Source organism: Fundulus heteroclitus, chromosome 13 (assembly GCF_011125445.2).
Source record: "Fundulus heteroclitus isolate FHET01 chromosome 13, MU-UCD_Fhet_4.1, whole genome shotgun sequence".
NCBI lineage: Eukaryota > Metazoa > Chordata > Actinopteri > Cyprinodontiformes > Fundulidae > Fundulus > Fundulus heteroclitus.
Genome location: NC_046373.1, coordinates 36,400,388 through 36,472,476, shown reverse-complemented (window position 1 = coordinate 36,472,476; position 72,089 = coordinate 36,400,388). Strand labels below are relative to the sequence as shown.

At 41.2% G+C, this 72,089-nt stretch overlaps 3 protein-coding genes across 5 annotated transcripts; all 3 read right to left on the bottom strand.

The window, feature by feature from the left end:
- Positions 1–23,494: 23,494 nt before the first annotated feature.
- On the bottom strand, positions 23,495–51,127 carry gtf2h4 (general transcription factor IIH, polypeptide 4). Of its 3 annotated transcripts, XM_012858735.3 has the most exons (14): positions 51,009–51,127; positions 50,697–50,815; positions 50,518–50,622; positions 44,116–44,247; positions 41,455–41,637; positions 37,276–37,384; positions 32,251–32,319; positions 31,923–32,006; positions 31,486–31,648; positions 27,948–28,078; positions 26,605–26,652; positions 26,418–26,496; positions 24,699–24,760; positions 23,495–23,751 (listed from the first exon to the last, which is right to left on the bottom strand). In XM_012858735.3, exons 2-14 carry the CDS (start codon positions 50,810–50,812, stop codon positions 23,641–23,643), a joined length of 1,392 nt encoding a protein of 463 aa, XP_012714189.1. In that variant the 5' UTR covers positions 50,813–50,815; positions 51,009–51,127; the 3' UTR covers positions 23,495–23,640. The 3 variants fall into 3 exon arrangements, with proteins under 3 accessions (XP_012714189.1, XP_021169995.1, XP_021169994.1); XM_021314320.2 differs by lacking the exon at positions 41,455–41,637; XM_021314319.2 differs by lacking the exon at positions 44,116–44,247.
- A 7,582-nt stretch (positions 51,128–58,709) lies between these two features.
- polr1h (RNA polymerase I subunit H) lies at positions 58,710–69,290 on the bottom strand. Its single transcript, XM_036145636.1, has 5 exons — positions 69,170–69,290; positions 66,545–66,702; positions 59,229–59,332; positions 59,041–59,150; positions 58,710–58,964 (listed from the first exon to the last, which is right to left on the bottom strand). Exons 2-5 carry the CDS (start codon positions 66,660–66,662, stop codon positions 58,940–58,942), a joined length of 357 nt encoding a protein of 118 aa, XP_036001529.1. The 5' UTR covers positions 66,663–66,702; positions 69,170–69,290; the 3' UTR covers positions 58,710–58,939.
- LOC118565356 (zinc finger MYM-type protein 5-like) lies at positions 60,451–63,055 on the bottom strand. Its single transcript, XM_036145635.1, has 2 exons — positions 61,971–63,055; positions 60,451–60,529 (listed from the first exon to the last, which is right to left on the bottom strand). The coding sequence occupies exons 1-2, from the start codon at positions 62,961–62,963 to the stop codon at positions 60,527–60,529; spliced, it is 996 nt and encodes a 331-aa protein (XP_036001528.1). The 5' UTR covers positions 62,964–63,055; the 3' UTR covers positions 60,451–60,526.
- Positions 69,291–72,089: the final 2,799 nt, after the last annotated feature.

The following is a 72,089-nucleotide window of genomic DNA, read 5'->3' as shown; positions in this document are numbered from 1 at the left end:
CGTCCACTGGGCGATTTACACGAACGTGTTCGGCAGCGCTCCCCCACGACTCACAAAAAATCTGGTGCAGATTCACCACAACGGACCGGTACAGCGCCCGCTTCACAGCAGACGCCGCACCAATCCGCCTGTCGATCTCCCGCTCCATCTTCCCCTCATTCGTGATCAAGACCCCAAGATACTTGAACTTCTCCACTAGAAGCTGGCTCTTGGGACTTTCCTTTTTTAAAAAGCTTATAGTTAGAGTGGCTCATGTTACCCTGAGCTACCTCTATAGTTATGCTGCTATAGGTTTAGGCTACTGCAGGACATCAGGGTCTATTGTTCTTCAATTTTGAATGACTGTTGTAATTTCAGCTTTTAACTTTCTGATTTTTCTTTTTTCTTCATAGTAGGCACACCTGGTCTGGCGTTCTGTTAGCTGTGGCATCATCCAGGGAAGACAGATCACCCGCTACTACTATCTAATGTAGAACTTCTGTGCTTTTTTGTCTGTCTTGTTGTGTCTCTGCTCTGTCTTCTGTAACCCCCAGTCTGTCGAGGCAGATGACCGTTCATACCGAGCCCGGTTCTGCTGGAGGTTTTTCCTTCCCGTTAATGGGGAGTTTTTTTTCCTGCTGTCGCTTCATGCTTGCTCAGTAGGTAGGATTGCTGCAAAGCCATGGACAATGCAGACGACTCTCCCTGTAGCTCTACGCTTCTTCAAGAGAGAATGCTACTTTTCAAGACTTTGATGCAATGAACTGGTTCCCTTATATAGGATTTTTTTGACCAATGTGTATAATCTGACCCAATCTGTATAATCTGATTGATTTTGACGTTGTAAAGTGCCTTGAGATGACATATTTCATGAATTGGCGCTATATAAATAACATTGAATTGCATCATCTCTTCAGACCAAGTAAACTATCACATTTTTTGAGACAGTTATCTCATTTTAAAGATATAGTCATCTAACGTTATTACTCTTAGCAAGTTAAAGCTCCATAAAAAATTTAGACCAGCTTTTAGTTCCACTCTTTTATTATGCACATCTAGGCTACCTATAAATGTAAAGTATGGCATGCCAAAAAACATTTTCAACAAAAGGCAATTTTAGTAATTGCCTTGCAATTTTATATCTAAGCATCAAAAATTATAATATTTCACCAATTTTCACAGCAAGATGAAAATAACGAATATCCAACATTTTAAGATTTTGTAAAAAGTTTTTTCCTTTTTTACCTACCTTTTGAAATTAATACTCGTTTCTACTTTTCCAAAATTATACTTCAAGAAAACTATTGTGCTGTCCTGGGGCCATATGCAGCTAGACAGCTAGGACAAAAGTTCCCCACACAAAGCTTCCTTTTCTTGCGTTCTCTGAATAACCTTTGTTCCCAAATCTGGCTTTAAACATTGTTTTTGTAAAAAGACAAATATTTTTCCAAGGCAGAAGCATGTAGAACAAATTCAACTTCAACATTAGCAGTTTCCCTAGCTTCATAGCTGAAAAGCAGCTTTTAACCAGAGCAAAATACGTCAAAGATCTTTTTTTAATGTGAGAGCACTCACTATCTGACGTAATTCACATAGAGATCTAACAAAGTTGTGATGTCTCACTCTGATTAAATATGAACCCAAAACGTTTCTAACTGTTTTTACCATGGATTTCCTCTGACTAAGAATTAATTAATATCTTATTTATGTAATGTATTCACGACATGAATTCCTTGCTGTCTTAACAAAAGGCAGAACAACTATAACGTTACTTTCTATAATTATTACAGGTTCTGCTGAGATGTCAAATTCTGGAGAGTGCTTAGACACCCTGACACACAAATATGGATTAACTTCATTTCATGTGCACTTGTGAACTTGTTTTAGTTGATTTAGTTTTCTTGATGTACTGTAGAGCGTGATGAGGTCTGTTGTGGTATTGTGTGCACTGGATTGGGGGGACAGTTGGTGTTGTCTGTCAAACCCAATCTTCTTAAGCTGCAAATTCAGTAAAGTTACAAGATATATATAACGGTTGCAGTTACAGCTCAAACGTCGTAACAACACTTCTAAATCTGAGTCTGACGCACAATTTCAAATACAAACACGAAGCAGTTTGTTTTTTGTCCGATGACGAGCAAGCGAGCGAGAGAGAGAGAACTGGTAAAGCAGCACATAGTAACAATAAGTCTAGCGCCCCATAAAGATGTTATTAATCGGGGAAATCTTTCTGATTGTTTCACAGCGGTTACCTGCAGCGGGTAAACACGCCCACGACAACACACTTAGGCTCCCCGCAGCCCATTTCTATCGGAATATGCGCCAAAACTGCCTCTTTAAAATGAACTGCACGGTGCAGTCTGCGCCTGTCTGAATTGCAATTAGAAGTATTACACATCTATGCGTGAGCATAATCAAAAATTCCCCCCAGGAGCAGCGTTTTTTTTTTTCCCCCCCCAGGACCCGCGGTAACGACAGCGGTGTTCTTACGATGGAGTATTAGGGCCACACATGAAGAGAAAAAATAATTTTGCCATGACGAGATTAAACTGGTGCAGATCAGTTGATGCAGCGATGCATTTGGCCACCGGAGGCAGCGGCGACCCACCAGTTTAAAATCTATGTGTTGACATCTTAAAAATGGTCTTATAGCTTAAAAGATCATCCTGTTTTGGTTGATTTTGTAGCCGAATAGAAGAGATGTTCTCAAAGCATTAAATAAGCCTTTTGACTTTTAAAAATGTTGTCCTTTTAAGGTAATTTTAAGTTACTTTTTATTAAATTTGTCAATATCCTATGGAAGTCTGGACATATGGCAGCGGTGTTTCAGGTGACTTCGCCACACCGCCACGCCGCACTGCTACATGGAATCCAGTTGGGCCTGGAATCTACAACACAGCAACATGTCTTCTGTCTGTGGACACAGTTTCATGTTGATTAGCTCAAAGGGGTAACATAGCGACTGTTAACAATAAAACATGACACTTCCTGTTGTCAGGGGGCGTGGCCTAAGCAATGTCATCATTTTACCATTGGATATTGTAGGAGACCTAGTGGTGATCAACTACTGAAAGTTTGGTGGCTCTGTGAGTTTTTGTGTATGAAATATAACAGTTTTGTGTTTCATGGCGAGTAGGTGAACTTTGACCCCTGCTCACGCCCCTTCAGCATGCTCAAAAACTCACCGTTTTGATAACTTTTAATTGGCAATGCCTTATGATCAGACTGCCCGAGTTTCAAGCCGCTCGCTCAAAATCTCTAGGAGGAGTTCGATCAAATACCAATGCTGTAAACGTCAGAAATGGGGTCAAAATCAGACCTTCAATCTAAAATGGCCAACTTCCTGTGATATTTACACTATGACATTAATTGTAAATTCTGAGCGTCTTGGTGAGCTCTACCACTGTACCAAATCTCATGTCTCTATGATGAAGTAAGTGAATAGCAAAGGGTCCTTTGAAAATTGCTAGGTGGCCCCGTTGAGGCATTAGGTCATGCCCACCAAAGTTTGTTATGGATTCCTGTTGGGGGGTGGATAAGGATGCATCCAAGTGAGTTTTAAGCAGCTCGGCCCAAAAATGTGGAATTCAGAGCCAAACATATGGCAGCGGCGTTTGAGGTGACTTCACCACGCCGCCACGCTCTCCTGCTCCATCAAATCCACTTGGGGCTGGAATCCACAACACAACAACATGTCTTCTCTCTCTGGACATAGTTTCATGTTGATTAGCTCAGAGGGGTAACATAGCGACCGTTTACAGCAAAACATGACACTTCCTGTTGTCAGGGGGCGTGGCCTAAGTGATGTAGTCCTTTGACCATTGGATATTAAAGAAGACCCGATGATGATCAATCACAGAAAGTTTGGTGTCTCTGTGTGTTTCTGTGTAGGAGATATAACAGTTTTATTTTTTGTGGCGAGTAGGTGAACTTTGACCCCTGCTAATGCCCCTTCAACAAGCTCAAAAACTCACCGTTTTGATAACTTTTAATTGGCCATGCCTTATGATCAGACTGACCGAGTTTCAAGCCACTCGCTCAAAATCTCTAGGAGGAGTTCGATCAAATACCACTGCTGTACACGTCAAAAATGGGGTCAAAATCAGACATTCAATCTAAAATGGCCGACTTCCTGTGATATTTGCACTATGACATTAATTGTAAATTCTGAGCGTCTTGGTGAGCTCTACCACTGTACCAAATCTCATGTCTCTACGATGAAGTAAGTGAATAGCAAAGGGTCCTTTGAAAATTGCTAGGTGGCGCCGTTGAGGCATTTTTCTTTTGATTTTTGTGACGACCTTAAAATACAAAATTTTTAAACAGTCACCATGCACCTGCAAAGTTTGGTGAGTTTTTGAGTATGATAAAGCCCCCAAAAAGGCCCCTCTTTAGGGGGGCAGAATAAAAATAATAATTAAAACCGCAAGCGGTGATGAGCGGCCCTCGCAGCAAAGCGCCGCTCCGGCCTTGGCCACCGCTGGGATTTGCGCACCGCCGGCCGCCCGCCACCGCAGATGCTGTCACGCATTTTGCCCGCCCGTCCACTGGGCGATTCACACGAACGTGTTCGGCAGTGCTCCCCCACGACTCACAAAAAATCTGGTGCAGATTCACCACAACGGACCGGTATAGTGCCCGCTTCACAGCAGACGCCGCACCAATCCGCCTGTCGATCTCCCGCTCCATCTTCCCCTCATTCGTGAACAAGACCCCAAGATACTTGAACTTCTCCACTAGAAGCTGGCCCTTGGGACTTTCCTTTTTTAAAAAGCTTATAGTTAGAGTGGCTCATGTTACCCTGTGCTACCTCTATAGTTATGCTGCTATAGGTTTAGGCTACTGCAGGACATCAGGGTCTATTGTTCTTCAATTTTGAATGACTGTTGTAATTTCAGCTTTTAACTTTTTGATTTTTCTTTTCTCTTCATAGTAGGCACACCTGGTCTGGCGTTCTGTTAGCTGTGGCATCATCCAGGGAAGACAGATCACCCGCTACTACCATCTAATGTAGAACTTCTGTGCTTTTTTGTCTGTCTTGTTGTGTCTCTGCTCTGTCTTCTGTAACCCCCAGTCTGTCGAGGCAGATGACCGTTCATACTGAGCCCGGTTCTGCTGGAGGTTTTTCCTTCCCGTTAATGGGGAGTTTTTTTTTCCCTGCTGTCGTTTCATGCTTGCTCAGTAGGTAGGATTGCTGCAAAGCCATGGACAATGCAGACGACTCTCCCTGTGGCTCTACGCTTCTTCAAGAGAGAATGCTACTTGTCAAGACTTTGATGCAATGAACTGGTTCCCTTATATAGGAATTTTTTGACCAATGTGTATAATCTGACCCAATCTGTATAATCTGATTGATTTTGACGTTGTAAAGTGCCTTGAGATGACATATTTCATGAATTGTCGCTATATAAATAACATTGAATTGCATCATCTCTTCAGACCAAATAAACTATCACATTTTTTGAGACAGTTATCTCATTTTAAAGATATAATCATCTAACAGTATTACTCTTAGCAAGTTAAAGCTCCATAATAATTTTAGACCAGGTTTTAGTTCCACTCTTTTATTATGCACATCTAGGCTACCTATAAATATAAAGTATGGCATGCCAAAAACATTTTCAACAAAAGGCAATTTTAGTAATGGCCTTGCGATTTTATATCTAAGCATTAAAAATGATAATATTTCACCAATTTTCACAGCAAGATGGAAATAACGACTATCCAACATTTTAAGATTTTGTAAAAACTTTTTTCCTTTTTTACCTACCTTTTGAAATTAATACTTGTTTCTACTTCTCCAAAATTAAACTTCAAGAAAACTATTGTGCTGTCCTGGGGCCATATGCAGCTAGACAGCTAGGACAAAAGTTCCCCACAAAAGCTTCCTTTTCTTGCATTCTCTGAATAACCTTTGTTCCCAAATCTGGCTTTAAACATTCTTTTTGTAAAAAGACAAATATTTTTCCAAGGCAGAAGCGTGTAGAACAAATTCAACTTCAACATTAGCAGTTTCCCTAGCTTCATCGCTGAAAAGCAGCTTTTAACCGGAGCAAAATACGTCAAAGATCTTTTTTTAAGGTGAGAGCACTCACTATCTCACGTAATTCACATAGAGATCTAACAAAGTTGTGATGTCTCACTCTGATTAAATATGAACCCAAAACTTTTCTAACTGTTTTTGCCTTGGATTTCCTCTGACTAAGAATTATTATCTTATTTATGTAATGTATTCACGACATGAATTCCTTGCTGTCTTAACAAAAGGCAGAACAACTATAATGTTACTTTCTATAATTATTACAGGCTCTGCTGAGATGTCAAATTCTGGAGAATGCTTAGACACCCTGACACACAAATATGGATTAACTTCATTTCATGTGCATGAAATGCACATGAACTTGTTTTAGTGAACTTGTTTTAGTTGATTTAGTTTTCTTGATGTACTGTAGAGCGTGATGAGGTCTGTTGTGGTATTGTGTGCACTGGATTGAGGGGACAGTTGGTGTTGTTTGTCAAACCCAATCTTCTTAAGCTGCAAATTCAGTAAAGTTACCAGATATATATATATATATATATATATATATATATATATATATATATATATATATATATATATATATATATATATATATATATAAAACGGTTGCAGTTACAGCTCAAACGTCGTAACAACACTTCTAAATCTGAGTCTGACGCACAATTTCAAATACAAACACGAAGCAGTTTGATTTTTGTCCGATGACGAGCGAGCGAGCGAGAGAGAGAGAACTGGTAAAGCAGCACATAGTAACAATAAAGATGAGCGCCATAAAGATGTTATTAATCAGGGAAATCTTTCTGATTGTTTCACAGCGGTTACCAGCAGCGGGTAAACACGCCCACGACAACACACTTAGGCTCCCCGCAGCCCGTTTCTATCGGAATATGCGCCAAAACTGCCTCTTTAAAATGAACTGCACGGTTCAGTCTGCGCCTGTCTGAATTGCAATGTGAAGTTTTACACATCTATGCGTGAGCATAATCAAAAATTCCCCCCAGGAGCAGCGGTTTTTTTTTTTCCCAGGACCCGCGGTAACGACAGCGGTGTTCTTACGATGGAGTATTAGGGCCACACATGAAGAGAAAAAATAATTTTGCCATGACGAGATTAAACTGGTGCAGATCAGTTGATGCAGCGATGCATTTGGCCACCGGAGGCAGTGGCGACCCACCAGCTTAAAATCTATGTATTGACATCTTAAAAATGGTCTTATAGCTTAAAAGATCATCCTGTTTTGGTTGGTTTTGTAGCCGAATAGAAGAGATGTTCTCAAAGCATTAAATAAGCCTTTTGACTTTTAAAAATGTTGTCCTTTTAAGGTAATTTTAAGTTACTTTTTATTAAATTTATTAATATCCTATGGAAGTCTGGACATATGGCAGCGGCGTTTCAGGTGACTTTGCCACGCCACTACGCCGCCCTGCTCCATCGAATCCAGTTGATTTTGTAGCCGAATAGAAGAGATGTTCTCAAAGCATCAAATAAGCCTTTTGACTTTTAAAAATGTTGTCCTTTTAAGGTAATTTTAAGTTACTTTTTAATAAATTTGTCAATACCCTATGGAAGTCTGGACATATGGCAGCGGCGTTTCAGGTGACTTCGCCACGCCACCATGCCGCACTGCTACATGGAATCCAGTTGGGCTTGGAATCCACAACACAGCAACATGTCTGTGGACACAGTTTCATGTTGATTAGCTCAGAGGGGTAACATAGCGACTGCTAACAATAAAACATGACACTTCCTGTTGTCAGGGGGCGTGGTCTAAGTGATGTCATCATTTGACCATTGGATATTGTAGAAGACCCGATGATGATCAATCACAGAAAGTTTGGTGCCTCTGTGTGTTTCTGTGTAGGAGATATAACAGTTTTTCCTGTTTTCAGGGGGCGTGGCCTAAGTGATGTCATCATTTGACCATTGGATATTGTAGAAGACCTGATGATGATCAATCACAGAAAGTTTGGTGCCTCTGTGTGTTTCTGTGTAGGAGATATAGCAGTTTTTCCTGTTGTCAGGGGGCGTGGCCTAAGTGACATCATCATTTGACCATTGGATATTGTAGAAGACCCGATGATGATCAATCACAGAAAGTTTGGTGCCTCTGTGTGTTTCTGTGTAGGAGATATAACAGTTTTTCCTGTTGTCAGGGGGCGTGGCCTAAGTGATGTCATCATTTGACCATTGGATATTGTAGAAGACCCGATGATGAACAATCACAGAAAGTTTGGTGCCTCTGTGTGTTTCTGTGTGGGAGATATAACAGTTTTATGTTTTGTGGCGAGTAGGTGAACTTTGACCCCTGCTAACGCCCCTTCAAAATGCTCAAAAACTCACCGTTTTGATAACTTTCAATTGGCCATGCCTTATGATCAGACTGACGGAGTTTTAAGCCGCTCGCTCGAAATCCCTAGGACGAGTTCGATCAAATACCAATGCTGTAAACGTCAAAAATGAGGTCAAATTACGACTTTCAATCTAAAATGGCCGACTTCCTGTGATATTTGCACTATGACGTTAATTGTAAATTCTGAGCGTCTTGCTTAGATCTACAACTGTACAAAATTTCATTACTCTACGATGAAGTAAGTGAATAGCAAAGGGTCCTTTGAAAATTTCTAGGTGGCGCCGTTGAGGCATTTTTCTTTTGATTTTTGTGACGACCTTAAAATCCAAAATTTTTAAACAGTCTTCTTGCATCCGCCAAGTTTGGTGAGTTTTTGAAAATGGTAAGGCCCCCAAAAAGGCCCCTCTTTAGGGGGGCAGAATAATAATAATAAGAAACAACACAGATACAATAGGCCTTCGCAGCGCTTAGCTGCTCGGGCCTAATAATAATAATAATAATAATAATAAGAAACAACACAGAAACAATAGGCCTTCGCAGCGCTTAGCTGCTCGGGCCTAATTAACACTACAGATACAATAGGCCTTCGCAGCGCTTCGCTGCTCGGGCCTAATAATAATAATAATAATAAGAAGAAGAAACAACACAGAAACAATAGGCCTTCGCAGCGCTTCGCTGCTCGGGCCTAATTAACACTACAGATACAATAGGCCTTCGCAGCGCTTCGCTGCTCGGGCCTAATAATAATAATAAGAAACAACACAGAAACAATAGGCCTTCGCAGCGCTTCGCTGCTCGGGCCTAATTAACACTACAGATACAATAGGCCTTTGCAGCGCTTCGCTGCTCGGGCCTAATTAACACTACAGATACAATAGGCCTTCGCAGCGCTTCGCTGCTCAGGCTTAATTATGTTCTTTTTTATTTGCATAACCTTTGTTATGACGGTTGCATGGTAACTATAGCGACTCATGGAATTTTTATCTCATATGTCACATTGGATTATTTTACTAAACCATTACTGTGCATACAGGACTTGCATAAAATGTAAACCAAACTTCTGTGTTTGATAGTTATAGGTCAACCGGTCACTAAAGAGCAAGTCTTTATTTGACGTCAACATGCTTAGAAATAAGCTTGTGGGAAGCTATATCAATTTAGGGGAGCCAATAGAATTTGTCTGTTTTAACAAAAATCACATGGCCACTGTCGTCTTCACTCATCATCCGGAAAATGGAAAAAAATGGAGTATCTAGTAGTTGTACCTAATAGTCACCGGTCATGATGGGACGCAACAGAACTCAGTTGTTGTACCACTGGCTCGTAAATGTTTTACCTTTTGTCATTTTTTCACGATGTGGGTGGCTCAGCCACCGCTAGAATAATAGGGAGCGGAGTGTAGTACGCTAGGAAGTAATCAACGTGCCTGATAATTAAACGGAAATACGTCAATAACCCAGGAAAAATAAAATCATTCTTTGCGTGAATCTGCCACACCGGCAGTCATCAATAAAACACTACAGAGCTTACAGGCTCAAATGGGTAAAACTGCTAAATTAGCATAATGGCTCATTATGTTAACTAACAATGGCAAATTGAGGGTTAAAAGCAACAGCAGAAAATTATAATACAAATACAGGAGGTAGAGCATCATGAGGTTTAATATCCCTCTTCTTAAAGGCAAAAAACTATATACATCTCATTTTATACCAGTGGTTGAGTTTAACCAACTCTTTGCCGAGGGGTCTTTTTAAGTAAGGATTATTTATAGATTTTCCTCTCACCTACACCAATGAAACGAAATAGAAATATTTAGATTCGTTGGACATTTTTGGATCTGGTCGGGTGATAAAGAATAACAACTTGAAGTAGGTGTTTTGCTTTACATATGTTGGATTTGACCTGCACGGTTTCAAAAATGTCATCTGGACAGGTTTGCTTTCAGGGAAGTCAGCGAGAACACACTCACTCTAGAGGGAAGAACATTTAAATATGGTGGTTCAGCAGCTTGCATCTTGGGGTAAATGGGATTGAAGGCAGGACACTTAACAGGAAATGAGGCGATGTCCTGTGCTAACAACTCTGTTTCATGATTGAGCCAGTGGGAATGCACGGACGTAGCCGCTTCAACAGGATGATGTGGTATGGAGGTTATTTTGTTCCAGAAGTATTTGTGCCTTGTAAGCATGAATTTTGAAGTTGTAGAGAGAGTTTCATTCTAGGTCTTGTATTTGTAGAATAAAAAAATAAAATCACAAGTACAATTTTTTTTACACCTGTTCATTTTTTTATTTTTCCTCAACACAAATACAAATCAATAAATACAACTGCACGAATCTGCTGCTGTCAGTCACAAATTCAACGTTACAAGTTACGCCTTCATTTTCACTTTTGACACAAATGTCTCAGCGATAAAAATGATCTGTAACTTGTGGGTGGTGTTAAGAAAATATCTTAGTCAAGCAGAGTGGTGTCTGTTTCCCCCTGCTCCAGCGTAAGATAAACATGAAGTTTTATTGCCCCTGGGGGGGGGGGGGGTCAGAAGGAGAGGGGGTCAGTCATCCTCCCCCTGAGCTTGCAGGAGGAGTTTTAAAGTTGATAAAAAGGAATGTCTTGGTAAAACTTACTTCAGACAGACTTCGTGACCGCACGGTGAAATCATCTTGATTGGTAATGTAAACTCATATTTAATTTCTATTAATTAAATATGCATATTAAACTGTTTACCTCTTGATTAATGTTTTCTCACTTGTGTCCAAATCTGGAACCGGGGTAAGATGGGTTTTCAATAATAATGTAGCAGCAGGCCGGTAAACCCAATCTTTAACATGGTGCCGTGACCTTCTGTTTTTGGCAGTAAGCAGAGGAACTGTTTGAAAATTGGACACGAAAAGAGGACTTTTCTGCAGCACCACAGGTCGACCAAAAAAAAGGTAAGGAGATTTTTTTCTCCATTGGCAAAATGTTAGATGTGTAGGCTAAATTAAGTGGTGCTGTGGTTTAAGATACTCTCTTCTCAAAATATCAGAGGCGGAACAGTACAACTAGGTTTGAATGGAATTTATGTTGAAACCGAGAAATGATTGAATGGGATTTATGTGTATGTCCATGTCAGAAAAACGTAAAATAAGAGAGAAACTTAAAAGAGAATAAAAGCCAAGAAGCTGTAAGTGGTGAGGCTGTCGAAAAATACAATAAAAGACAATAAAAAAGATAAAATTACAAAGAATAAAAATAGTCTCGGAGTTGGTCACTCCCCACTCCAGAGTACGGGGTCTGGAGATCTTAGAGCTGGGATGGAAAACTTTCCCTGAGAAAGGAGACTCTCAAAAGTAGTTTAGCGATAGGAACGGCCGAGAATACATAACATCTAAAAGTTGAGGCTAAGAACAGTTAAGATCCTAAATAGTGAAGCTGTTATATGAGAATAACAGATTCTAAAGGGGCCCCAGGGGGACAATTTGGATTGTTCCCTAGCTCCAGAATGGGATTCTGGAGCACGACAGTTAGACTAAGGAGGTATTACAAAAGGTGAAAAAGTTCTGTCGACGACGGAAGGGGCAAGGGTCCCTCCGTGATGCGCTAGCTGTCTAAATATTAATGTCTTGTCCAACATTTTGAATGTCTCGGTTGTGAATGGGATCCATGGAGTGTGAATGAGAAACACAGACTGATTGAGCCTGCGGATCTGCAAAGTGTGGGTGTCTCTGTGTGTAATTCTGCTTGGGTGTGTGTGTGTGTGTGTGTGTGTGTGTGTGTGTGTGTGTGTCTTCATGAGGGTGTCAATTTCCCCACGTGCATGGGCCCCAAGATAAGAGAAGTGCTGTGGAGCAGAGTGCATTTGGTTAAGTAAAAAAAATATGGGTAAAAAACTAAGGGGAATTGGGAAATCATTGGAAAAACGGTCGATGCATTAATGATGTTTGTGTAAGTGCAGGTGAAGTTTCAATGCAGAAAAGCATTTGAGGTATTGGCTGCAAGCTGATTGGGTGAGTTGCATTGGGAAGCGCACGGCCGGCTGCATCTTGGTAAATTTTGGAGAAAATTTTTATTTTAAACTATAGCCTAAAAGTTAGAAAGAGGTTAGAAGTTTGGAACAGTTGTTGGAAATTTGGGAGAACATTAAACATCTGTTTGAGGCATTATAAATTGGGAAAAAACAAAAAAGGGAAAATGCCTTCTGTTAGAGTGTAATTCTAACTAGTGTTATCTATTGCAAAATAGCATTTTAAAATGCCTAATGAATGTATACACTTTCAGTAATAAAATATAATTTGCAATTAAATAGTGATTATAAGGTTTTCATTGTTTGATAGCCCTAGTTATAATAGATAAATAAATAGATATAATCCGTCAGACTTCAATCTAGCTGTTTAATAGCGAATAGTAAACCCTATCAGCTTTTGCTCATTTGCAGGCCTGGGAAAAACACGAGTAAGCAGAACTAAAAAGAGATAAAAGTTAAGGTTAAAATGTACCTTAATAGTGTGGGCAAAAGGATATTGCGGTTGATTTGACAGATTTTGTTAACCCTGCATTTAGTCATGAGTCAGTTTTGAAGTCATCCTCAAATGAAGCACCTAAAATTGAGGAATGTATGACAAATGTTAATGGCTTGCATCGTTTTATTATAGATACTGATATTACAGATTGGCAGGAATTAGTAGAAACGGGAAATATTATGGGATAATCACAGGACGGTCCCCAAATTATTCAGTATATGTATTCACATTTTCATTCTTGTTACACAGTAATTTAGGGGCAGAGGAATCTTTTTTTTCTTTGTCCGTCCGTCTGTCTTCTTCCGCTTATCCGGGGTCGGGTCGCCGGGGTAGCAGCTTCAGTAGGGAGGCCCAGACGTCCCTCTCCCCAGCCACTTGGACCAGCTCCTCAGGAGGAATCCCAAGGCGTTCCCAGGCCAGCCGGGAGACATAGTCCCTCCAGCGTGTCCTGGGTCTTCCCCTGGGCCTCCTCCCGGTGGGACGTGTCCGGAACACCTCTCCAGGGAGGCGTCCAGGAGGCATCCTGACCAGATGCCCGAGCCACCTCAACTGGCTCCTCTCGACGTGGAGGAGCAGCGGCTCTACTCTGAGTCCTCCCCGGATGACTGAGCTCCTCACCCTATCTCTAAGGGAGAGCCCAGACACACTACGGAGAAAACTCATTTCAGCCGCTTGTATCCGGGATCTCGTTCTTTCGGTCACGACCCAAAGCTCGTGACCATAGATGAGGATAGGAACGTAGATCGACCGGTAAATCGAGAGCTTCGCCTTTTGGCTCAGCTCTCTCTTCACCACAACGGACCGGTACAGCGCCCGCTTCACAGCAGACGCCGCACCAATCCGCCTGTCGATCTCCCGCTCCATCTTCCCCTCATTCGTGAACAAGACCCCAAGATACTTGAACTCCTCCACTAGGGGCAGCACATCCTCCCCAACCCGGAGAAGGCACTCTACCCTTTTCCGGTTCAAGACCATGGTCTCGGTTTGGAGGCACTGATTTTGATCCCGGCCGCTTCGCACTCGGCTGCGAACCGCTCCAGTGAGAGCTGTAGATCACGCCCTGATGAAGCCAATAGGACCACGTCATCCGCGAATAGCAGAGACGCAATCCTAAGGCCACCAAAACGGATCCCCTCAACACCTTGGCTGCGCCTAGAAATTCTGTCCATAAAAGTTATGAACAGAATCGGTGACAAAGGGCAACCTTGGCGGAGTCCAACTCTCACCGGAAACGAGTCCGACTTACTGCCGGCAATGCGGACCAGACTCTGACACCGGTCGTACAGAGACCTGACAGCCCTTATTAAAGGGTCCGGTACTCCATACTCCCGGAGTACCCCCCACAGGATCCCTCGGGGGACACGGTCGAATGCCTTCTCCAGATCCACAAAGCACATGTAGACTGGTTGGGCAAACTCCCATGCCCCCTCAAGAATCCTGCTGAGGGTATAGAGCTGGTCCAGTGTTCCACGGCCAGGACGAAAACCACACTGCTCTTCCTGAATCCGAGATTCGACTATCCGACGGACCCTCCTTTCCAGAACCCCTGAATAGACCTTACCAGGGAGGCTTAAGAGTGTGATTGCTCTGTAGTTGGAACACACCCTCCGGTCCCCCTTTTTAAATAGGGGGACCACCACCCCAGTCTGCCAATCCAGGGGAACTGCCCCCGATGTCCACGCAATGTTGCAGAGCCGCGTTAACCAACACAGCCCCACAACATCCAGAGCCTTAAGGTACTCAGGGCGAATCTCATCCACCCCCGGGGCCTTGCCACCAAGGAGCTTTTTAACAACCTCGGCAACCTCAGCACCAGAGATGGGAGAACCCGACCCAGAGTCCTCAGGCTCTGCTTCCTCAATGGAAGACGTGTTGGTGGGATTAAGGAGGTCTTCGAAGTATTCCGCCCACCGACGCACGACGTCCCGAGTCGAGGTCAGCAGCACACCACCCCCACTGTAAACAGTGTTGGTACTGCACTGCTTCCCCCTCCTGAGACGCCGGATAGTGGACCAGAAACGTTTCGCAGCCATACGGAAGTCTTTCTCCATGGCCTCTCCGAACTCTTCCCACGCCCGAGTTTTTGCCTCGGCGACCCGCCGAGCCGCCTGCCGCTTCGACTGCCTGTACACATCAGCTGCTTCCGGAGTCCCACAGGCCAAAAAAGCCCGGTAGGACTCCTTCTTCAGCTTGACGGCTTCCCTCACCTCTGGTGTCCACCAGCGGGTTCGAGGGTTGCCGCCGCGACATGCACCGACAACCTTGCGGCCACAGCTCCGATTAGTTGCCTCAACAATAGAGGCATGGAACATGGTCCATTCAGACTCAATGTCCCCCGCCTCCCTCGGGACATGTTTAAAATTCTCCCAGAGGTGGGAGTTAAAGCTCTGCCTCACAGGGGACTGTGCCAGATGTTCCCAGCAAACCCTCACAATACGTTTGGGCCTGCCAGGTCTGACCGGCTTCCGCCCCCACCATCGGAGCCAACTCAACACCAGGTAGTGGTCGGTGAAGAGCTTCGCCCCTCTCTTCACCCGAGTGTCCAAGACAAGCGGCCGCAGATCAGATGAAACGACAACAAAGTCGATCATTGAACTGCGACCTAGGGTGTCCTGGTGCCAAGAGCACATATGGACACCCTTATGCTTGAACATGGTGTTTGTGATGGACAATCCATGACGAGCACAGAAGTCCAACAACAGAACACCACTCGAGTTCAGATCAGGTGGGCCATTCCCAGTCAGAACCCGTCCCCCCACACGAATGCGGAGGGAGGCCACCCTCTCGTTCACCGGGGAGAACCCCAACGTGCAGGCACCGAGATGAGGGGCAACAAGTATGCCCACCCCAGCTCGGCGCCTCTCACCAGGGGCAACTCCAGAGTAGAAGAATGTCCAGCCTCTCTCGAGGAGACTGGTTCCAGAGCCAGAGCGGTGCGTCTGACTATCTCTAGTCGGAACCTCTCAACCTCGCGCACAAGCTCAGGCTCCTTCCCCACCAGAGAGGTGACATTCCACGTCCCAAAAGCCAGCTTCTGCAGCCGAGGATCGGAACGCCAAGGTCCCCGCCCTCTACTGCCACCCGTTGCACAATGCACCCGACCCCTTTGGCCCCTCCGACAGGTGGTGAGCCCATCGGAAGGGGGACCCATGTCGCCTCTTCGGGCTGAGCCCGGCCTGGCTCCATGGGCAAAAGCCCGGCCACCAGACGCTCGCCAACGTGCCCCACCTCCAGGCCTGGCTCCAGAGTGGGGCCCCGGTGACCCGCGTCCGAGCGAGGGAACACGAGGTCCAATAATCGTACTCATCATAAGGGGCATTTTGGGCTGCACTTTGTCTGGTCCCTCACCTAGGACCTGTCTGCCTTGGGTGACCCTACTAGGGGCTTAAAGCCCCTGACAGCATAGCTCCTAGGATCATTGGGACACTCAAACCCCTCCACCACGGTAAGGTGGCAGCCCAGGGAGGGTTTTTTTTTTCTTTGTTCATTTGGTAATGTGCAAATTCTGGTGAATAAACTTTTCAACATCCGTTGCTGATGATCGATCGTGGCTGGCAGAATTTTACTAAAAATTTTCTAAACAAAAGGCACAAAACTGATTTTAGAGCCATTTTAAAATGTAACTTTAGTGTTTTTTTGTACTTTCTTCCTTGATAGATGTAGTTACATGGCATTTTCTTTATACACTTTAGCAGAGTTTCCTAAGTTTGACTGGGACTCAACATTTACCGGAAAAAAATCAGTAGGATGGATCAAACACATAGGTGTGGATCCTAAAACAACTCTGTCCATTATGGGTGGATTATTTGGAGAAATAATGTTAGACAGCGTGTCCTCTTCAGTGTCTCAGCTGATGAACTTAACTCCTGATACGCTCGCTGGGACAATATTTGATACACCATTTGCCTGTGACTCAAAGGAGGGGAGAAACACGCTTGAGTTTGTTAATTACTAAAAGTTAGTAAAATTACAGTTATTGGAAAACAACATAGGAAGGGAGTAACAGTAAGCAGCAGATTACACCTAGCAATGTCTCTAATTTAATTAAAGGAGGGGGGCTACTTCCTCCTGTTTTGTTTGTCCTTTAGTTCATTATAGGTCTGTGGATTCTGCAGCATGAACCCGGATGGCATTGTGACAAATCAGCAGACATGGGGAAAGGAGCAGAGGACCGAATAGATGAGGTGGACATGTCAGAACTTTTCAAACATCTACAGACACTGGACACTGGGCCAGGGACTGTTTCGCATCAGCAAGTCAGCCTGGCATCGAGTCACCAAATCCTGGAATGAAGTCCCAATACGACCTCACATCCAGAAGGTCAGTACCCCAGCAAGGGGATAACGCTCCCATGAACAATGTTTCCGCACCCTGGAAAAGTGAACAGCGCAGATCCCAAGCTGTCAAGGGAAGTGACTGTATGAATTTTCTGAGCATATTGGAGCCACTTCTTTCAACAGCATCTGAGTTGTGAAAAGGGTACTTTGTCACTGAGGTGCTTGCAGAGACATTACAGCGATATGCTACTGCAACACTGGGGAAGAAATGTGGAGTGTCACACATGTAAGCCTTGAATATGACGTCTTAACTCCGATCTCATGTTTGCCTGATCTGTTGCATGTCAGTCCAGGTCCATCTCAGGAGCCACGGACTGGTATCAAACATATTTAAGGTAAAACACAGACAGTTATTTCTAGCCGTATACTACTGAACAAATTTAATGGGATGTGATCTGGATGGCCTGTGTTGTCATATTTGTTCTTTCTCGCCATCTTTAAGCTCCCAAGCAAATGAATCAGGGACATGGTTAAACATTCTTTTCAGGCAACCGAATTGAGCGTATCCCAGTGCACAGGTTTGCGGTTTTGAAAAATATACTAATATCTATTAAATTTTTTGCTATGTAACTGATGTGTTCCTTTTAAACATAAGTTTAAATTCTATTATGTTCAGGACCGTATTGCTCATACTTAAACAGCAGCAGGTGTATTTTACCATATCTTTTATGAGCAGAAAATCCAATAGGGTGGGAATAATTTTACATGTTACACCCACTCATTTAGGTTTCTGTGAATTGTCTCTCTCGTTAACAGCTGCATGTCATGAATCTACCAAACACAGTTGTTATCAGCTTCGGACTTCCTGGGGCCTCTCTCTCTCTCTCTCTCTCTCTGGTAAGCACGGATGTGTCCTGAGTGAGACATTCTGTTTTTGAACAACATAGGTTAAACGGATCTGTTAGGTTATTTCTTAATAGCTCACAAGTATTGAGATTTTTCTATTGTACAAATAACTGTTGCCTGCTATGATAAACCAGCTATTCACCAGGATTTTGCTATGTTACCAGGTGTTTTAATCAGGTTCCACTCTGTCTCAGTATGTAAATAACTTGGAACATTCCCACAAAATCGAATTGCTGTGTGCAACTGAGGCCATCATTTCAATGGGTACACTGATCTTACACAACTTTTGAAGGACCTCTTGCAGATATATGGTATGATGAAATTGCATTATATTTTGATTTGGATTCAGGATACAGGGAAGTGGTTTTCCTACTTCAACAACGACAAGTGTTTGTAGTTCAATTGTCTCCACTTGATGACCATATACTGTTCTCGGTTGATGTTTTTATAACAAAATTATTTTTTTTCCAAGGAGGGATAATAGAATAAAATAAAAAAACTACACAAAATGGAAAAAGGGGATACCGTTAATTGACCTGGATTAAGGGTTCTTTTGCAGGACCCAAGGGGAGGTATGTGACTGCGTTGTAAATTAGATAACGGTTGTTTAAAAAAAAATGAAAGAATTCTCTGAAATGTTTGTTCAGTCTACTGACATTTTCCAGTCTGGCTTCCGTGTTGACCACAGTACAGAGACCGCCCTTATCAAGGTGTTTAATGACATTCATATAAATACAGACTGGAAGAACCACCGTGCTGGTTCTGATGCACCTCAGTGCAGCATTTGATACTGTCGATCACTTCATTCTGTTAGAACGTCTGGAAAACTGGGTCAGCCTCTCTGGTACAGCTCTCCACTGGTTTAAATCCTACTTAAAGGACAGGGACTTTTTTGTGTCAGTAGGTAACTTTACATCAGAGACAACAAAAATCACATGTGGGGTTCCCCAAGGGTCCATCCTGGGTCCCCTCCTATTCAATCTCTACATGCTCCCTCTTGCTCAGATAATAAAAAACAACATCAGCTACCATAACTATGCAGACGACTCACAGCTCTACATCACCATGTCACCAGGTGACTATGGACCAGTTCAAGCACTGAGGAAATGCCTAGAAGAAATCATTACATGGATGTGCCAAAATTTTCTTCAGTTGAATAAAAACAAAACAGAAGTAATAATATTTGGACCAATAGAGGAGAGATCAAAAGTTAGCACACAGCTTCAGTCGCTTCAGCTAGAAACCACTGATCAGGCCCAAAATCTGGGTGTAGTGATGGACTTAGACCTGAACCTCCAAAAGCATCTAAAGACAGTTACAAGGTCGGCTTTCTATCACCTGAAGAACATTTCTAGGATTAAAGGACTAATGTCTCAGCAGGATCTGGAAAAACTAATCCATGCGTTCCTCTCTCCTTGATGGAAATTTTTTATTACATTTTTACTAAACAAGTGTTACAATCTCCCTTATTGAATAGCCTATAGATGGAGATTCTTATTCATAAGAAAACTGAGATCCAATCTAACCAATAGCTAGATAAGCTGCATTGCCTATCTTTTCTAAGTCTGTTTTAGAAAGTGCAATTCTTTGCTCATTTGCTGAACAAACCGATCCAGAAAGATGGTCCTGTGCTGAGGATCCTCTACCGGAACCGCTGAGCTGATTGTCCAGAAAAAAATGCTGCATAAGCTGCCGAAGATGATGGATAACTTCACTCCTCTCCAAAACACAGTGAAGAATCAACAGAGCAAGGGACTTCTTCATGTTCTTTAAGATGATAGCTCCAGAAGATCCTTCCTACCAGCAGCTCACGTTCTTCTACTGTATTTTCGATAGATTTTTTTTTATATATTTAAATTTCCCTTAAAGGTACTAAGAATTTTCCATATTCATTTTGGCTTGAAATGTTGCAGATTTATGGTTATTTCACATATTTCTGTGAGACCAAGTGGTTAATATTTTGTTGAAGTGTTACACTATTTACTTAAACAACTTAGCTTAATTGAGGGGAAGGGAGGAGCTAAGACTAACAGAAATAAAGGTCAAATCATAACTAAAACCTAAAAGGAGATGAAAACTGAAAACTAATCTTAAACAGAAAGCTAGGTCAAAACTCAACCATGACAAGGGGAACCAGCTAATTGCATCAAAGTCTTCACAAGCAGCATTCCCTCCTGAATAAGCGTAGAGCCACAGGTACAATCGTCTGCATTGTACATGGCTTTGCAGCAATCTCTCACACTGAGCAAGCATGAAGCGGCAGCGTAAAAAAAAACCTCCCCATTGAGAGGAAGGAAAAACCTCCAGCAGAACCAGAACCAGGCTCAGTATGAACGATCATCTGCCTCGACCAACTGGGGGTTACAGAAGACAGAGCAGAGACACAACAAGAGAGACAAAAAAGCACAGAAGCACACATTGATCCAGTAATCTGTTCTACATTAGATGGTAGTAGCGGGTGAGCCGTCTTCTCTGGATGATGTCACAGTTAACAGAACGCCAGACCAGGTGTACCTACTATGAAGAGAAAAGAAAGTTAAAAGCTGTAATGACAACAGTTATGCAAAGCTGGAGAACAGCAGACTGGAGAACAGTAGAACTCGGTAGAGTGAGAAATATAGGCCCTGATGTCCTCCAGTAGCCTAAACCTATAGCAGCATAACTATAGAGGTAGCTCAGGGCAACATGAGCCACTCGAACTATAAGCTTTGTCACAAAGGAAAGTCCCAAGAGCCAGCTTCTAGTGGAGGAGTTCAAGTATCTTGGGGTCTTGTTCACGAATGAGGGGAAGATGGAGCGGGAGATCGACAGGCGGATTGGTGCAGCGTCTGCTGTGAAGCGGGCGCTGTACCGATCCGTTGTGGTGAAGAGAGAGCTGAGCCAAAAGGCCAAGCTCTCGATTTACCGGTCGATCTACGTTCCTACCCTCATCTATGGTCACGAGCTTTGGGTCGTGACCGAAAGGACGAGATCCCGGATACAAGCGGCTGAAATGAGTTTTCTCCGTAGTGTGTCTGGGCTCTCCCTTAGAGATAGGGTGAGGAGCTCAGTCATCCGGGGAGGACTCAGAGTAGAGCCGCTGCTCCTCCACGTCCAGAGGAGCCAGTTGAGGTGGCTCGGGCATCTGGTCAGGATGCCTCCTGGACGCCTCCCTGGTGAGGTGTTCCGGACATGTCCCACCGGGGTGTGGAGACACCCAGGACGAGCTGCTGTGATTTCAAACTGTTAAGAACTTATCACGTGGTGAAGGTGTTTGGACAACCGAGGTACTTTGACCAGGTGGGACACAGGTGACGACAAGGTGATTCCACGTGTATTAACTGAAACCTAACATGGACTGTAAACGGTTTTTGGGTTTGCTGGGGTTGCCAACAGAAGCAGCATCAGAGAAAAACCTACTTTGTCCTGACCATGTCCGCGCACAAAAGTTCCAGTTACAGAGGTCCAGACATATGGACACAGATACCCATTCGTAGAAGAACTAATTTATTCCGACCGCTACTATGGCTGAACAGAGCACTAAAAGATTGACAAAATTAATGCTGAAGTTTGAAACACAGGTGTTCAATATTAAAAAGGTTTAGAAGGAATTACACAACTTCTGCAATATTTTCAATAGACAGCGAATGATGATGACATAAAAATGCCAAATCTAGCTTCCCACAAACTATTATTTTATTGACATGATTAATCTGCTGGGACAAGATGTAGTGCACAAACCTAAAATAAGGATTTATGGATCACTGGATGATGAATTTCACAAACACTGCGGCCTAACATCAGCAGAAGTGTAGAAAAAGTAATAATTATAAATAAATAAACATGTAAGAAAATCATTCGGTCTGAATACTGTCTGGTTAATTTTTCTTCCTTCTTAATTGTGAAATTGTGTATTATCATAGAAACAATGTTAAATGTATGAAACAGGTTTAACGTCCATCCATCCATCCATCAATTTTCCGAGATGCTTATCCCTTTTGGGGTTGCGAGCGGTGCTGGTGCCTATCTCCAGATGTCAATGGGCGGAAGGCGGGGTTCATCCTGGACAGGTCGCCAGTTTATTGCAGGGCGCATAAGAAACATCATCTGCTTTCGATTAGAAATCCTTTCGTGTTGGTGCACGGTCAAGTTTAAACTGATTCACAAACTACTTCCTGTCTTCTCCCTAGGCTACCCCCATTTCCTGAATATCAACCAATGATGCCTTAGTAAAACTCTTAGGCACGCAACCGCTTCCTTTTTCTCAGCTGAGCTTTTCAAATTAAGACAGAAATACATAGAAATGCTTCTGATTAAAATAAAATACATTTCTGGAAGTCAACAAAGTAGTACATCTATAAAATATATTAGAGGGTTACTGTTTTAGTCTTTAAAAACACGCACATTAAAAGTAATTTCAAGGCTTAAATTATTTCCTGAATGAAATAATTTAAGCCTTGACAAATTAATGAGTAGAGACACCCTTGGAATGGGCAAGATGATAAAATTATGTTACAGAGAACTTTCAACTGTCAGACATTGAAAGGTAAGACACACCTTGGATGATTTCTGTTAAGAAACATTGAGAAAAACTGATGAATATACATTTATATTACTTGCAGGATGTAACGACTACATTGCAGGACTTTTAAGCTAAGAGCTAAGTAAATGTGAATGGGAATATCTGGTTGTGAAAATGCTTGAAGGAAGTTTGAATAAATGATGAATGAATGAGGAGCTTGATAAGAACCCAAATTGCACTTTTCGGTTCTGTTTTAGAACAGCAAACTAAGCCTTGTATTTTGCCAAACATAAAATATTTGTTAATGGTAATTTTCAGATTCAATGCGGGGTCTTCACTGAAGAAAGATTGATAATTTAATGAACGCAGAAAGGTCTGATTTTGGCAAGACAAAAGTTTTGTCACCTTGTCATATGATGCACCCAATCCTAGATTACAGTCTCACCTGTGATCAATAATTGATATAATATTGCACATAATTTGGGAGGGTTTTAGCTTTCATATGTCTCCAGCATAATATTGCTAGAGACCCTACCCACTAGATTTCTATGCCATTTCAATTTGACATGCATTTGTATAGGCTTCACACTCTGACTGCAGTCTATTGCAACAAGACCGGTATGAAATGTGTGCATAAAATAACCAAAACTATTCCCTAAATATATGAATGCTCTTCTAATTTATGATTTAACTGTAAAGCAATGTTGAGTGAAATGTATTCTTCCATTTTTCATGTAACCATTTCTTTTAAAATCTGATTAGCTTTGTGTATCATATGAGAATATTTTATGAGAGTGAACGTAATGTTTTAAGACACCAATTTGCTTTTGGATCGCAAGTACCCAGATTTGTGATATTTTATTGCCATATAATTATGGTTTAAAAGTGCTAGATAGTATCCTTACCAAATAGAGGCACAGTTTAATCATACAAAATACCTTCAACAGAAAACCACAAAAATAAATGGGGTTTGTTTAATTAAAAAACATGTTAGAGAATGAACAAGAATTCCAATTGGCAGTAATAAACACGCAGGTTCACAGTCTTTGATACAGTGTCACTGTTCCATGAGCTTCTTTTCCTGATTATGGGTGAGACCTCTGTCGTTTCCAGAACCTCTTGACCTCGCTGTGTCCATGGGGTGTCACCACCATCACCCTGTGAGCCACATCCTGCCACACCAGACAGCCCAAACCCTGCACAATGAAAGCTTGATTAAACAAAAGCAGTACAGCAGAAAACATTTCAATATTTCACATAAATTAGATAAAAAAGCAGGAGTGGAAATGGAAGGACAATGGAATTGGTTATCGGTTGAGTGATTGTGGAGGGCATTTGTAAAGCTCTTGCTTAAATCCAACAAAACAGAACATAAGAAAAACACAAGACACAAGTGCATGAGAAAACATAAGTGCTTTAGAATGATAGGCTGCCAAACTAAAATGTTTCACAATGAAAGCCAACACCAGAAAGATTGGGGGGGGGGGGGGGGGGGAAAAGCCAAAATGGCATAAAATTTGCCAGTAATTCAAAAAAAGATCTACAATTATCTGTGAGCCTAGGCAAACATCTGGGGGTTAACGGGGAGTGGTCCGGAAATACATTTTTACTTAGCTTACTCTTTCTGACTGTGACATCTCCTTGGCTTTATATATGCTAGGTAAAATTATTGTTAAGCAAAGCCCATGACTTAATGTCTAGCTGAAGCTAACTGTTCTCATAACCTATGAGACTCTGGTGATGATCCAGCACCTGTTGACTAATGCTTTAGGTTGCATCCGATCTCTCGAAGACATTCTGTGGATGTGGCTGGGTAATCAGGGTGTTGGGAATCACATGGGTCTGGTTGTCCAGTATAAACGCCACAGCAGCTCATTCTTTCTTTTCAGCGGGAATCTGAATCCTATCACATCAGACAGCTTGCAGGACGAGTGCCAGCTATATCAGATATCTGATTTAAGACCTAAAGTTTTGAGGTTGTATTAATAACTCCTTGGACTGTCTATGTTGGACTGTTGTAGTTTACTTAAAATACTCAGGGGAATATTACGATCACTTTTCACCTGCTGTATTTTTTTTTTCATGTTGAGACTGGGCTATATCATGGATTCTTTCAATTATTTTTCAAAAATTAAATTCTAACCTGAGCTCTATCTCGCAGCACCTCAAAGTCTGCTTGGGACAGGAACTGATTGTAGAGCACTCCTGAAAAACATGCGGAAACATTTTTAGTTGAGCACAGTACCATCACTTAACCTCTTTCTCACAAGAACTCAAGAGTAGGAGTCAACATACAGTTGGGGCAATGATTCTACTGAATTTGTAAGTTTACCCGTTAAAAAGAAATTAAAGTAAGTTTTAATAGAAACGCAATATTTACTAACAAAATAAGAAAAACAAAGTGAAATAAAGGTATGCACCGATATCACTGTGTGACTAAATTGAGTAGATACACGTGAATTCAGTTGACTGGCTATGGGTGGGTCTGCCTGGGCCTAGGCCCACCCATAGCTCCGTCCCTGTGTGTACAACACTTTGTTGACCTTCGTTCTTGTAATGTGCTTCATAAATGAATGTGATATAGTAAACATCTGACTGCCTCCAGACACATTCAAACAAGTTGAAGCAAAAAGGTCTGAGCATTAACAAGCCCCTTCTGTGACATTGTGGTCAAATCTCTCACCTTTTTCAGAGTCATTCTTACCCACAAGGTGAGATCTTTAATGTGGCTCTAGAGTGAGCATGACTGGCTATCACCCTGTACTTTTACCTTTTTTAGATCATTGAACAAACAGTTTTGCCTTTCTCCCTAACCTTCTTGCTAATGCAAAGAAAATGAAAAGACAGAAATTGAATAAGTCAATATGAAATGTTTCATCTCTTCTCCGAGAGACTTCTTTAGTCTGTAGAGTTTCAGGTAAACTCAGCCTTATGAGCAGAATCTTTATATTACTGAGATGCATCAGGACCTCTTGCCAATGGTCTTTTAGACCATTCCAGGCTCATGCAAGTCTGCATTGTAGTTCCTGATTACTTTTGGTCTCTCATGGTGGAGAGGTTGAGCTGAAGCAGGTCTCAGAACACTAGATGAGTACATTCTTAAAAGAGACAGGACTAATTTATATACATCATTTGCACATACCCCATGTTGCATATATATATATATATATATATATATATATATATATATATATATATATATATATATATATATATATATATATATATATATATATATATATATATATATAAAAAAACAAATAATAATGTTTTTCCCCCCCCTGGATTTTTATACAAAGAGTGTGTCCCTCTGTTGAACTAAACAAACCCTAAATTCCAAATCATGCATTGCCTTGTAAAGACTGGTAAATCATACAGCAGATCAAATTCTTTTTCCCACTTATCTTTATGAGCTACTAAAGACAAAACATACCTTAGTTACTGGAAGACATCTTTAATAGCCAAGACACCATTTCATTCACACTCTCTTATAAATCTAGAGGTTTGAATCAAGAACATTTTATGTGTCTTGATTCAAACCTCTAGAATGTCCAAGACTACTGATTTCAATGCCAACCACTCAATGACTGCAGCCACATACTTCTGTGCAGTCTAGTATTTTCAGCAGTGAATAATACGGGAAAAATAATTAAACTGAACTCATTATACATGTAGAAGTGTGGAATAAAAACATTGACAGTTTTAATCACAGCTCTAGGTACTGTGAATGTATTATGATGGTGACAGGTGTTTTAATTTACAGACTCTTTAAATCAATGAGGTTTTAGAACACAGTGCCTTGACATGACTATATAAAAGAAGCTTCTAAGCGTTCCCTGGGCTGTATTGTAACAGCACTCACCCTCTGTGAACTGCAGCCGATCTCTCTCCAGCTCCCACAGTCTGATCTGATCTGTTATAGTTGGAGGGAGCACTGGGGTCTGAAACACATGGAAGCGGAATGAAGGTCTTGTGCAGAGCGTTAAAACGTCACCAAACATTTTTTTTTTTTTAAAGTGATTCTCACAACATAGGCAGGCTGGCTGTACCTGTGTGAGCAGGACAGGGTGAGCTCTGGTCCTTAAAAAGTGGATGATCTAATAAAACAGAATGGTAAAACAGCATAATACAAAAGGTACCTTGTGCAACTTTGTTTCTCTACTTGTATTTAAATTAATTTCAGATTTCTTTAGTTAAATAAATATTTAGAAATACTTTGTATACTGTACTTTTCAAAATACATGCAAGAATGCACCCATGAATAGATATTCTGATTAACAGGAAATGGTCTACATTTTAGAAAGCATTTTTTATTCAAGTTTATATTGTGACAGTACACAATGACTTTAGAAGGCAACATCATCCAATTAATTTAAAAAAAAAAATTACCCAACTCTGCTAAACATAAGCATGCACCTACATTTTTTGTGATAATATCCCTGATGCAAAGCTAAGTCAGAAGTTTTGTTTGTTCGGAATTTCTAATACATTTTGTACATGTGCACAACTTGTACAAGAAACAAAAAATATTATTGAAGAACCTTCACAGAAGAGTTTTCTTTAAAGAAACATGTACTGCATTGCTCTGATTTGGGATGGAAAGTGATCTACACGGCGGTACAGCTGGCATCAACGCAACAAGAAGCTACGCATCATATTACAAACCAAAAAAATATGTTTAGACAGAAAAGAGGATTAATATGTGGAGGCATAACAATGATTCATTTACAACTTTTAAGCCTAAACAGTATTAAATGTCACACAAGTTACAAATTCCTGCAAAAAAGATTAAATTTACATTAACAGAGTATCGCTTAGACCCCGGTGGACCATGAAGTAATACTAGTTTTATAAACCTATGCAGTACAAAACCGATATGGTCTTGGGTGCCTTCTTTGTGGGCACAATGAGTGATGGTTGGTTGGCCTAATTTAATCGTAATCACAATTTTCAGCAATGGTATCACAATTTCTTAGTCATCTATCAAATTAAAAGTCTCCAGTGTTTCGTTACTGTGTAGCCTTATATGTCTATTTTCTAGTACTAGCATAAAAAGGTGATAACGCACATAGGTATAATTATGTCATTTAAAAGAAAATTATATTTTCAAAAGTTATATGTCGGTACATAATTCATTTTGAACACCAAACTTAATTTCCTATTTATTGATTAAACCTGAAAGAGGGTTTCATTAGATGCTCATACCAATATAACCATTACTTCATGGAGAACAACTGGCAAGTAATGATAACAGGGAGTAATTTTAAAGAGAAACGTGAAAATATACAGAAAGCTTTTTGATTTGGCTTTGCACCTGCTCCCCTGTTCAATTATCTCAACTTTCCCAGTGTTAGAATTGTGCATGTGTGACTGTGCACACACAGGAAAGTACCTGCTGAGCAGTGATTCCGTTAGCAATGGCCTGCTGAACGGATTCTCTTGTAAGCTGAGCGACCACTACATTGGGAAAGCGGTACAACATTTCACTGAAAAGAGCCACCAGAGCAATCTGAAGTTCTGAATCTGAAAATGAAAGACAAAAAAAGTGAGTTGTGTAACTGGGACAAAACTGAGAAGTTGTAAAATAAAATGTTATCTTCAAGAAATTTGAACATTGAAGACAACCAGATCATTTCTTTCCAACCACCGTGTAGTTCTGGACTTATCCGGCAACATCGGTGATGTTGATGGATAGGTCCCAAATTAACAGAAGTAAGCTTGATGCCTCCATACTTAACATTTTAAACCAAATTCTAACCCTAACCCTAAGTTTCCCAGAACCTTTTTCTTAATCAACTAAACTCTAATTTAAACTTAAAGGAGAAATAAGAAATTTACTGCAAAACCAACCTAAATCGTTGTCATTTGTCACCCAGGATGGAAGCAATGTTCCCTATAAACAATCAGTCTTCTCCATCAACAATGTCTTTGTCAAATTTTTCTTCTTTCAAACCTAGAGATACGGTCCGGAACTATTTTGGTGCAGTGTGTAGCCCTTATTTACATCCTGGTTCCTGAACCAATCATATGAGAGTTCTCAGGGGTCCCAAAACAGAGCACATTTGGTATTTTGGCAAAAGAGCAGCACCTTCAAGCGTAGAAGCCAGTAAGAAAATGGGCCAGAAATAGAACAGAATATATCATATATCTATCCTGTTGAAGTAAAAATTCAGTGGGCATTCATATCAGCAAGATGATTGAGAAATGACTGTTCTCCAGAAGATGGCATGTATGTTTTGTTCCGATTTGCAACACTAGGTGTCAGTATTACTTATTGGTCCTTTAACCCAGCAGTGTCAAACATACGCCGGCGGGCCGGATCCGTGTCTGGCAATGTGGCAATAAGATGCCACAAAGAGCTTATCAGATTTGACTTTCACAAGTGGACAAGATAAAAGGAAGAGAATGATAAAACAATTATTGAAAAAAACATGCACTTCATTCATTTGAAAATATGCAGTTCCTATATTGTCCACGAGGGGCGCTGCGTTTTAATTAGCAGATTAAGCTTCAGGTGTGGAAAAATTTAAATCATTTCTTAATTTTTATCTGTTTGATGTATTTTGTCATGCAGGACAGTGTTTTTTAGTTCCAAAAAATGTGAATAAATGTTTTTCAACATTGTACAATCACTGTGATCAGTTCTTATGCATAATGCACAAGTAAATGTTTAACTGAGTAAAAGTATTGTTGAAATTGCACATACTTTTCTTAAAAACGCTGAGGTTATTCATAATATATTGTGTAAAAGTGAAATTCATTTTATATAAAAATCAACAAGTCCACATTTATTAGTTCTATTTAGTCTTGCAATGAGTTTACTCGTGTGGCCCTCTTGAGATCAGATTAAGCTGTATGCGGCCCCTAAACCAAAATGAGTTTGACACCCCTGCTTTAACCAGTCAGCACATACTGTGCACTACTAAATATGTTAAAGAACCTAACGTGCAATATCAATCAAAACAAACTACCTTAGTGCAGCTTTTGGTTGCGTTAACCACACCATCTTACCAGAGAGGGATTTAGACAGATTGGAATTTTTGGAATTGTAATTTGAACCACTTCCATCTCTCCTTGAGGTGGTTCCACTCGTATTTCAGAAACAGACAGTTATTTCTTAAACAAGGAAACTGTACATCAGAATGTCATAATGTAAACTGTTTTAGGTCCCACACTTTTTAATCTTTATAAGACCTCATTAGGTGGTGTCATCAAGAGACATGGCATTCATTTTCATAGCTACATTGATGACCATAGCTCTACGTGGCGTTGTGTCTCTTTATCACCCCAAACCCATTTTTTACCTTTAGTTGTTTTACATATTAAGTTATGAATGGCACAGGATTTCCTCCAACTCAAGAGGACAAAACTGGGGTGTTAGTTACTGGCAGACATTTAGAACTTCAATTTAAAACACTGGCATATGTTATTTTAGATTTATCATTTGCCATTTGTGATTTTTGTTATTTTTAATGCTTTTGGGTTAATATTAGTTTAGTTTTTTTTTATAAATCCTAACTTATTTTTCTAACTTATGTCTCATATATATACAAACATACATACACACACACGCACACATCCAAAATGTTTGCTTGTTTCTCATAGTTCTTCCTATATAATTGATTTATTTGTCCTTCTCTTTGAACTATTCAACATTTTGTTATAAATAAATAAAAAATATCTTCTAACTTAGTTTGATTCATTTTCTATGTTTCTGTCTGTAATGGTTTAATTTTTGTCCTTCTAGTTTGAATCCCTATAAAACATGTTGCGTTACAACTGGCTTAATGAAAATGTTCTACATACAAAGTTTGATTGATGGATTTGACAATGCATTTACGGCAATCATTAAGTCTGGCACTGCCTAACTTTAGTTTTTATTCTGGGAGCCAACATCTATTCATAAACCAACTGCTAGAATTCAGAAAACATACAAAACCTGTACACCGATTGAAAATGAAGCTAGATTTGGTCCAGAAAACATTTATCCCCTCATCATTAGGTTCTTCTCCATCTATTGATCAACCTATAGTTAATCCATTCTAATCCATCTAACAATCCCTCAAGGTTTGGGCTTAGGTGAGCAAATATTTAAATCTTTGCAGCTTCTCGTTCTATAGCCCTGTACTATTTAATTACTTCCATCCATCCATAGTCTTCCTCTAATCCGGGGTCGGGTCGCGGGGCAGCAGCTTCAGTAGGGAGGCCCAGACGTCCCTCTCCCCGGCCACTTGGGCCAGCTCCTCAGGAGGAATCCCAAGGCGTTCCCAGGCCAGCAGAGAGACATAGTCCCTCCAGCGTGTCCTGGGTCTTCCTCTGGGCCTCCTCCCGGTGGGACGTGCCCGGAACACCTCACCAGGGATGCGTCCAGGAGGCATCCTGACCAGATGCCCGAGCCACCTCAACTGGCTCCTCTCGACGTGGAGGAGCAGCGGCTCTACTCTGAGTCCTCCCCGGATGACTGAGCTCCTCACCCTATCTCTAAGGGAGAGCCCAGACACACTACGGAGAAAACTCATTTCAGCCGCTTGTATCCGGGATCTCGTTCTGTCGGTCATCGCCCGAAGCTCATGACCATAGATGAGGGTAGGAACGTAGATCGACCGGTAAATCGAGATTTTCGCCTTTTGACTCAGCTCTCTCAACAGACCAGTACAGCAACCACTTCACTGCAGACACAGCACCTGCCTATCGACCTCCCGTTCCATCTTTCCGTCCTTTGTGAACAAGACCCAGAGATACTTAAACTCATCCACTTGGGCCAGGAGCTGGGGAGGACGTCTCTGGGATGTCCCCAACCCGGAGAAGGCACTCTATCGTTTTCCATTTACTTCCAACTAATGTTAATCTTGGATAGTATTTTCCAGGTTTAGCACGGAGCTGGTATCCAGCTTTTCATGCAGAACAATTTGAATCTACTTTTGTCATACCCGTGTAGGCATAGATGCGGTAATTAGTTTCCACAACAATAAAGCCTGCGTCTTTAGTTCCAGGTATGGAGGCAATGTTGGATGAAGAGGAGGAGGAGCTGTTTGTGACTCCAGCAGCCAGAGTGATTGCCAGTCTGGTGGGGTAGTACCGCCGGGACTTCCTCTGTGAACACATGGTAGAGAACTTATAGCCTTGAAATACTCTTTACACTAATACAGATAGATTATACTCATTTCTAATTATTCTGATCACCTAGTCAACTCCACCAAGTCCTCGTTGTTCTACTTTAGAAAGCAAGAACTGCATTTATTACTATGATATGATTTGAATGTTAGAATTATGCATCAAACCATGATTACAACCAAAATGGAATTAAATTAAAAACAATATTTAAAAAATAAGTGCCCGCCGATCTTTTAAGTTCTCATTGTTTCACCTTCCTCTGAAACACCAGCCCAAACTCCCGAAGGTGCTGCAGGAAAGTAAGCAACGACTCGCTCATGCCCTCCACTGAGTAATCCTACAACACACAGGCAGAGCATGGTAAATGAAAAAACACAAAGTGATAAACAACAATGACTGAAACTGCCAGGCTAATAGGAAGGCAGATTAGCGTGTCAGGGTTAGGGTAAGCCAGGTCCTAAACATGATCTGATTCACCCGTGTGACTGCATGGTAGCAGAAAATCTACCAAAACTCAGAACACTGCCAAATTAAACTACACTAATCATTATGAAAAATCAAAGCAAAAAAGATGCACTTACTCTCCCCAGAGTAGAGAAACTGAGCTGGAATAAGAAAGATAAGATCTCCACAAGATCCATTCCTCTGGACTGCAAGACATGGAGCAGAACACAAACTATAAGCAGAACTATCTTTCATATACAGGAAAAAACACAAGAATTCTCTAAATTATTTGGGATTAAAACTAGAGAGTAGGGTAGAGGTACTCTAATAGGATTTTTTTTACTGTGTACATCCACATCAACTTCACCTGGAAAGATATGTATAAAAAACACATATACACATACTTATCTTACATACATACATACATACCTGTACACACTGCCCCAGTTCTTACCTTTCCCTGAAAAATGTTTTTTTCCTGTTACAGATTCTAGTTCAGTTCTGCTTGCTGTTGCTTGTCTGGCAGTTTTTTTACACAGTGCAAGCACTGAAATCCAAAGTCAAATTCTTTGTTTCTATCCTCAAACCTGCCGAAATAAAGTTGATTCTATCATACAGTTCACTGATATTCCTTGGTCAACTAAATCAAAAATAAAACTAGCCCTTTTATATTTGCTGTTTTTTTTCACAGTGGTACTGGAAAACATGTTGCATTTCCCATCTAATGGGACAAATACATAACAAGAGAAATTACAGTGCTTTGCATAAGTCTTCAATCCCCTTGGATTTTTACCCATTTGTTGCATCCCAACCAGCAATTTAAATGTTTGCAAATCTTCTTTCAGGTGACTGAGCTGAATAAATACGCCTAAGTTGGTAACATGAAATGAGAAAGACATATACTGCACAAAAAATACCTAAAAAAAATACAAAATTAAAAATTGGCATGTGCATCTGTCTCCACCTCCTTTGCTATAAATCACACCATGAAGACCAAGGAGCTCTCCAGACAAATCAGAGACAAAGTTATTGAGAAGTATAAGTGACAGTGAAACATTGTGGTGGCAGCATTATGCTGTGGGGATGTTGTTCAGCAGCAGCAACTGGGAAACCGGTCTAAGTTGAGGAAAAAGTGGATGGTGCTAAATCCAGGAGTAGCCCCTGACTACAACGTTGGCACGCCTCCACCACCCCTGTTGAACCGTAGAAGAAGTATGTGCACAAGAAAAAGAATAGTGGCGTAACAACATAACAGCTTGCAAAATAGAAGTAAGCAAGATTTATTTTTATTTCCTTTTTTTATTTATTTAGATTTCCTTTTTTTAATGTGATATTTTTCCATATTTGTGACAGACAATGAAGAAAATAAAATTATTTTATTTTAAAATGTGCTATGCTCCCTGTTATCTTACGGCTGGACTGGTAATCTGGTATATGGAGCATTTTTCACGGTAAACTGAAGGATTTTAGGGCAAATATGAAACTGCAGGCTTGAACAAGCCAGCCACTACCAATGCGCAGCAAATAGACCGAGATGACTGAAAAACCTGCGCAAACTTACAACAGCGTGTGGAAAATTCCAGTTTTCAAAATAAATGAAGACACAGATTTTTTTTTTTTTTTTATTCTGAGCATTTTAGCTGATTAGCTTCCAGGTCATGTGACCTATTGAGGTAAAAATGAGCATAAATCAAATTTTAACAGTCCTCATGTTAGCGGATAGGTGTTCTTCATACATGCTCGTCAGCATCCATGACATGAATCAACATTTGTCGTTGAGGTGAAAATTTATTTGATATTTTTGGTCTTGTAGATTTTTAATTATTCCTTTAATGTGTATCCCCACCGATATGTAGAGACACATAAGTATGCTGTTGGATGGTGACACACCAACGGTGACTAAATGCACCAGCAGCAGACTATTCCACTGTCCCTTCTGCACTTACAAGGCTGCAAAACCAGTCCTCAGTAAAATGAGTTCTGTTCAGGCCCATTATGCAAGCTTTTTATTTGTGGTTCCAACCTCATTCCTTTTTCAGTTTCAAATTTGTTTCAAGTGTTTATGCATGCTTTTAAAAAGTCGATGGTACTTTTATTTACTTACGCTTATTCTTTGTTCAGACACATTGCTGAAAGCCTGTCTCCTGGCCCCTGGAGGAAGCTTGGCGTGAATGACGTTCAGGTAAGACATTACTTCATTTTATTTGCTAAAATGTACTATTATCTTTCCATTATTTTATTAAAATACCTTGCTCAGACCCCAGGGCCTAACAAAGTAAGGGTGTGTCCGTCACTTTGTTATACATCTATAAAATGTTTGCTTGCAACATTCAAAACACCATTTACACGCATAATATTATATTCACCAGTACCTCTTGACTTGAAGTACGCTTTGTACTTTGTAATGGGGGCCAATTGTGATTTGTGAGGTATGTGTACATTGTGATGCATTATGCTTAGTATTCAAGGTATTATTTTTTTTAAACTTATTTGAATCTTCTTGCATTTCCTTCTTCAAAGAAAAACATGCCGCAAATTAGGAGATGATGGTGTCTTGTTCTCCTGCAGAACTTCCCCATGCCGCAAGTGACCTCAATATCACATGACATCAGATAATCACCAGATCCTTTTAAATCACCTGTTTTACTGTATTCACTGTCAACTGACTAACATGAATGTTTTTATCATGAATGTATATTTTCATGAAATCATCAAGGTCAGAAGAAGACCGATTGTGTGTGTGTGTGTGTGTGTGGGGGGGGGGGGGGGGGGGGGGACGTGATCAAAAAGAACTACAGGTGAGAGGTCATGTGATTAATTATTATGTAGTCAAACTACTGCTTGAAGACGAAAGCCTAACCCCTCCACTTATTTCAGGATGTGGAAGAGGTCCCTCTGAAAAAGTTTAAGCACTTAGAAGCTGTCTCAGAAGTATCAAGTATTGTTCAAAGCAGCATTATTGTACACACATCCAAAGTGGCAGAGGTGGGTTGTCAGTTTGTTTAGCAGTCATTTCTCCATTTTCATTAAACTAGTATACTTAAAATACGCCACTGATTTTTTTCCCACACATCTAACATTGTTTTTGTGCCAATAAGAACCATGATCTGTTTCCTTTCTGGAGGAAGCTGAGAACATGTCAGGACTGGGAACTGGGGTATTTTGCCTCCTATGGGCTTTTCTTATTTCAATGTTTTCTGCCTTCTCCAACCCTTACTTTATTATAACCCTAGATATGTAAGGTGAAGTTGGTGCTCATACCAGTGAATATGTCTGTGTCCAGTGTCAGAAATTAACTTCCTGAATCACCGGCCAAGTTGGCCGGTAGATGTAAAAATCAACCGGCCAGGCATATTTTTTACCGGCCAAAATATTAATCCTGACCAGACCTTAACTTTTATAAAAATTAAGAGTGAGATTATGTTAATTTTGGGAGGCGTGGTTGGGGTGTGGCTGCCTGGACCCTGGAAGAGAAACTTTGTTTCCTGACTTAAAAAAAAGAAAATATTGTAGTTGATTATAAAAGACACAATATGAATTATCAGATTCACATCCAGGCGATAAAAAACACTACAAATTATCATTATTCTATGAATTTCTATCAATGTTGGTCTTCTTTGTGAATGAGGCAGAGTTTCACCAAGCCTATACAGTCCAACATTTTCCCCTCAGCTACAACACTTAAAGCACGCAGGGTTAACGCTGCATCTTTATGCATGATCCAGCTGCTGGATTTTACCCTGGTGCGCTGCGTGCGAGGGATAAACAGTGGGGAAATGCATAAATAAAGACTGTAAATGGCTCCTTTAGGGAGGAGAGAAGGAATAATGGGTCTGATTTGAAGCCCCCGATGTTACAAGTTCCTTAAAATGACCCTTAAAAGTGCACACCTAAATTACATGTAACGTAATTTTGCACACCTAAATTCAAGCGCAAGGCACCACGCCCACCGAAGCACCACTGGTTCTGTGTCGTTAAAAACAAAAGAGCATGAAACACAGCTACTGACTCTCCTATTGACTTTAATCGGGAAATTTTGGTAAGAGTGGAAGGACATTAAACGTAGTGATTCACGTTTTGAAGGCTGGCCGCTATATAAGCACCTGGCTCCGAGAGGGGGGGCAGTCAGAGCGGTGAAGCACAGAACCACAGCGCACGTAGTTAAAAAAATTCAGAATAAATAAGAACGAAACTTATACACAGACTAATTGGCGTTTTAGACTGTATCTGGTTAGCAGAACTGTTTTCTGATCCTGCGTGCAGCCATGACTAGTTCTGAATGTGAAAGGAGCTGAAACAGCTTCGTAGTAGGCGGGTCTAGACTGAGCTCTTGATGAACAGAGCTGTGAACGGATCATCCGCTGCCCAGATGGGTTTTGTTATTTTCATGTTATTTTAATTTTATTTGGTACAAACATTTACTCACCATGTGGCAGCTAGCCCTCTGAAATTAGTTAGCTTTGGTGTGAGTGGTTGAAATAGCACGTTGATAAAGATGACAGACAAGTGGCTTATCCAATCATATGCAAGGATTTTTGATAAGGCCCAGCCTTCAAAATAGGCAATTCCTATGGAGATGTCCCAGATGGATGTAAGTGGAGCTAGGCAGAGCGAAATCCATATGGCTAGAGTCAGGTTATGAAAACCATCCACCATGGAGGAAATTGAGCAATTTAGCATTGAGGAATGGGCAGAAATCCCAGAGGCCAGATGTGGAGAGCTCATAGAGACGGATCAAAAGCCAATTGCTGCTGGAATTGCCGCTCTACAAGCTATTGGCTTCAGGCAGGGTGAAAAGTAATGCACACTAAAATTTCCTGTTATTTTGTCCTATTTGTTGTTGTACAATAAACAAATTCATAGTTGGAGACATGTTCTGTAAATGAAAAGGTGAAAACTCTCAAACTATTTTTTGATTACAGGATGTGAAACAAAACATGAAAAATGCTAAAGGTGGGGAATACTTTTGCAATGCACCATATATTTCCTCTTGCAATCTTAATTTACAATATTTACAGTTTGATATCCTAAAATTCCAAGGTTAACCATATGAAAAACAACAGGGTGGTGTAAAACAACAGGAATATAGTAAATACAACTTAAGTACAGAGTTCGAATAAACATTTGACTTTTCTACTATCCATTTCAGAGTTTACTGTTACCTGAGCAGTTTTGAGGTACTGCAAGGTGAAGTACCAAAGCTGAGAGGCTGTGTCCAGAAGAAGGAACTGGAAACCAGCAGAAGTGATGTATGGTGCTTCTCCTGCCTCACTTAGAGTTAAAGAAAATGTGAGAGCAACATGAGAAACAGTTTACCATGACCAATTTCTTTCTGATGATTTGGTTGTGTTGGCTTCTGGTCAGGTAGTTTTTGTTTTTACACACAGATTCAAGCTAGGCTACTACACTAAATGTCGGTTAACTATTCTGGAACAGGTCAGAATATGGGTGGCCAATTACAACTTTAGACCGAATAAACTTTTAGGTAAATCAATCAAGCCAGTGATTCAATTTAAGGCAAGGCAAGGCAAATTTCTTTATATAGCACAATTCAGTACAGAGACAATGCAAAGTGCTTTACATGATTAAAATATAGGAAAATAAAACAGAATAAAAGCAAGTAGGAATAGAATGTAGAGACAAAAAAGAACATTAAAAACAGTAAAACAGTTTAACTAGAACAGTCAAAGGCAATTTTAAACAAATGTGTTTTTAATCTTGTTTAAAAGAACTCAGGCTTTATGATGTATTTAGGTGCTAAGCCATTCAGGGATTTATAGACTAACAGAAGTATTTTAAAGTCTATTCTCTGAGATACAGGGAGCCAGTGTAAGGACTTTAGAACTGGGGTTATGTGCTCTACGTTCTTAGTCTTAGTGAGGACGCGGGCAGCAACGTTCTGGATCAGCTGCAGCTGTCTGATCCACTTTTTAGGCAGACCTGCGAAAACACCATTGCAGTAATCTATTCGACTAAAAATAAACGCATGGATTAGTTTTTCCAGATCCTTCTGAGACATCAGTCCTTTAATCCTGGAAATGTTCCTCAGGTGATAGAAAGCCGACCTTGTAATTGTCTTTAGATGCTTTTGGAGGTTCAGGTCTGAGTCCATCACTACTCCCAGATTTCGGGTCTGATCAGTGGTTTCTAGCTGAAGCGACTGAAGCTGTGAGCTAACTTTTGATCTCTCCTCTATTGGTCCAAATATTATTACTTCAGTTTTGTTTTTAATTAACTGAAGAAAGTTTTGGCACATCCACATATTGATTTCTTCTAGACATTTACTCAGTGCCTGAACTGGTTCATAGTCACCTGGTGACATGGTGATGTAGAGCTGTATGTCGTCTGCATAGTTGATGTTGTTATTTTTTATTATCTGAGCTAGAGGGAGCATGTAGATATTGAATAGGAGGGGACCCAGGATGGACCCTTGGGGAACCCCACATGTGATTTTTGTTGTCTCTGATGTAAAGTTACCTACTGATACAAAAAAGTCCCTGTCCTTTATGTAGGATTTAAACCAGTGGAGAGCTGTACCAGAGAGGCCGACCCAGTTCTCCAGGCGTTCTAACAGAATGGAGTGATCGACAGTATCAATGCTGCACTGAGGTCCAATAGTACCAGCACGGTGGTTCTTCCACAGTCTGTATTTATATGGATGTCATTAAAAACCTTGATAAGGGCGGTCTCTGTACTGTGGTGAGCACAGAAACCAGACTGGAAAACATCAAAGCGGCTGGTCGTTGTTAAGAAGGTGTTTAATTGTTGAAATACAGCTTTTTCAACAATCTTACTGAAAAATGGGAGGTTTGAGATGGGCCTGTAGTTCTGGAGTAGAAGTTTGTCTAAATTGTTCTTTTTCAGCAGTGGTTTGATAATTGCTGTTTTTAGGGACTGGGGGAAAACACCTGACAGAAGGGACGTGTTTATTATCTGAGTCAAATCAGCCGCTATGACAGGCAAAACTTTCTTAAAGAAAACTGTGGGTAGAACATCAAGACAGCATGAGGAGGAACTTAGCTGCTGAATGATCTGCTCTAAGCTTTTGTAGTTTATTTGGCTGAATTGGGACATTTTGTCAGGATAAGTTACAGCTGAATACAGCTTTGGTTCTGGTGTTGATATGGAAGTACAAAGTGATCCTCTAATTTTTAGGATTTTCTCAGTAAAGAAGTTAGCAAATTCATTGCAGGCCCTGGTGGAGTGGAGTTCGGAAGCCACGGACACAGGAGGATTTGTTAGCCTGTCGACTGTGGAAAATAAGACACGAGCGTTATTAATGTTTTTCTTAATGATCTCAGAGAAGAAAGATTTCTTTGCATTTTTCAATTGTAAGTTATATCTGTAAAGTCTCTCTTTATAGATGTCATAGTGAACCTGGAGTCTGTTCTTTCTCCACCTACGTTCAGCTTTTCGACACTCCCTTTTTTTCTAACTCTAACTGCTGGCCCATTTCTCCAAGGAGATTTTTTCTTCCCGGAAAGAACTTTTACTTTAGATGGAGCAATGCAGTCAATGATGCCTGAGACTTTAGAATTAAAGTCATCTACTAGCTCATCTACTGAGTTGCAGCCCAAGGTTGAAGTATTGAATAAAGCTTGAATAAAAGTTTCCGTGGCATTGTCCTTAAAGGTGCGTTTTCTTATGATGTCCCTTTGGCTAAATGAGTCACTGGAAATTATACATTCAAAGGTAACAGAAAAGTGATCAGATAGGGCAACATCAGTTACATTGACCTTAGAAATCTTTAGACCTTTAGTGATGATTAAGTCTAAAATATGTCCCTGTTTGTGTGTTGGCTGTTTAACATTCTGAGTTAAACCAAAGTTTCTAAGTGTGTCACACAGTTCTTTTGCACTTCTGTCTTCAGGGTTGTCAACGTGAAAGTTGAAGTCTCCCACAATAATTAACAACAATTTAACAACTGGTGAATAATAACAGTCATAATCAACGCATATCACAGACAGGAGGTCACTAAAATCATTAAAAAAGTTTGATGTGGACTTAGGAGGCCTGTAAACATTCAGAAACATAGTAATAGAGCGACGACGAGTCTGATTGGTTTATTTGGCCCGTCTATCACCAACATAGACCAATCAGCTAACCAGTATTTTCGCCCCTTCCCAAAATTACTTCAACGGAAGGTTTCCAGATGGATATGCGGAGCAAATCTATCTGGCGGAGTCAGGTAAGTACAATGGTGCTTCAGGAAGAACGTCATCCTGAATAGCAGCAAAAAAAAAAGGAGGTCATAGCGGACTACAGGAGTTCTAGGAAGACTGAACACACTCCTCTCTGCATACAGGGGAAGGAAAGTGTGGACAGCATAAAGTTCCTGGGCATTCACATCTCCTGTGACCTCTCCTGGACTGTGAGCACGGCCCAACAACAACTGTTCTTTCTCAGGAAACAGAAACGGATTGGACTTTCTACTCACCTGCTCATAAACCTTTATAGAGATACAATAGAAAGCATTCTGTGTCTTAGTGTAACAGTGTAATATGGGAGCTGCACGGCAAGGGAGAGGAAGATCTAGCATGGATGATAAGGGCAGCACAGGGTTGTGGGATGCCATCTACAAGATCTGGTCACAGTTTATGTTACAAGAACCTAGAAACGGGCCAGGCGTATGGCGATAGATCCCACCCACTGGGGCGATGTACTGTTTGTCTCACTTCCATCAGGTAAACGCTTCAGGAACATTAAAGCAATGTTCCTAAATCGCCCCTGTAGATAATCAACAAAGCAGCAGCCCAGTTCATAGTCTGTTAAATGTTACAAACATGCTGCTGGTTCCACGGGTTCTTGATTAAAAATGTTCCTGTTTAGACAGCCATGCAAATCTCACAGTTATTTAACACACTGTTTAACTTTTCAGGTTAAGTTTGATACGTTGATGAAATTGCACATTAATATACATTGTTCTGTAAAGTGAGTAAATCTTATCAGAAGGACTATTTGCACACTTTTAGCTTCTCACGAAGAGTTGAAGCATTCAACTGGAACATTAGGTCTTGTTTTGTGTCTGTGAATTCTGAGCCCTTATCTCACAAAATGTCATTATGGTGACAATGACAATTGTCACCATAATGACAATGACAAGATTCTTGACTCTTATACTTATAAAACTTATACTTTAGCACCAGGTATCTGATATTTTTTTACTTCCACTTTCTTCTCCTTGGCAGTTACAACACAAATAGTGTATTTAATGCAGAATGACATTATCTTGACTTTGAGCGCTCACAAATTGGTTATCATCTAATTAAAAACTCATTTTGGTATTTTTATTTATCTCCACATGCTTGGAAAAGGCTCAACTGAGCTGGATTTTTCTGTACCTTTTCATGAGGCCTGCTTGAATCAACAGCTGAGCCAGGTCTTGACTAACAGCGCTGGGTGAACCCACCATGAACTGCAGGATAACTTCCCAGCGTTCCATAGCATAGCGATCAAGGCTCTCAATATCTCGTGCATGGCGATCAGGACCTAAAGTGCTCCCCTCATCTGCCCACTGTGCGCCCCTGTGGAGCAGCACATAATCAGATTATTTTACAATGCAAACAAGTTAAATTATTTTAAAGCTCACACCTTTACCCAGCTAAGTTCTAACAGAATACACAATTCTAAATCAAGTTTGCTAAATGAAGTATTAAAAGCTGGCGTAAAACCTCATCTCTAATGGTCACAACTTGGTCACAAAGGTCACAACTTAAGAAATAAAAGCTTATTTCCATTCAAATTTAGAAAATATTTTGCTGCAACTCCTTTGGAGAGGATATAGAGATGGTAACTTCACAATGGAGAGCAGGAGGGCTTCTTCAAGAACTAAAAGCCTCATGAAAGCTTGAATTGTCACTGGAAGGTTGGTGATCAAAATCTCCTGTCCTGCAATAAAATGAGAATTAATTACTCAAAAAATCTGATAATGTAATTTTCCAGATTTTTGTTTTAGAATCCATCACAGTTGAAGAGTACCTATGGTAACTAATCAAAAACTTCTACATGCTTTGCAAGTATGAAAACCTGCTAAATCGACAGTGAATCAAACACCTGTCCCCGCCACCCCCCCGTGTATGAGCTGTAGAGGGGTTTAAAGTGAGATGACTAGCAGAGTGGTGAAAGCAGGGTGCTCACATCCAGGAGAGACTAAGTTTCGTAGTTCACATCCCACAGACTGCCACTCTGGGTCTCAGAGCAGGATCCTTAGCCTCATAAAAGTTGCAATGACAAACTAGAAACGTTCAACTTCTGAAGAAGTTGAAGAAGGCGCCCGCCTGGTGGTGCGTATAACTGAAGTAATTTAATTGTTACTTGTTTAAAAAAAAAAAAAAAAAAAAAAAGGAAAATTTGGGGGCCCCCCCATTGCACCGGTGGGCCCAAGCGGCCCCTTAGTACGCCTATGGCTTTGACCGGCCCTGGCTGGCTGTCTGCAGGACGGAAAACTCCCAACAACTGCAGCTCAATTTGGGGAGGGTTTGGGGTTGTTGCCGGTCTCAGGTGATTTGCGAAAAATCTATAAATCGTACACCAATGAGGGTTACATTTCCGGAATCCAGACAAAAAGACCTACGTTTTGATGTATAATTTGTCTACGTAGAGTGAAAATTGAGTGAGTAAGCTTTAGTTGTTCAGTGGTTTTTGGATAATTTTGTCACTATGGTAACTTAAAATGCCGTGATGAGAAAACGATAAAAGATATCCACATTCCGTTTTCACTTCTGAATAGTTAATAGAGAAAAATAATATGGAATAATTTTAAAGAAACCCTTATTAGGTGCATAGTATAAGGCCTCCGCCATGCATTTTCAATGCATAGGCGGGCGCCTAATAAACATGATTATTATTAGAAAATCCAATCAATCCGAAATGTCTAAGACAGTCTTTGGACAATACTCCACCCTGTAGTTAGACGTTTAGACTTTCTTTATTGTCATTTTGTAGCACAGAGTGCATACAGAACGAAATTTCGTTTTTTCATACAGCTCAGAAAGATTGCAGTAACTCTACAGGATACCTTGCAGTGAATTTACAGTACAGGATAAGAAAAATGCAGTGGTAAATCACAGTCAAATACAGGATAACTTTCAATTTAACTTTCGGATAAAGTGCAGCAGTGAGCAGTAGGCAGATTGAAATGTAAAGACAATGTAAGCAATGTAGACAAATATGCAGTAAGGTGCAGCAGTGATTTAACAATAGACAGTTGCATTGTAAACAGTTTTGCAGTACGTTTCCGGAAAAAGTGCAGCAGCGATATTGAAGGATACATACAAATGTGCAAATTAGCGGGTCGAGTGTGGTACTCAGTCCGTTTTTATACTTCAGCAGTTCAACAGTCTGATGGCAGCAGGGAAAAAGCTTTTGCAGAACCTGGTGGACCTGCAGCGGATGCTGCGGAACCTCTTTCCAGAGGGCAGCAGGGAGAATAGTCCATGGTGGGGGTGTGAGGGGTCTCTGATGATGTTACGGGCTCGAGACACACAGCGCTGCGATGAAATGTCTTTAATGGACGGAAGAGGAGCCCCGATGATCCCTTCTGCTGTCCTCACCACTCAGTTCAAATTATATCAAGAAGGGCTACCTTCTGTTCAGTATCTTTTTGGTGATCTGTTTTTAACCTGGTAGATGCAGAAACGTAAAGGGCAAAATAATGACCCCAGAAGACTCTACAGCATGTGTCCCTGGTCTGACACGCCTAAGTCAAATAATAAGTTAATTAGCAGGACTCTGAAGAACCTGATTGCATACTGAGGAGCTAAATGTGCTATTTGATTCAGGTGTGTGGGGCCAGGGAAACCTCTAAAGGTTTCAGGACACCGGCTCTCGAGGACCGGAGTTGGCCACCCCTGCTCTACAGGTTCATAGAAAGGGTTCCTGCAACTATATTGTGCTTATATTAGTTACAGCCATGTTACCCAGCCCCTTGACCAACTAAACGCAAGTACAAGGAAAGGGTGAGGCCAATAAAATAATGAATGCATTCCCAAAAGCAGACATACCCTCCCAACAGCGCCGTTCCTAGGTTGTCTTTGAACACTGGATTTAAAATGTATCCTTGAAGCCCACCTTGAAGGTGATGACTATGCCAAAGACGAAGCCCTGTCAACACCGAGACACAGTCATCATGATCCCTGCAGGAACACACAGATAAATAATTTAAACTAAAATCAGTGCGAAACAATCTATTATCTTTATTTTGCTGAGGAGGTGACAGAAAAGCTGCCAACTATACATTGATTTTATCAACAGTTCCATTAGTAGTTTGAGGATTTTCACAATGAAAATGTTTCTTACAGCTCGTCCATCGGTCTACATATGAATAAAACTGCCTGGAAAAAACACAAAACAACTAATACATTTGAACACCTTAGGACTAATTATTAACGCAGGTAGTCTTCCAAAGATGTCTGTGTGATCCAACTAGAAACGAGGTATGTCCAACAACTACGTTGCTGTAAAAAAAACATCACTCACTTGCAGGTTTCTGATCATCAATCAACATTTTATATCAGAAAAAGATTACCTGGGCAAAACCTAGGCAAAATTATTTTTTTAAATGATGGTTTAATTTTTTTTTAAGACAAAGGAGTTATACAAACCACCCGGGCTCAATGAGAAAATATAACTACCCATCTTGTTAAATTATAAATGAACATTTTCTGGAAAGGCAAATTGAATTCTTACTAATCACAGCCAGGGCTGAAGACTCCTTTAATAGAACTTGTCTGACAAACCGCCCAGAACAACATCTACGGCGCTGAAGGCATGTCTTTCTCACAGTTAAGTTCATGATTCAACAGACAGAAAAGAACTGGGCAAAAATGGCTCCAGAGGGGAGTTCCATGGCCAGAACCACTGCTAAGAAAAAAAAGAAAAGAAAAATAAAGTCCCATTTAATGTTTGTCAAAAGAAATCATCTTGATTTGCACTGGACCAGAACATTTTGAAGTAGAATATCCAGCCATCAGTTTGTGCCCCTAAGTTCAAGTTCAGCCGGTTCATGCAGCAGGACCGGAACCGAAGCACACCGGCACATCCTCCTCAGTTTTATTTATTTATTTTTACTTTTATACTTAAAATCAAATTGAAGTAGTTTGAAGACTGAATTTTGTATTTGCTCTGGTTACTTTTGTCTAACATTATTTTTTGATGATCTGAATCATCTAAGTGTAATAAAAAAAACATAAGAAATTCGCAAGGTAGTAAATACTTTTGCGCAGTACTTTGTCAGCAAAAAGTTGCATTTTGTTCGATCGATCGATCGAATGATTGAATGCGTATAAAACATGAAGTTTGGATTGATGAACCAAAGGGCTTTGGTGTACAGCTTAACAGAATTCATGTGAGCAGTCCATACAAAGTGTTTGCTGTCCGTCCGTCCGTTTTCTTCTACTTATCCGGGGTCGGGTCGCGGGGCTAGCAGCTTCAGTATGGAGGCCCGGACGTCCCTCTCCCCGGCCACTTGAGCCAGCTCCTCCGGGGAAATCCCAAGGCGTTCCCAGGCCAGCCGGGAGACATAGTCCCTCCAGCATGTCCTGGGTCTTCCCCTGGGCCTCCTCCCGGTGGGACGTACCCGGAACACCTCACCAGGGAGGCGTCCAGGAGGCATCCTGACCAGATGCCCGAGCCACCTCAACTGGCTCCTCTTGACGTGGAGGAGCAGCGGCTCTACTCTGAGTCCTCCCCGGATGACTGAGCTCCTCAACCTATCTCTAAGGGAGAGCCCAGACACACTACGGAGAAAACTCATTTCAGCCGCTTGTATCCGGGATCTCGTTCTTTCGGTCACGACCCAAAGCTCGTGACCATAGATGAGGGTAGGAACGTAGATCGACCGGTAAATCGAGAGCTTGGCCTTTTGGCTCAGCTCTCTCTTCACCACAACGGATCGGTACAGCGCCCGCTTCACAGCAGACGCTGCACCAATCCGCCAGTCGATCTCCCGCTCCATCTTCCCCTCATTCGTGAACAAGAGTCCAAGATACTTGAACTCCTCCACTAGGGGCAGCACATCCTCCCCAACCCGGAGAAGGCACTCTACCCTTTTCTGGTTCAAGACCATGGTTTCGGAATTGGAGGCACGGATTCTCATCCCAGCCGCTTCGCACTCGGCTGCGAACCGCTCTAGTGAGAGCAGTAGATCATGCCCTGATGAAGCCAATAGGATCACGTCATCCGCGAATAGCAGAGACGCAATCCTACGGCCACCAAAACGGATCCCCTCAACACCTTGGCTGTGCCTAGAAATTCTGTCCATAAAAGTTATGAACAGAATCGGTGACAAAGGGCAACCTTGGCGGAGTCCAACTCTCACCGGAAACGAGTCCGACTTACTGCCGGCAATGCGGACCAGACTCTGACACCGGTCATTCAGAGACCTGACAGCCCTTATTAAAGGGCCCGGTACTCCATACTCTCAGAGTACCCCCCACAGGATCCCTCGGGGAACACGGTCGAATGCCTTTTCCAGATCCACAAAGCACATGTAGACTGGTTGGGCAAACACCCATGCCCCCTCCAGGATCCTGCTGAGGGTGTAAAGCTGGTCCAGTGTTCCACGGCCAGGACCCTACTTTCCAGAACCCCTGAATAGACCTTACCAGGGAGGCTTAAGAGTGTGACTCCTCTGTAGTTGCAACACACCCTCCGGTCCCCCTTTTTAAATAGGGGGACCACCACCCCAGCCTGCCAATCCTGGGTAACTGCCCCTGATGTCCACGCAATGCTGCAGAACCGCGTTAACCAACACAGCCCCACAACATCCAGAGCCTTAAGGTACTCAGGGCGAATCTCATCCACCCCCGGGGCCTTGCCACCGAGGAGCTTATTAACAACCTCGGCAACCTCAGCACCAGAGATGGGAGAACCCGACCCAGAGTCCTCAGGCTCTGCTTCCGCAATGGAAGACGTGTTGGTGGGATTAAGGAGATCTTCGAAGTATCCCGCCTACCGATGCACGACGTCCCGTGCCGAGGTCAGAAGCACACCACCCCCACTGTAAACAGTGTTGGTACTGCACTGCCTTCCCCTCCTGAGACGCCGGATGGTGGACCAGAACTGCTTCGAAGCCGTACGGAAGTCTTTCTCCATTGCCTCTCCGAACTCCTACCACGCCCGAGTTTTTGCCTCGGCGACCAGCCGAGCCGCCCGCCGCTTCGACTGCCGGTACACATCAGCTGCTTTCGGAGTCCCACAGGCCAATAAAGCCCGATAGGACTCCTTCTTCAGCTTGACGGCTTCCCTCACCGCTGGTGTCCACCAGCGTGTTCGAGGGTTGCCGCGGCAACATGCACCGACAACCTTGCAGCCACAGCTCCGACTGGCTGCCTCAACAATAGGGGCGCAGAACATGGTCGATTCAGACTCAATGTCCCCCGCCTCCCTCGGGAGAAATTCAAAGTTCTCCCGGAGGTGGGAGTTAAAGCTCCGTCTCACAGGGGACTGTGCCAGATGTTCCCAGCAAACCCTCACAATACGTTTGGGCCTGCCAGGTCTGACCGGCTTCCGCCCCCACCATCGGAGCCAACTCAACACCAGGTAGTGGTCGGTGAAGAGCTTCGCCCCTCTCTTCACCCGAGTGTCCAAGACAAGCGGCCGCAGATCAGATGAAACGACAACAAAGTCGATCATTGAACTGCGGCCTAGGGTGTCCTGGTGCCAAGAGCACATGTGGACACCCTTATGCTTGAACCTGGTGTTTGTGATGGACAATCCATGACGAGCACAGAAGTCCAACAACAGAACACCACTCGAGTTCAGATCAGGTGGGCCATTCCCAGTCAGAACCCGTCGGAGGGAGGCCACCCTCTCGTTCACCGGGGAGAACCCCAACGTGCAGGCACCGAGATGAGGGGCAACAAGTATGCCCAGCCCAGCTCGGCGCCTCTCACCAGGGGCAACTCCAGAGTAGAAGAATGTCCAGCCTCTCTCGAGGAGACTGGTTCCAGAGCCAGAGCGGTGCGTCCGACTATCTCTAGTCGGAACCTCTCAACCTCGCGCACAAGCTCAGGCTCCTTCCCCACCAGAGAGGTGACATTCCACGTCCCAAGAGCAAGCTTCTGCAGCCGAGGATTGGAACGCCAAGGTCCCCGCCCTCTACTGCCACCCGTTATACAATGCACCCGACCTCTTTGGCCCCTCCGACAGGTGGTGAGCCCATTGGAAGGGGGACCCATGTCGCCTCTTCGGGCTGAGCCTGGCCGGGATTCATGGGTAAAAGCCTGGCCACCAGACGCTCTCCAACGTGCCCCACCTTCAGGCCTGGTCCCAGAGTGGGGCCCCGGTGACCCACGTCCGGGCGAGGGAACACGAGATCCATTAATCTTACTCATCATAAGGGGTTTTTGGGCTGCTCTTTGTCTGGTCCCTCACCTAGGACCTGTCTGCCTTGGGTGACCCTACTAGGGGCTTATAGCCCCTGACAGCATAGCTCCTAGGATCATTGGGACACTCAAACCCCTCCATCACAGTAAGGTGGCAGCCCAGGGAGGGGCTGCCACACCCCAGCAAACAGTGTTTGCTGTTTCTTTCTAAAATCCATCTGAAAACAATGACAGTGAGGTACATCTGTGTCCTAACCTTTTGCTGGTTGGTCAAATACTTCAGATATAATGCAAAGTAGATTATATCTATCCTGAACATGTTATTTGCATTGGAGTCTGCTTTATAATTTATTTCTAAGCTTAGACATACCGTGCTCACAACCATCCTGGAAACCTAGCTTCGGGCTCTATGATTAGTTTCTGAGGTGGATCAGAACCAGACCAGTAGTGAGTCAGCTTTGACCCTACAATTGATTCAAGTGCAACCAATACATTAACATGCAAATAGAGCAGTTTGGCATCAAAACAGAATAAACCTTTTGTGCTTTTGGTCACTTAGGATTATAAAAATTATTTCTATTAGATCAATTCCACAATGATAGCAAGTTCTACCAAGATATTTTGTAGCACTGCCTTTAAACTGTATGACTTGGGCAGAATGTTTTGGGTATTCTTTTACAACATTTTGGCCCATTCCTCCAGACAGAACTGGTGGAACTGAATGAAAGTTGTAAACCACCTTGCTAAGGCACACCTTTACTAACCTGACTCTTGCCAGATGGATTTCGTTCCGCAGAGCGCCACACATCCACCTGGACTTGCTGCCATTGGGAGGGATTTCAATACCACATAAAATGGACCAGCCAATCAGGACCTCCGGGCGGGATTTTTGTAGATGTGACGTATCAGAGAAGCGACTGTTTGAATTCAGACAACAATGGCCGCTCGCAGTGAGGAAGCAAACAGTAACATTGATGCTGCCATTTCATCAGTGTTGTCCAATCTACCGAATATTAATTATTTAAAAGAACACCAGAGAACGGCTATGAAGGCTTTTGTCAGTGGAAAGGATTTTTTCACCCTTCTCCCAACCGGGTTTGGCAAGAGCTTGTAGCACGTCAGTAAAGATGACGGACAAGTGGTTTATCCAATCATATGCAAGGATTTTATAAGGCCCCTTCTTCTGAAATACATGGAGAAATCCCAGATGGATGTGTGTAACTCTGCGGAACATAATCCATCCGACGAGAGTCAGATTATACCTTTACAGCTCTGACCACAAATTTCAATAAGACTGAGATCAGGACTTTGTGTAGATCACTGCATTACACTGACTTTGTTGTCCACAAAACTTTTTGCATCACAGGAGATATAAAGAAATTAAGGTTTTGTCCCTGTGAGAATTCTTTGCTAAGTGTGTTGAAGAGCATCTACCTGCATTGTTACATGGTCTTATGCTTGCGTAGTGGGCTTACGTCACAAATATAGGACCAACGAATGGTCATCTCTGGGACACAGAACTCCTTCCTCTATAATATGATGGATGGACATCACTGTGGTGTATATATACACTTGCTGATCATGAATATATACTTAATATACATTAAGTGTATATATACTTAATATATATACTATATTGTTTGAACAGATCAACATGACCTTTTCCTGCATCTTCAGGAAGGATGAACCAGGCATGTGGAGGTCCAGAATATCTCTGTTTATTTCTGAATTTGAAGAAAGCCCGAAAAAAAAAAAAAATCTCCCAAAAAACATCTTACTTTCCTAACATTGAGCTGATTAAAAACATTGTTTTGAAAAATAGAAAAATACATTTGTTTAATTCACTGTCAGACATTAAGAAAAATACACACACACACAGTATATAAATAATGGGTTTCAAATTGTTTCAGATTTCAACTTCATATGAATAAATAGCCTGCTTGAACTGCTGTGAACGTCCAATCAAAGTGTCTCAAAGCTCAGGCTCAATACATTTACACAGAGCTACAGTCAGATTGGTTAACTTCTGGTGCAGTGACGCTCTTGGTGTGGAACATCAGGACAAGGTAAGTGACTCACCTTTGACTGTCTTTTTTTACCCACAGTGCCACAGCTGCCTGAGGGAGAGGCTGATCCAGGAACAGCATGCGCATCACATAGTTCTTAGCAAGCGAGGGAAGTTCCCTATAAGCAAAGAATCCTGGATGCAATAAAACTGGCACAGGCTGAGTTAGTGAGAGTTAATCCCGTACCCGTACCTGTAGACGGCCAGGCATGTCGCTGGATGGTTATACAGCCTGTCCAGGATCTCAGGGTTCAGTTCTCTCAGGTATTCATGGAGGTTCTTACACTGTAGCTGAACCCGGAGCTTCATGATCTGCAACAGAACAGAACTATTTCAGTAACCATACAGCTGCCCTACTCCCTACACAATCTATGAAATGTAAACAGTTTCGCTAAAATCCCAATTTCACAGAATATTTTATTGAACTGCTTTCCGGAGCGTCTGCTAAAGAATAATAAAAACGGCTGGCCTGTTAGCTATGGGCACCGCAGAATATATGACCTACCGACAAACTTCTCGTTGTAGAAATTCACTTTGTGTAAAACAGCTACATTCACACGATCCTCCTGCTCCTTCTTCTTCTTCTTCTTCTTCTTCTTCTTCTTTTCTATTATGGCGGGTCGCAATCAACTTTAAGGTGCATACCGCCACCTACTGTACACGAGTGTGTAGCAACTGTATTCTACATCAGTCATATTCTATTTTTTAATTTTGTGTTATGAAGAAAAATAAATAACGCTTTTCTTATCATACAAATATCCATTATATTTCCATCATTTCCCAATATTCCTTTCAAACTCCATTCTTGATCTGTCTTTCCAACTATTCTTCTCAATTTCTCCCTTTCACGTTCATATGTTTTACAGTTCAATAGTATATGTTCTACATTTTCTTTCTCTCCACATTTTTCGCATTTATCATTATTTTTCTTCCCTATTAAATATAAAGTATCATTTAAATATGTGTGCCCTACTCTCAATCTACTCATTATTATTTCTTCCCTTCTATTTCTCTCCTTAACATTTCTACTAAATATTGACTTCTGTATTTTATATAATTTCCTTCCTTTCTTATCTTCATTCCATCTTTTTTGCCATATTTCCATTTCTTTATTCTTAATAATTGATTTCCCTTCCCCTTTGCCAATAGGTATTTTAATCGTTATTGCCTGATCTAAAGCCCTTTTTGCTAATTTATCTGCCCTTTCATTGCCTTTTACACCTTGATGAGCTGGTACCCAACAGAACCAAACATCAATGCCACCTCTGTATAATCTAAATAAGCTATGTTGAATTTCTAGTACTAGATCTTTCCTATTGTTTCCTTCTCCTTGAATACTTTCTATGACTGCTCTGGAATCTGTGCAAATTACTACTCTGTCTGGTCGCACCTCCTCTACCCACTGCAAACTGATGATAACTGCCACCATTTCTGCCGTAAATACAGATAGTTGATCAGATAGTCTTTTAGATATGTCAATTTTAAACTCAGATATATAAATTCCTATTCCCACACATCCTTTTGAATTCTTAGAACCATCTGAATATCTGCTCCTTCTTCTGCTGCTAAGGGGCGGTTTGTAAAGCTGCTTTCCAGGCGCACTGGCGCCACCTACTGAGTGGCTGTATATGAATTAACTTAAAGGCTCACTAATCAGGGTACAACGTCGGATCCGTGCTCACGGATTATCAGGCCATTTAAACTCGTGGAATATTGATCTGGTCGGTTCAGACAGTAGTAGAGGGGGTTGTTGTTCAGTGTCAGCTCTTCTAGTGTTAATGACATCAACATCAACCAAAGGGGCAGCAAAAACAAGCCCAGAATCAGGAATGCTTCAGCCGCTGAGGGCAGCAGATATTTTTCACTCCATGTCTTTTTCTGACTGCTTTTGAGTAGTTTTGCGTTTGACCAGGTCAGTGTCACTACTGGTACCATGAGGCAATACCTGGACCCTACAGAGGTTGCACAGGTAGACCAATTCCTCCAGGATCATGCCTCAATACGGGCCATTGCCAGGTTAGCTGTGTCTTCCAGCACTGCCTCAAGAGCATGGAGCCAGGATCAGGAGACAGACAATTACTGGGATCTCTAGCAGGCCTTGCTTGAATGTATCTGACTAAACCATTAGGAACAGACTTCATGAGGGTAGCCAGAGGGCCCAACCTCCTGGCCCTGTGCTCACTACCTGGTACTGATGGGTCCGGCAACACCGATGCGTCGGCGCATGCGTCGAGCTCATAGAGCATATAGCTCAGTGAGCAAAACCCATAGACATCATATACGTAGACGCGTCGTTGGGCGGGTTCTGCCTATGCTGCGATGCGTCAGAGCGTCCGTCATCTTAAATGTGGCAAATCTGCAGTTACTCAGTCACTTAAACAGTATCAGAGGGACTTTAATCTCTGAATATACTTTGTATTCGGAGTATTTTTATTTTTGTATCCCTTTAGCTTCATTTTGCTGAATTTATTCTCATAAAGAATAAAAATAATTAAAATAATCTAACCTGGCCCTATTGCTCCAGGAGTGAAATAATTCTGTAAACTGTGACTATTCTGGAAATGTTCCCTCCTAATTCTCATAATGACGTTTTTCTCATAACATTACCACTTTTATGTTTGTTTGTTTTTTACTTTATTGTCCTGATCTTTTTTTCTCATATTAGTAATTTTACCTCTTTAATACTACCCCAAAAACTCTGTTCCTAAAGTTTCACATGTGACATGTTTTTTTTTTCAAATAATGAAGACCACAATGTTTAGATTTAACAAAATTATCCTTTTATTCATAACGCATACACATATACACACACACAAACACACACACACACACACACACATTATATATATATATATATATATATATATATATATATATATATATATATATATATATATATAAAAGTAGCGGAAGATCACAGAGAAAACCACCACAGCCACATCTAATCATCACAAATGCACATATTTAGCTGGTATTTATACACACAAAAAAGATGTTGCGGGGGAAGTTGAATCCAACTCTTTTGCTGCGTTAACCAGAAAAAAGGGTTTTGTTGGAAAAGGTGAAGCCCAAATAAGCAACTTCAGGTTCAGAAACAACTCCAAGAAACCGCAACTGCCGACTCACAAAAGTGACAAGTAACTTTAAAGAAAAACAAGCTTAAATTTGCTGATAATAAGCGGATTAAATGCAACACTGAAGCTCACATGAACAGCCCTCATGGATTGTATGTTTTAAAGCTGCTGAGAAAAAGCCAAATAGACATCTTACCTGGACGTTCAAGTGTAACATAGGACGGTCCTTATGACCAAGGAAATGTAGAGAGCACATTTAGGTGTCTTTAGTCAGATTCCACAGTAAAGTACTCTCGGTTACAAGTTCATATCCAACACTGACATTTCTCTGCAATCCTCTGGGTTTTGTCCACCTCCCTTCATATGATCATGATCATCATATCGCTAGTCACTCCAGCAGATACCAACACAGCAGCGGTGTTTTGTTGTTGCCATATTATTGTCTGTTGAAGCGATATTGAGGATAGATCTGTTTAATTTTTTACTCAAACAATTATACTATTCAAGCTTGTATGACATCATTTGAGAAATGTCCTAAGCTTTCTATGCTAGCACTGGTGTCACCTTCTGTTCAGCCTTGTCCCGGCTCCAGGACGGACAATTATTGCCGCCACTAAGCCTATTGCTGCTTAGCAATTGCTAGTAGCTTGGACTGGAACAATATACCCATTTATTGCTGTGATTTTAATTTGAGTCAGTTTATGTTTATATAAATTGCAAGTTTTTTTTCTCTAATTACTTTTCTAGTTGTGACAGGACAACAGCAAGTTCTTGATGTTGGTGGTGGTCCCTTCTAACCTGACTCCACCAGATAGATTTGCTCCGCATATCCATCTGGAAACCTTCCGTTGAAGTAATTTTGGGAAGGGGCGAAAATACTGGTTAGCTGATTGGCCTATGTTGGTGATAGACGGGCCAAATAAACCAATCAGATCAACGAAGCTTATGACGTACTAACAGCGACGACGAAAACACAACCACAAGCTCTTGCCGAAACCAGTCGGGAGAAGAGCAAAAACATCATTTCCTCCACGAAAAGCCTCCAGAGCAGTGTTTTGCTCTTCTTTCAGTGAAGAAATACTCTGTAATTCCGATAAAACTTGCTCGATAGCCACGCTAACGCTAGTTTCATCGGCTGAAGCCGGCATGTTCTTTAGGCTGAACTGTCGCACTTCTCGTTGCGTCACACTTTAACCCGCCTCAAAGCCAACGCTGATTGGACGTTCGTTTGGTGAACTGCTCCAAATTTTCTTTAACGGAGAGTAGCCAGACTGATCTGCGAGTGAAACCTTGAAACCTCGCGAGATCAGGATGGTCTCACGAGGCTAGGTCCCTTCTGGGTGGTGGTCATCTTTCTGGTTTGGTGCACTATTTTCTTTGTTTCTTTCTTTCTTTCTTTTTTATTGGGATTTTTCCCGGCTCTAGTGGCTTGATTTTTATGAAAGTAGGCTGACAGGAAGGGGGGGGGGGGTGGAAGAGGGGGAGAGACATGTGGCAAAGGACCGTGGGTCGGATTCGAACCCGGGTCAACCCGGTGGAGGACTAAGGCCTACATGTACGGGTCGCCCCGAACGCGCCCATTCTTTATCTTTATTATTTGCTGTGTCTTTTGTTTTTAGGTCACTACCCTGTCTGACCCTGAAAAACCAGAGCTGAGCCTTTTAAACAGTCTGTCTACTTTTAACATGTATGTGAGTGATTGTGGTTTAATATTTTCATATTGAATAAAGAATTCTGTTTTAATATAGTGAATAAAATAATTGTTATATTGGATGAAATCGTCTCTAGCCTCATCTGTAGTGGGTCTGTGTGCCTTAAAGGTAACTCTGAAGTGGGGTCATTTCAATCAATTCTACCTATATTAAAATAGTAGTTTTAACGTCAAGTTGTACCTTTTCCACCGCTCTGGTTTCGCCACACTAACGCTTATCACATTTCCTAGTTGTGTGCATGTGTATCTTATGCAATGTATAATTTTGACGTTTTTATTTTTATTTATATAGTGCCAATTCATGAAACATGTCATCTCAAGGCACTTTCCAAAATCAAATTCAATCAGACTATTCAGATTGGTCAAAAAATTTCCTATACAAGGAAACCCAGTTGATTGCATCAAAGTCTTGACAAGCAGCATTCACTCCTGGGGAAGCGTAGAGCTACAGGGAGAGTCGTCTGCATTGTACATGGCTTTGCAGCAATCCCTCATACTGAGCAAGCATGAAGCGACAGTGGGAAGAAAAACTCCCCATTAACGGGAAGGAAAAACCTCCAGCAGAACCGGGCTCAGTATGAACGGTCATCTGCCTCGACTGACTGGGGTTACAGAAGACAGAGCAGAGACACAACAAGAGAGACAAAAAAGCACAGAAGCACACATTGATCCAGTAATCTGTTCTACATTAGATGGTAATAGCGGGTGAGCCGTCTTCTCTGGATGATGTCACAGCTAACAGAACGCCAGACCAGGTGTACCTTCTATGAAGAAAAAAGAGAGAACAAAAAGTTAAAAGCTGAAATGACGACAAGCAATGCAAAACTGGAGAACAGTAGAACTCTATAGAGTGAGAAAAATAGACCCTGATGTCCTCCAGCAGCCTAAGCCTATAACAGCATAACTATAGAGGTAGCTCAGGGTAACATGAGCCACTCTGACTAGAAGCTTTGTCACAAAGGAACGTTTTAAGATTAGTCTTAAAAGTAGACGGGGTGTCTGCCTCACGGACCAAAACTGGGAGTTGGTTCCACAGGAGAGGAGCCTGATAGCTAAAGGATCTGCCTCCCATTCTACTTTTAGAGACTCTAGGAACCACCAGCAGACGTGCAGTCTGAGAGCGAAGTGCTCTGTTAGGAACATACGGGGTAATCAGAGCTCTGATATATGATGGAGCTTGATTATTAAGGGCTTTATACGTTAGAAGGAGAATTTTAAATTCTATTCTTGATTTAACAGGAAGCCAATGAAGGGAAGCTAAAATTGGAGAAATATGATCCCTCTTGTTGATTTTCATCAGAACTCTTGCTGCAGCATTTTGGATCAGCTGAAGGCTTTGAACTGCATTTTGTGGACTTCCTGATAGTAAAGAATTACAATAGTCCAGCCTTGAAGTAACAAATGCATGGACTAGTATTTCAGCATCACTCCTGGACAGACTGTTTCTAATTTTGGCGATATTCCGGAGGTGAAAAAAGGAAACTCTGGAAACCTGTTTAATATGAGATTTAAATGACATGTCTTGGTCAAAAATAACACAAACTTTATTCTAACAGCGTTAAAACAAGTATAATTTCTAGAAGGCCAATGGAAGAAACTTGTAAATGATCAGACCTGTCTTTATGTTTCACCAGGTGGATCCTAGCCTGTAGTCCCTTCATCTGGATCTCTGGAATCTTCAGTAAATATCAAGCGTGAATTGGGATAGCATTTATAAAGCTACATTGAAACAATGTGGTATAATGGTTGGTGTTCTGATGGATAATGTAAAACAAGCAGTGTTTGGCCATCTATCTTTACAGGAAGTTTTCCAAACATTCAATGTAGGAAAAATAAGCAAGATTCTTGGAATGTACCCAAAAATAGAAAGGCGTAGTCAGAATTCCTACTTAAAGGTATACTATGCAACCAGGGTTGATTTTCCAGCGAGGCTCCCCCCAGAGGCCGAAAGTAAAAGTGCACTGTCATAAAGATGCTCAGCTGTTCTGGTTTCTCCGTCAAGCCAGGCGCGGTTGTTTTGATCTTAGCAGACAGGCGAACGCAACGAAAAGTGGAAAAAACGGCAGTACAAACAATGACTAACAGTGAAAGTATGAACATCAGGGTTTCCCGCAGCGCTATCTTGGCGAGGCGGCCGCCTCGCCAAACTCACACTACCGTATAATAATAATAATAAATTAATTAATTAAAAAAAACTCGATATGTTTGCATGTTTATTTGACGTTAACACGCGGTTCTTTGTTGTTGCTTTCGCGCGTGCATATAGTGAATGGCAGGGCAAAAACACATGGAGTTCTCGCCGTAAAGCAAGGCCGACTCTCGCGGTCTTGCACGAGACTTCTGAGCCTGTGGGTGCAGGGCAAGAACGGTATTTCCCCCACAGACCACCAGGGCGGCCGAGAAAACCTTTGTTCGACCTGAAATGACTCATTTAATCATCCAAAACGGTATGGAACATATTAATTAACTGAAAAATGTTGCATAGTGTGCCTTTAAATGTAACCAATATGCTGTGAAATGAATTGCAGGCCATTCTGTCTGGAAAACCCTCTAATGTTGCCAAAATCCCTCTGCAGTTGTGTAAAAGGAAAATTCCTAGTTATCAAAAATGTTTGACAGATTATAAATTGGCAAACACTTTAAGCCATTGTGCATACAGTACATTTTAAATAATGAGATTAGGATCGCTGTGTTACAGCAAATTACTAAATATTAAAATATTTATTTAAATAGGCTTAATCAGTGTAAAACATGAAGAAAATGCTGTTTTATTTTTAGCTGAAAACTTAGTTTATTAGACTGGTGAAAGTCTGTCTGATTTACTACACTTAAATGAAAAACATCCAATCCTACTCTCTAGCCTATATTCTAAATGTAGATAAATGTTATATCAAAGTTTTAGTTCATATAAAAAGTTAGACATTAATAAACAACTTAGTTTCCAAACTTAGATCAAGTCAACTGTCAGTTCATAAATGGAATTTAGTTTCTTGAACCTTTAATCATCTTTACTTCATTTAACCTTTGGTATTCATTTTTAGACTAGAAAACATCCTAGGGATGCACAACATATCAATATTTAACAGTGTCAGTTTGAATAGTAAAACTGGTCGTTCGTCTTAACAGCAATATTAAGATCAGTCCAAAGTTTTACATGAGTGCATCATTGTGCTTTTGTCCAGTGGGTTCTGGGTTCAACTCCCACAGACTGCCACTCTGGGTCCCCAAGTAAGACCCTTAACCCGAGATTGCTTCCCGGGCATTGCACAGTGGCAGCCCTCTGCTCCCCAAGGGGATGGGCTAAATGCAGAGAACAAATTTCATCGGAATGTACATTGCAATTAAAATAAAGATAATTATATCCCTACATCTTTGCTTATATCAGTGCAACATCCAATTCAAACTAAATGTTTATACAACATATAAATCAAATATTTTTAAACTTTATTTCCAGTTGAGTTGTACTCTACAGCAGCAACCATGAACAACATTAAAAACAGTTGAGTCTTCTTTACAGCAATCCTGACAGACGTCCTCTGAAGTGAGCTTCCTGATTTAGAACAATCACTGAACAGCTCCACTGGAAATGGCAAGCTTCCACCCCATTGCCTGCTCCTAAAATCAGTGTTTGGTAGTAAACAGATACGCCTCTCAGGAGTCTTCCTTTTCTTGATACCTAAAACACAAAATATCAAACCCATAAGTCAATCACCACAAAGCCGCACTAAAATAGAAAGGCCTGGTAAAGTCACCTGCAGTGTATACAGGTGAAGAAGACAGTCTGTCCTTCATCTGCGGATCTCATCTGCCTGGTGTGGTAAATCATCCCTTCTTTATTGCAACGAGTGCAGCGTCTGTCAATCTGAAGGGAGCAAATGACCTTATTAACCATTTCCAACTGTTAACAGCATGAGTAGCTATATGAAGAGGCTGGTCTTACCACAGGTCCCTTCAGCTCTGAGCCATCCTCCTCCTCCAGAGCAGTTGACGACTGCTCCACAGGGTTAAAGACCACAGTTGAACAGACTTCCAGGCCAGAGAATTCTGGGTAATGAACATTTAGAAACAAAATCAAATCTCACCACACAGTGTAAAGCATAATGCAAAGTTGCAAAGCTTTACTTAACCTTTATTTTCAACAAAAGCCATAGTGTTACATGCAAAGAGCACACAATACCTTTTATTATACAGGTGCAACTCTATACAGTGGTGTGAAAAAGTGTTTGCCCCCTTCCTGATACTTTTTTATGTTTGTCACACTTAAGTGTTTCAGGACATCAAACAAATTTAAATATTAGTCAAAGACTATACGAGTAAACAGAATGAAGTTTTTAAATGAAGGTTTTTACCAATTAAAGGAGAAAAAAATCCAAATCTACATGGTTCTGTGTGACAGAGAGATTGCTCCCTTAACTGGTTGTGTTGCCCTTAGCAGCCAGGGCCGGATTAACACTTTCTGAGGCCCGGGGCTAATTACCTGGATGAGGCCCCTCATATCATGTTCTGACGCATGATGTCACCCTAACCCACAGACACATCAGCGTACACAGTAGGCCTACCAATCTATGACACACTACCGTTAACTGGTGATATTATTTCAATTCAATTAAATTCATTTCAATTCAATGGTAGCTTTATTATAATTGCAGTGTTGACAAAGCTGACAAAATGAGGATGGGAAAACAAAATGTATCTGAATTGACCTATTTGCAAAAATCTTGGAAAAAATAAAGTATGAAATTGGTGATTTGGTGACTTTGGCAAATCATTACAGAAAATGTAATACACTGCATTTGCTATCAAGTACAGAAAGTTAGGCCCAAACAACATTAAATGAACTGTTTTTTTGAAAGTTACTTGATTTATAGAAATGCATCCTGTTTTGTGAACTCATCAAAAACTATAAAACAAAGTAGGGCTCACTCAAAGCTTAGTGAAGGCCCCGGTTTGGGCATTGCATGGTTAATTTACTCAAGGAGTAAGGCCCTGGTACATCTCTGGTTACGCACAACAAACCCCAAGCAAGAAGACAGGCAGGAATGTAAATGCAACATATTTGGGGTGAACTGTTTAAAATGTGCACACAAACACAAACACAGCAGCGGCCTGTCAGAGAAAAAACTGAACTCACCACGTGACTTCAAAAGGCCCGTCTTCTGCTCTTCTTCCGTGCGAAATCATTAATGAGCTCCTCAAAGTCCATTTGGGCCAGCATGTCGTGCTCAATTGACATTAAAGTCAGACTGTTAAGTCTCTCCTCCAGCATTGTCGTTCTCAGCTTGTGTTTGATAATTCCAAGTTTGGAAAATGACCTCTCCCCGCTGGCATTGCTGACTGGCAATGTAAGGTAAATCCGCAGTGCTACGTCCACATTTGGAAAAACATGTTGTAGATTCCTTTCTCGAATGAATGCCAGTAAGTTAATCGGCTGCCTGTTAACAGTGGAAACTCTTGCAAAATGCACAAACTGCCCTAGTTCATCAGGGAAATCATCAGCTAGGTCTTCGTGGTACTTTGCCTGGAGGAGGATGCTTTTCTCGCGTATTTCACTGAGAGACAAATTGTCCAGTTGCGTTAGAAATCCGAAATATGTGGACGTTTCTTTGTACACTGCGTGTCTCTGCTGTAATGCACTGATCAGTTTGTCTATTATTACGAAGAAAGTCTCACGAAAGCGATCTTCTCCAGCATTGGACACAAGGGTGGGTTCGTCGGTGTCATCTGCCGGGGACGGGGTGGTGCGCTTCACCTGTCGAGTCACAGTGTACTGCTGTGTCAGTGATAGCGATTTGGCCTGAGATTCCAAATGTTTAAACTGGGAGCGTAAATGGGACACAAAGTCTATGAGGGACTGGAGCAATTCCACAGCAGAAACTAGGTCCAATTCCACCGTCTGCAGGGCCCTGCTTGTGATTTCACATCTTTGCAGCACGGTATCCCATATGATGGCGAGGAATGCTGTCTCGAATCTATTCATTTTTTTTGCCAGAGACTTCGCCTCATCTCGTGCGGCTGATTTCTGATTCTCGTCTTCTGCTATTTTATTTAAAGTGTCGTGGATATTTTTGAAATTTAAACGGAGAGCTTTTGTAGCCCGTGCGTGTGCCGCCCATCGTGTCGATGAAAGTCCCTTCACCACCTCCATGCGCTTGTTCTCGTTAGACTCCAGTCCATCCATTAATATTTTCCAGCGGCTAGGCGAAGCTGAGAAAAAAGTGAAGATGGATTGCACTAGCCTAAAAAAAGAGCTGGCGTCACGGCAGCAATCCACACTACAGACCCCAACAAGATTCAGGGAGTGGGCCGCGCATGGAATCCATTCAGCAAGGGGGTTTATTTCCTGAATTCGGGCACGCAATCCCTTGTACGAACCTGCCATGTTAGACGCATTGTCAAAGCACTGTCCCCTGCAATTTTTAATGTCTATGTGCATGTCCTGCAGCACACCGCGGACTGAGTCAAAAAGTGACTCGCCTGTGTGGCTAAAAATGGGCAGAAATTTCAAAAATCTCTCAAAGATCTTGCCCTCCTGAGACACGTAACGCACCACAAATGTAAGTTGGTCAGTGTGACTCAAATCCGGTGTAGAATCAACAATAAGTGAAAAATACTTTGCGTGTTGGAGCTGCATTATTATCTCTGATTGTACTCGCTGGCCCATGAGTGCAATAAACTCCTCGCAAATATTCGATGACAAATAGGAGGGTGTCCCCCGCCCCTTGTTTCCAAAACGTTTTAAGTGTTCGTCCAAAAAAGGGTCAAACGTGGCCAGCAACTCCAAGATGCCCAGATAATTCCCGTTGTGCACTGAGCCCAGGGTTTCATTTTCTCCCCTGAATGCGAGCCCACGCTCTGACAGAAATTTTATTACAGCCACAATTCTCCTCAATACTTCTTTCCAGTAATTCGCCTCATCTTTAAGTTGATCCTGCAGCCCTGCGTCGATCCCACGAACCTGGGTGCGTGCGAGCCAAGTAAGCACAGCCTGTCTGTGGGGCTGGCCCGCTTCGTGCATCTCCACTCGGTCAACTGAATGTTTCCAATCAGAAAATCCGTGCGTGAAAGCGGACGAATCATTACTGAATAGTTTGCAAAAAAAACAAAACACATTTCCAGTAGATGGGGAGTAAGACAGCCATTCTCTTGCCACCTTCTCTCCATTTCTGAGCGAGCGACGGAACAATGTTTTGCTCAGACATCGCTTTTGATTTTTATAGCTCCTTTCAGAAGCCGAAAAATCGGCATCTTTATGTTGACATTGTGTGGGGGCTTCAATTCCCCTTCCGACCCAATAGCTTCGCATCTCCTCATTAACTTCTCCCCAGCATGCAATATCTGTTGATATATCTATTTTCTCCACTGCCTCAGAATCAACAGGCTCATCTGCTACGTTACCCACTGGTTCTTCTCCATCCCTTGTTGTTTCCTCAGAGGTTGTAGCAGTAGCACTATTGCTAGCAGGGCTAGTTGGGCTGGTTAGTTGGCTAGAACTAGCGGTGGCTGGCTGCTGTCCATCAGTTGCATCTTGGCTGGAGGTAGCCGCTACAGCAGGCTGACTACTCCACAGGTTGGTTAATTTGGGTGTTTTCTGTAATAATTCTTTGGCTCTTTCCTTTTTTATTTCTACTAATTTTCGTTTTTTTGCTCCGCTGTCCTGTTTTCTATGGCTCGACATTTTCGCTCGTTTTCGTTTTCTTTTCTTATATTAATTTTTGTCATTTGACATTCCGCGACCGGAGGGCCCCCCCTAGCGGCGATGCCCGGGGCTGCAGCCCGTTCAGCCCATTCTGTAGAGACGGCCCAGTTAGCAGCAACTACTGCAATCAGCGTTTGGGATTGCTTGCAGGGAGTCTCTTCCAGCCCTGTGGAGGAATGTTGGTCCACTCATCTCTGCAGAATTGTTGGAATTCAGCCACATTGGAGGGTTTTCCAGCAGGAACTGCCTTTTTAAGGTCAGGACTTTGACTAGGCCACTCTACAGTCTTCACTTTGTTTTTCTTCAGCCATTCAGAAGTGGACCTACTGCTGTGTTCTGGATCGTTGTTCTGCTGCAGAACCCAAGTTGGTTTCAGCTTGAGGTCAGGAACAGATGGTCAGACCTTCTCCTTCAGGATTTTTTTGATAGACTGCAAAATTCATGGGTCCATTTATCACAGCTAGTCTTCCAAGTCCTGCATCAGCTAAACAGTCCCAGGCTTTGTTTGCACCAATTCTCGGGTCTTAACAGGTTAAAGCTGAGTGTTGCACAGGTCATCAAGTCAAGAGATACAAGGACAGTGCGTAGTTAAATTCAAGATGACAGGTGGAGACTATTCAGCCAAACTCTGTTATTGTTGAATAAACTGCTTGCCCACAGAGAGGCGGAGATCCAACAGCCTATGCTGTTTCCTCAATGGTCCTTCGCTACTGTGAAACTCCCCAGAATCTTTACTTCCACAGGATAGGTATACAATGTTGTATCCTGTTCTATTTCTGGTCCGCTTCTCTTACTGGCTTCCATGTTTGCTGGCTGCTGCTATTTTGCCAAAATAAAATTCCAAATGCTGTTTTGGAAACCTTGGGAACTCTCATATGATTGGCTCAGGAACCAGGAAGTAAACACGGGCTAAACTCTAAATTTAAGTAGTTCCGGACCGTCCATCTTGTTTTGACAGGACAAAAACTTGACTAAGACATTGCTGATAGAGAGGACTGACTGTTTATAGGGAATGTTTCTTCCATCCCAGATGACAATGATTTTGTTTGATTTTATAGTAAATGTCTAACTTATTGCTCCTTTAAGTGTGACAAACGGGAAAATAAGAAAGGAAGTGGACAAACAATTTTTTTACACGACTGCATGTGTTTATGGTATTTATTTGGAGTAACAGTAAAACAAGTGAAGGTAGGCTGGTGATGTTACTTGTGGTCATTGGATGTTTTCCATCATACACCATATGTACACAGTCTCTCTCCCTGACCTCAAAATAAGTTGCTCCTTACCAGCAAACCACAGATTCTTCCTCTTCAGCCAGAGCCATTAGTCTGTGGCCTTAGTAATGACAACAATGACGCTTCTTTTCCTCTCTCGTCTGTTTCCAGCGGCCATGCAAATTTCTAACACCCAACCTCCATGGGGCAACTGTTGTCGTTCTATCCTCAGCTAATACATTTGTTTCTCAACACATAATACTGTATTTTGCTCTAGCAGGCAATCTCCATCATCACTTTTTACTGTACAGTGAGCTCATGCAGAGTAACTTGGTGTAATGAGTTAAGATTACTTGTTAGCCTACTTGCTTCTGACAGAAGGAGGAAACCTGGCTTTGGGGACGATGGTGGCTCAGGAGTTGTCTCTGGAGAGCATTTTCAACTAATATAATGATAATGGCATAATAAGGTTGTCTTTTGAGCTATTTTACAGCTGTGGAATTGCCATTTGTGACACATTTGTTTTCTCAGGCTAGGGCTGTACGATCTTAGCCTCGTGAGACCATTCTGATCTCGCGAGCTTTCAAGGTTTCACTCGCAGATCAGTCTGGCTACTCTCCGTTAAAGAAAATTTGGAGCCGTTCACCAAACGAACGTCCAATCAGCGTTGGCTTTGAGGCGGGTTGAGGTGTGACGCAACGAGAAGCATGACAGTTCAGTCTAAAGAACATGGCGGCTTCAGCCGATGAAACTAGCGTTAGCGTGGCTATCAAGCAAGTTTTATCGGAATTACAGAGTATTTCTTTGCTGAGCTAACGAGCCTTTACCTGCAGCAGCAAGAGTAGCTTGGCTTGTGGTTTCGTCGCTCTGTTACGAGCGACGACGAAGCATGTTGACGAGTACATCATATGCTTCGTTGATCTGATTGGTTTATTTGGCCCGTCTATCACCAACATAGGCCAATCAGCTAACCAGTATTTTCGCCCCTTCCCAAAATTACTTCAACGGAAGGTTTCCAGATGGATATGCGGAGCAAATCCATCTGACGGAGTCAGGTAAGTACGATCTTGCCAAACATCAAAATTGCAACCTTAATTGTGATTGCAATTTAATTTGGACTTTTCTCTGCATTAACCGCAAGCAATAAAAAAATGCCCTGTGGATAAAGATGTTTGTAAACAAGGACTATTTAAAACAAGAAATGTAATGTTTTTATTAATCAGAATATTATTGTTCAAGACAACAACTTGTTGAGTTGGACATCAATCCTTGTTGAACATAGAGTGCCCAGTGCAACCAACAAACAAGTCTATGGATTAAACAGTTTGACCAGTACTTAATCCTATGGTGAGATTCCTGAAAGTTCCTGGTAAAAAAAGTATGATTATATAAACTAAAACAAGTAATAAAATTACAATATCTCACTGATCCAACTCTATTCCCTTCCATGTGGAGGCAAACCCCTTTAAACACATTAACAACACCTAAAGGATGTGTCTTATCCATTAATTGTTATGTAGCCAAACATTGCAGACCTCTGCAATTTGGAAAAAAACATTTTTGTGATTTTTCGCTCTAGTAGCTTGCTTTTTATGACAGTAGGCTCACAGGAAGGGGGTGGAAGAGGGGGAGAGACATGCGGAAAATGACCGCGGATTGAATTCGAACCCGGGCCAACCATGCGAGGACTAAAGGCCTCCGTATTTGGGTTGCGCTACCCGCTGTGCCAGGAGCGCGCCCCGAAATTGTGTTTTTTAAAATTGCGATTATATTGCAAATGTGATTAATTGTTCAGCCCTATCCCAGGCAATTCATATTGGGTGTCAAATATTTGCAACATTTTCCCAAATGCAAGCTTTTCAACCAAATTAAATTTAAACGGCAATATTGTTGTTTATCGCAATCATTTCTGGAACAATTTATCGTCCAGCAAAGTGTGTCATTGTGACAGGCCTAGTAGTGCAAGTGTGGCCACCACCACAAGATGTTTCAGTTTACACCCGCTGCACCTCAGGCTGGTCCATGCAGTGATGTCATTTAACCCTAATGGAAAGCTGGCTGTCAAAAACATATACAAAAAGAAGTGACTGGGCTTGCTGTTTTCTCCACAGATGCCTTAAAATGATCATTATGGGATAGAAGGATAACCACGGGGCCTAATGCCTTAAGTCCTACATGCTGTCCAGTGATCAGCCAGCACCAAATGCCTGGCCTGCCTGATGCAGGAGCTGGGGTAGGATGTTCCATGTTCTCCAGCCAGCTCCAGGAACAAAGGCTCTGTTCTATGTTGGTTCCTAAGCTGATTCACACAGCATGTCAGAATGGGTCAGAATAGAGAAACAGTACCTGTTACAGGAATGCAGAAGGAGCAGCGAGCGCAGCGGACTGTGTCGGATATTCCAGGGAGTGGAAGAACATTCCCACATTCAGGACAGAAGTTCGGGTCACCAGCAGAATTGGACATGTCTTGTGGAGGTTAAAGTGACGCTGATGGTTCCAGAAGTCTAGCGAACGGAAACAGCATGAGTTCTACAGGACAGGTGCACGCACGGTAACTAACATAACAGAACCTCTTTAGATGTAGGCCGTGGGCCAGAATCTGTACGGTGACTTTTCGTATGAACTGTCAGGGGGCAACTTTCTTCCACCGGGAAAAGTTGCTACACATAGCAGTGATCTCAAAACACCAATGTTCACACGTTTTCACTCGCACATTAATAAGTTATAGCCGATAAAAAATCTAAACTGTGGCGCTCCGGTCCAAGAGGTCACGTGATTCGATTTTTGCAGCTCAGCCAATCAGATCGCTGTATTGTCAGCTGAGCGAGTTTACCACGTCATCATGGCTGCGCCCGTAAGATGTTTGTATGCATCTGTTTCCAGACGAAGAAAGCCCAATAATAGCATTTTCTGGTGCCAGCTGGCAGAGATCTTGATGGCAAGAAAAAAGAAAAAGCCCAGACCATCCGTCCATCCATCCATCCATCCATCCATCCATTTTCTAACACGCTTATCCCCGCTGGGTTTGCGAGGTGCCGGTGTCTATCTCCAGCTGTCAATGGGCCCCTTCGGAATTTGTAGAATTTTGTATTGTATTTTTGAAATCAATAAAAGTTTTAACCTCCAGCTTTGTGAAGTCTAAATATTTTAAACATCACATTCTAATAAAATGAAATAGATTTTTTTAAAACTCCTAATACATTGTTCTATTTTTAAAAGCGACATATCTCGTTTTCTTAATATAGTTAATATCTCTATATGTTCTTGGTTGAATTAAAATCTTATTAAATCTGATCATTTTGGCTGTACCTTTATTCAGTGTTCATTTGATCACACGTGAAATCCGCTCTACATGATCTATTCATGCGGGTCAAAAAGAAAAGAAAAAGAAAAAAGACGAACAAGCAGACAGCTGTGATGGACTCAGGAAGGTGGATTTATGGTTTAAGCAGACAGACATGCGACAATCTAATAACATAAAGCTAATATTTTCGTGACACATGTGGAAATGACCACAGAGCCGTTTACTTTCTCATAACGTGTTATATTGAGTGATAAATCGAGTTTTATCCGACATAGCAATCCTTTATGATCGCACTAACAAGTGTTACATTTTCAGTTTTTTTTTCACACTAACTGAATGATAATGTAACGACACCATTGCTATATTTCGTTAAGAAAAGTAAAACATCTTCATTTCCACGCCTAATAGGTTGGAAATTAGGCGGGGTTGAGATTCATTCTTCCAGTTGAATGCGCTACCGATGCAGGGGATACAAATTCTGGTGGGGATAAATCGTTTGGCACGACAACACCTGTGCTATTCTAGCACAGCAGGTCTTGGTGATATCACAGTAAACTGGGCAAAAGTCTGGACTATTTCTGCCCTGTGATGGACTGCCGACCTGTCCAGGTTGTACCCCGCCTCTCGCCCATTGACAGCTGGAGATAGACACCGGCACCCCTCACGAACCCAGCAGGGATAAAGCATGTTAGAAAATGAAGGATGGATGGTCTGGGCTATTTCTTTCTACTTGCCATAAAGATCTTTGCAACTGGCGCCACAAAATGCTATTATTTGACTTTTTTCGTCTGGAAACAAATGTTTACAACCCTTTACGGGCGCAGCCATGATGAACTCATTCAACTGGCTCAGCTGACAATACAGCGATCTGATTGGCTGAGTAGCAAAAATCGAATCACGTGACCTCTTAGACCGGAGCGCCACAGTTTAGATTTTTTATCGGCTATAACTTATTAATGTGCGAGTGAAAACGTGGGAACATTGGTGTTTTGAGATCACTGCTATGTGTAGCAACTTTTCCCGGTGGAAGAAAGTTGCCCCCTGACAGTTCATAGGAAACTTCTTATGGAGACGTCCTACAGATTCTGGCCCACGGACTAATGCGTTTGGTTCCAGCAGTGGAACAGTGAGCTGCTTTGATAGATGAGCGTTCACACTGAGCCTGGTTCTGGTTCTGCTGGAGGTTCTCCTCCCTGTTAAAGAGGAGTTTTCCTCTCCACTGTCGCTTCATGCATGCTCAGTATGAGGGATTGCTGCAAAGCCATCAACAATGCAGACGACTGTCCACTGTGGCTCTACGCTCTTTCAGGAGGAGTGAATGCTGCTTGGAGAGACTTGATGCAACCTGTGGGTTTCCTTAGAGAGGAAACTTTCTCACCAACCTGCCTGGATGATTTGATTGAATTTGATTTTATAAAGTGCCATGAGATGACATGTGCTGTGAATTGGCGCTATATAAATAAAACTGAATTGAAAAATGCAATCTTCAACCCGCAGCTGCTGCTGGACCAGCGCATCACGGAACTACCGGAAGTTGTGCGTTAATGTTACAGTAACCTTCCATTTCCTTTCAGAATGAACTTCGCTTCATTATCTCTTATAAAACCTATAACTGAGAGGCTGACAGATGTTCTGTCTGTGACTTTACAGCAGAATTTCAGCCTTACCTTTACACTCAGTGGTTATGGACGGTGAGCCAAGACTCTCACACAACACACGCCGCCTTCTTCTTCTTCTTCTTCTTCTTCTTCTTCTTCTGCTGCTGTTTAATAGCGGTTGGAAACAAACTTTTAGCAGCATTACCGCCACTTACTGGTATGGAGTGTGGTTCTTGATAGATTATCTCTCTCTCTCTATTCTATGCAATAATTTAGTTTTCTTTAAATATTGAATAACTATTTGTATATGTTTACTCCCCAAATGCTTCCTCAAAATACCTAACAAATTAATCTTTTCCTTGATACATTTCAACTCTTTCCTCATACATCTTTTTTCTCTTTCATATTTATAGCATTCTAATATAACATGTTCTATTGTTTCATACCTTCCACAATAATCACATTTGCCGGTATTATGTTTTTGAATTTTAAAAAGTGTATAATTAAGTCCTGTATGCCCAAATCTTAACCTTGTTATAACCCTCTCCTCCTTTCTATTTCACCTTCCATTTCTTCTTTCTCTTACTGTCTTCTGAATTTTATAAAACCATCTTCCTGTTTTTCAACATCCCACATTTTTTGCCATTTTTCCATCAATTTTCCCCTCAGACTTATTTGTTTCAACTATAAAATTAATAGGATTTTGAATTCCCCTGTTTGCCATTTTATCTGCCCTCTCATTTCCGTCTATGTGCTGGAACCCACACAAATATAACTATTAAACCCATGTTTTGTATTCTGAATAAGGTATGAAATATTTCTAATAAATTGTCCATCCTACTATCGGATTTATTATATTTGAAACTCAATAATGCAGAGCTTGAATCTGAACAAATTACTGTTTTTGACGGTTTTATGTCTTCTACCCTTTGTAAAGCTAATAATATTGCCAACATTTCTCTTGTGTATACTGATAATCCGTCTGTAATTTGTTTTCCTATTTCTATATTGAATTCTGGTACTACAAATGCTATTCCTATTTTTTCATCTATTTTTGATGCATCTGTATAAATTTATTTATACCACCATGGATTTTACCAGAAGCGACAGTAGATATGAAAATATTGGAAAAGAAACAAGATAAATCTTACATTGTAGATAGTTATTTAGTACATTTACATTTAAACTATTATTTTATATATATATATATATATATATATATATATATATATATATATATATATATATATATATATATATATATATACACATTACATTTAAACTATTATATATAAAATAATAGTTTAAATGTAAATGTACTAAATAACTATCTACAATGTAAGATTTATCTTGTTTCTTTTCCAATATTTTCATATCTACTGTCGCTTCTGGTAAAATCCATGGTGGTATAATTGATATTGGTGTTGTTTAAGTAATTTCTAAATCATTCATTTTAAATTATTTTATTATAAATTGTCCATCCAAAACTCCTCATTTCTTTCTTTTCTTTATCCCAACATGGATTTAAAATTTCCCAAGTTGGATGATCTAAGTTATTACCTTTTAAATGCAGCCAATAATTTATTTCTAGTTTTGGCATTTCTCCCATTTCTACTTCTATTGCTGCTGTTGGTGTGGTTTTAAATGCTCCAGTACATAATCTTAACGCCTGATGTTGGATAATGTCTAATTTAGCCAGATGTGTTTTAGCTGCTGAACCGTAATTTTTTTTTTTTTTGAATATGTCTATTTCATTTTAGTGTTTCATCAAGCCATAGTCCTAAAAACTTTATACACTTTACTTGCTCTAATTCTTGGTTATATAATTTTAATTTTATTTCCTTGTTTATTTTGTTCTGATTAAATATTATTACTTTTGTTTTATCAACTGAAAACTTAAATCCCCATTGCAACGCCCATTTCTCTATTTCAATAATAAGCTCTTATAATTTCTTTACTATAAAATCCACATTTTTCCCTCTTTTCCAAACAGCTCCATCATCTGCAAAAAGTGAACACCCCATTTTCTACTATATATTTTCCTGATATAACTTCACCAATTCTGACTTGTATTTTCCTATTTGTTAAAAAGTCTTTAATCCATTTAAATATTTTCCCTATAATACCCAAAATGTATAATTTAATTAATAATCCCTCAACCCACATCATATCATATGCTTTTTCTATATCAAAAAGCACCACTAAACTTTCTTTATTTACTTGTGCTCTTCTAATTTCATGCTCTAGACATAACGTTGGATCATTAGTACTTCTCCATTTTTCGAAAACCACTTTGATATTTTGACATAGATCCTTTATTATTTAAATAATATAATAGTCTATTATTAATCATTTTTTCCATTATTTTACATAGATTTGATGTTAACGCTATTGGTCTGTAATTTTGTGGGTTTGAATTATCTTTTCCTGGTTTAGCTATTGGTACTATAATTGATTCCTTCCAGTTCATTGGTAATTTTCCCTCCTCCTAAATTTTATTATATAATTGCAATATTATATCTTTCGATTTTTCACTAAGTTGACTTATCATTCTATACCAAATTTGATCTTCACTTGGTGCCGTATTTTTTGTCTTTCTAAGTGCATCATTCAGTTCGGCTTTTGTAAACTCAACACTCAATAAATTATTTGTTTCTTCAACACTCTCTAATAAATCTTTATATTTAAGTTTTGTATTTTCTCTTCCTTTTCTTCCCTCTTCACTAATATTATTTGAACTGTGAATTTTACTAAATGTTCTTGCCAATATTTCAACTTTATCTTCATCTTTTATTATATTTATATTATCTATTTTTAATATAGGATAATCAAATTCTCTCTTTATGCCATTCATTCTTTTAATTATTTTCCATATTTTTTCAATCTTTGTGTCTCTCCCTATTGTACTACAAAAACTTCTCCAATATTCTCTTTTTGCATTCTTAATAATTCTCCTTACCATTGCTTGCTTTCTTTTATAATCAGTTAA

Bases quoted from the DNA above. Each gene is read 5' to 3' on its own strand.
- gtf2h4 (XM_012858735.3), bottom strand. From the start codon at position 50,812: ATGAAGCTCCGGGTTCAGCTACAGTGTAAGAACCTCCATGAATACCTG. The intron at 37,385-41,454 runs GTACAGAAAAAT...TTTAACTCTAAG, and splicing joins CAAGCAGGCCTCATGAAAAG to TGAGGCAGGAGAAGCACCAT. The intron at 23,752-24,698 runs GTTAGAATTTAA...TTCATTGTGCAG, and splicing joins TGCTGCGAGATAGAGCTCAG to GGTTTGGGCTGTCTGGTGTG.
- LOC118565356 (XM_036145635.1), bottom strand. From the start codon at position 62,963: ATGTCGAGCCATAGAAAACAGGACAGCGGAGCAAAAAAACGAAAATTA.
- polr1h (XM_036145636.1), bottom strand. From the start codon at position 66,662: ATGTCCAATTCTGCTGGTGACCCGAACTTCTGTCCTGAATGTGGGAAT. The intron at 59,151-59,228 runs GTAAGACCAGCC...TGCTCCCTTCAG, and splicing joins CAGAGCTGAAGGGACCTGTG to ATTGACAGACGCTGCACTCG. The intron at 58,965-59,040 runs GTGACTTTACCA...TTTGTGTTTTAG, and splicing joins TTCACCTGTATACACTGCAG to GTATCAAGAAAAGGAAGACT.